This window comes from Oncorhynchus keta, chromosome 20 (assembly GCF_023373465.1).
Source record: "Oncorhynchus keta strain PuntledgeMale-10-30-2019 chromosome 20, Oket_V2, whole genome shotgun sequence".
NCBI lineage: Eukaryota > Metazoa > Chordata > Actinopteri > Salmoniformes > Salmonidae > Oncorhynchus > Oncorhynchus keta.
In genome coordinates this window covers 11,831,306-11,897,749 of record NC_068440.1, presented here as the reverse complement: position 1 = coordinate 11,897,749, position 66,444 = coordinate 11,831,306, and the positions used below count along the sequence as shown (strand labels likewise).

Genomic DNA, 66,444 nt, shown 5'->3' with positions numbered 1-66,444 from the left:
AAAAAAAATGTATTTGTAATAATGACAATTACAACAATACTGAATGAACACTTATTTTAACTTAATATAATACATCAAATGAATAATGAAACATGTTCAATTTGGTTTAAATAATGGAAAAACAAAGTGTTGGAGAAGAAAGTAAAAGTGCAATATGTGCCATGTAAGAAAGCTAACGTTTAAGTTCCATGCTCAGAACATGAGAACATATGAAAGCTGGTGGTTCCTTTTAACATGAGTCTTCAATATTCCCAGGTAAGAAGTTTTAGGTTGTAGTTATTATAGGAAGTATAGGACTATTTCCCTCTATACCATTTGTATTTCATTAACCTTTGACTATTGGATGTTCTTATAGGCACTTTAGTATTGCCAGTGTAACAGTATAGCTTCCCTCCCTCTCCTCGCTCCTCCCTGGGCTTGAACCAGGAACACAACGACAACAGCCACCCTTGAAGCAGCATTACCCATGCAGAGCAAGGGGAACAACCACTCCAAGTCTCAGAGCGAGTGACGTTTGAAACGCTATTAGCGCACGCTAACTAGCTAGCCATTTCACTTCGGTTACACCAGCCTCATCTCGGGGGTTGACATGCTTGAAGTCATAAACAGCACAATGCTTGACGCACAACAAAGAGCTGCTGGCAAAATGCACGGAAGTGCTGTTTCAATGAATGCTTACGAGCCTGCTGCTGCCGACCACCGCTCAGTCAGATACTTAGATACTTGTATGCTTGTATGCTCAGTCAGATTATGCAGGACACGCTAGATAAACTAGTAATATCATCAACCATGTGTAGTTAACTAGTGATTATGATTGATTGATTTATTGTTTTTTATAAGATCAGTTTAATGCTAGCTAGCAACTTACCTTGGCTTACTGCATTCGCATAACAGGCAGTCTCCTTGTGGAGTGCAACGAGAGGCAGGTGGTTATAGCATTGGACTAGTTAACTCTAAGGTTGCAAGATTGAATCAGCAGGTTCCTAAATTGAATCAGCAGGCCGCCTCGAGTGCCTCTCCTCCGCCGATCAAAGGATCTGCTCCAGGGAAGTCGTATTCCTAGTCGTAATGCTGGTACTTCTGGTAAGGTACTGTCGCTCTAATATCCAATAGTTCTTCCCGGCTATATGTAATGACAAAAAACACATTTCCTAAACAAATAATAGTACATTAAAAAACTAAATACTGCAAAGAACTTATCGCGATGCTGCCATCTCCATCGGAGCCATCTTGTTCAGATAGCATGTTTGAGATGCTCTGGATCGACGTGTACGACGACGTGTTCCAGTTGTACTCAGTCAGTTAAAAATGTGCTTAGAGTTTTGAAACATGAACCATTTTGATGATCTGTTTAAACGTTTGTGCTTGGAGTTGTGAAAATGTACCACATACGTGTGAAAATTGAACCAAAGTGAGTGAAGAAAATGCCAGGTAACCTAGTGGTTAGAGCGTTGGACTTGTAACCGAAAGGTTGCAAGATTGAATCCCCGAGCTGGCAAGGCAAAAATCTGTCGTTCTGCCCCTGAACAAGGCAGTTATCCCACTGTTCCTAGGCCGTCATTGAAAATAAGATTTATTTTCTTAACTGACTTGCCTACCTTAAATAAAGGTAAAAAAAATTAACAAAATAAAAAACATCACACAGACTGCCATTACACACTGTGGTCAGAGGAGGGCGACAGAGCTCCACAACTGTCCCCCATGAAAAGGTAAGAAGAATATGGAGGCAGCCTAATGTATATCAAATCTGAGAATACTAAAATCATAGACAAACCACACATTGTAACAACTATTTATTAAATGGGGCCTAGTTTGACACCCCACACAGTGTGTGATGTCCCTCAACAGTGGTTGTCAGTCCCAGGAGAAGGTAAATGAAGCTGAACAGTAGAATTGCTGCCTCTATTTCCTTCAAACCTTCTCATGAGGGACAGTAGTGGAGCTCTGTCGCACTCCTCTGACCACAGTGTGTAATGGCAGTCTGGTTGATGTGTATAGTGGGTGTTTTACTTAATTTTTTTTATTTTAATTTTACCTTTATTTAACCAGGCAAGTCAGTTAAGAACATATTCTTATTTTCAATGACGGCCTGGGAACAGTGGGTTAACTGCCTGTTCAGGGGCAGAATGACAGATTTGTACCTTGACAGCTCGGGGGTTTGAACTCACAACCTTGCGGTTACTAGTCCAACACTCTAACCACTAGGCTACGCTAAGTTTCACTTTGGTGCAATTTTCACAAGTGTGGTACATTTTCACAACTCCACGCACAAACATCTAAACAGATCATCAAAATGGCTCATGTTTCAAAACTCTATGCACATTATCATGCTGAAACATGAGGTGATGGTGGCAGATAAATGGCACGACAATGGGCCTCCAGATCTCCTCACAGTATCTCTGTGCATTCAAATTGCAATCGATAAAACGCCATTTCTACAACCAAATTATCTAAAACGACGATGGAGGCGGATTATAGTAGAGCAATTAACATTACATTATCTGGCAACAGCTCTGGTGGACATTCCTGCAGCCAGCATGCTAATTGTACGATCTGTCAAACTGTTATACATCTGTGGCACAAGACTGGCATAAAAGGGACCTTTTATTGTCCCCAGCACAAGGTGCACCTGTCAGGTGGATGGATTATCTTGGAAAATGCTAAATGCGCACTAAGAGGTATGTAAGCAGATTTGTGTTATACTAATGTCAATCTTATGTTTCAATTAGTGTTGTTTTCATTGCTAGTAAGCATTCAGTGTAATTCAATTACTAAAGATCCACTAACATACATAAAAAAGGACAACATGCAAAAACATTTGATTTAATATTTGGCTTTAACATACAGCTGCCAAGAACCCTATTCTTCCCGGCTTTCTCCCCTTTAACCATCTCATGCTAAACTTCCCTTTAGTTATATTAACAGGCCTCAATTTACCTCCATGCCAGCTGAGAATACAAACCAACAGTCCTAATTGCAACCACACTGTTCTGAAGGATGGTTGACGCAAACTCCAAAGCGAAGAGACCAAGAGGATTAAATGAGTTGAGTAAATAACAGGTACATTTTAGAACCGTTCCACCCACAGCAATGCATGTAGGAGACGAAAGAACTTCCAAAGCAATGTTCACTCAGTCGAGAAGGATTACGCAACTAGAGACACTCTGACCTCCTGTGGACCTAACATTACACCAGATCTTTACCATCATTATCTCTACAGTCTTTTTTTACACATCTCCACAATATGTCAGTTACTACTGGCAGTCATTTTTAACTTCATTACTGACTAAAACAGTAAGTGACTAAATTCCTTCCGGCACTCAATGAAACGCACCAATTTTCACCAAGACTCATTTTGTTTGTGTCAAATTTTAACCATATAATTATGCAATTTGGAATGCTGTATTCACTTCCAAATCCTACACGTAGTGGCTTCAAGAAAACATAGTCTTGCAAAATGTGTGTACTTTTATCATTTAAGGTTAACGTTCAACAATTTCTTCCAACTTTTGTAACAAATACATGTAGAATATTTTGCCAACAAAATAAGAGGCTCATTAAGAAAACAGCCTTAAAACAATGTTTCAGGATTTGAGCATGACTGTCATTTCAAGTTTTAAAATTCTAAGTGCAACAATTAAACTTCTTAAAACACATTTATAAAAATGCAATAAATTATACATTGGACCCTACAAAATATACTTGGCCTAAATAAAAACAAAGTTTACAAATCACCCAGAAAGATGTGTGCACGACTGCAGCAATATGCATTTTAACACCGTTTTAAAACTAATTCAATCAGAGGTAGTGAAGAATTACTGTAATGTTGCGTGTGCAATTTTGTTTGCCATGTTGATAAAATGCTTTTTAAAAAAAGATTGTAAATAAAAAAATACTACATTTTAAGGAGACTATAACCATTAATGATGTATTCTTCCTATTTAACATGTGTTTAACAACACTGCTCTGTGTCTGCTCCACCCACACACAAACAAACGTAGGAGACGTTTCAACCTATGAGACAACAATCTTAGTCTCATTCCTTTGAGCAAACTAAATTAAATAGTCCTTTTGAACATTTTTATGAGCTCAAATTTTAAACATTCAAAGTTAAACATTTTTTTAAAAATCTGCTTTGCAGATCTGCAAAATCTGCATATCAGTCTTCTTCAAGCTTCTGGAGTGAGCATGTTTTTTTTTTAGGAATTGTGACAACAACCTCTGCACGTCCAGATTTAGAACAATCTTCTGCAGGACTTCGAAAGTGTATTTGAGCTCTGGTGGGTAGCTTAGGTCCAAACAGTATATCAGTCCAAACAACAGAGCACAAGCCATCACAATGTTCCCCAAACCACCGATGTCCTCTGGGTCATCTCCAGGCTCCACACCCTCCTTCTGTATGACATACACTCCCATTACAGTTAGCTCCATGGAAGTGTTGGACTCAAGGTCTGTGTTCTGTGGAGTAAAATCTGACAATAAATACATTTTCCGAGTCTAGACAAAGTGTGGCAAGGCAAAATTAAATATGCTGATTGCTGAGCATAAAATTGTCAATTGTAAAACAAACGTCATTTTCTTCATAAAATTGTCAACAAATTAAGTCGTACAGTTGGAAATGTACAGAACTAATACAGATACATACATTATTATTTTTTAATTACAACATGAAATATAAGGTTGGACATCCCAGTGAGCACTGAAAGCATTCATTGGAGAACTAGGGAAGGAAGTAACATCTAGTGTATGTAGTAACTCACCAGATATTCCGTCACAAGTTTCTCATGGTCTTCATTCAGGAAGGTGCTCAAGGACTTGATGACACATGCTCGTCTTGTATGTAATTGTGTCATCCTGAGGGGGGAAAAAGGGAACCCATTCTGACAATATTCAGCATTTTAGGCAGCAGTTTGAAAAAAAAACTCTGCAGTCTTGATAGAAAAATGCAAGTTTTGAGCAAGGTTATTGGTGTGGTAGACAATACTTAGGTCTCTGGAGCCCAAAAGACTAGTACTCAACATCTACACAAGATCTCAACCAAATCAAAACACGAAATGAGGCAACCCCACACACGCAGGGTGGTTTTTCATTCTGACCAAATAGTTCACCATGTGAGTTTACCAATTACCTCATCTCTGGCCGAAGCAGATGTAATCAAATGGGTTCCCTTTGGTCCTTCTGTAGCTCAGTTGGTAGAGCATGGCGCTTGTAACGCCAGGGTAGTGGGTTCGATCCCCGGGACCACCCATACGTAGAATGTATGCACACATGACTAAGTTGCTTTGGATAAAAGCGTCTGCTAAATGGCATATATATATATATAAAATCAGTAGAATCACACGATTAAGTGTTTTGATTAAGTGAAAACCTGCATACCTCTTGGCACATTTGCCTACCATATGTATAGAGAATTATGCTCACGCAATTGTAATGACAGGGGCATAAAAAGCATTTTATAAGCATAACCATTTTAATACAAACCTTGGAGATGGCCAACCATGAGATGTCTTTCTTCTAGCTGCTCCACCTTTGCGTCTAAAGATCTCCTTCATGCGTAGAGAGTACCGATCGAGCTCAACAAAATAATGTAGATAGAGGTACAGTTGATATGCGCATGAACTCCTTAGTAAAACATAGCAATTTGAGTACAAATGGAAAGATAAAAACGACCGGCCTCACGCAATGCCACAGACTTTCTCAGTAAAAAAAAAAAAAGAATTGGTGGAAATGCCCATGAAAATTATTCTCTGCTTCGATTGTTGCCTCTGATTATTGGTCCACTTGTTCCAGAGGATAATCAGAGGCAACAATCATTCCCACATTCCCTGTGGGTCAGAAGTATACATACACTCAATTAGTATTTGGTAGCATTGCCTTCAAATTGTTTAACTTGGTTTGAACGTTTTGGGTAGCCTTCCACAACAAGTTGGGTGAATTTTGGCACATTCCTCCTGACAGAGCTGGTGTAACTGAGTCAGGTTTGTAGGCCTCCTTGCTCGCACACGCTCTTTCAGTTCTACCCACAAATATTTTATAGGATTGAGGTCAGGGCTTTGTGATGGCCACTCCAATACCTTGATTTTGTTGTCCTTAAGCCATTTTGCCACAACTATCGAAGTATGCTTGGCTTCATTGTCCGTTTGGAAGACCCAAGCTTTAACTTCCTAACTGATATCTTGAGATGTTGCTTCAATATATCCACATCATTTTCCTCCCTCATCTATTTAGTGACATCCACCAGTCCTTCCTGCAGCAAAGCAGCCCCACAACATGATGCTGCCACCCCCATGCTTCACGGTTGGTATGGTGTTCTTCAGCTTGCAAGCATCCCCTTTTTCCTCCTAACATAACGATGGTCATTATGGTCAAACAGTTCCATTTTTGTTTCTTCAGACAAGAGGACATTTCTCCAAAAAGTACGATCTTTGTCCCCATGTGCAGTTGCAAACCGCAGTCTGGCTTTTTTATGGCGGTTTTGGAGCAGTGTCTTCTTCCTTGCTGATCGGCCTTTTAGGTTATATCGATATAGGACTTGTTTTACTGTGGATATAGATACTTTTGTACCGGTTTCCTCCAGCATCTTCACAGGGTCCTTTGCTGTTGTTCTGGGATTGAGTTGCACTTTTTGCACCAGAGTACGTCCATCTCTAGGAGACAGAACGCGTCTCCTTCCTAAGCGGTATGACGGCTGCGTGGTCCCATGGTGTTTTTTACTTGCGTACTATTGTTTGTACAGATGAATGTGGTACCTTCAGGTGTTTTGCTCCCAAGGATGAACCAGACTTGTGGAGGTCTACCATTTTTTTCCTGAGGTCTTGGCTGATTTCTTTTGATTTTCCCATGATAACAAGCAAAGCGGCACTGAGTTTGAAGGTAGGCCTTGAAATACATCCACAGGTACACCTCCAATTGACCCAAATTATGTCAATTAGCCTATCAAAAGCTTCTAAAGACATTACATAATTTTCTGGAAGCTTTTCCAAGCTGTTTAAAAGGCACAGTCAACTTAGTGTGTGTAAACTTCTGACCCACTGGAATTGTGATACAGATTTCACTGTCTGTAAACAATTGTTGGAAAAATTACTTGTGTCATGCACAAAGTAGATGTCCTAACCGACTTGCCAAAACTATAGTTTGTTACAAGAAATGCGTGGAGTGGTTGAACAACTAGTTTTAATGACTCCAACCCAAGTGTATGTAAACTTCTGACTTCAACTGTATGCACAGATAATGTTGGCTTCTTCCATAATGATGTAGTTTATAATGTTAAGTATTTGTACCTACTACTCTCCCTGGCGACACGTTTGCAATGCCACATGTCACTGAAATGAAAAAAAGAATATGCATTAGCAAATGATAAAAATACAGTATTTCCTCAAATACAAAATAAAGTAGATAACAAAATATTTTACATGGCATTTCAGCTAAATCATTCAAACGCAAGTGTAAATATGATAACAGATAATAATAAAAGACAAAAATATTAACTTATCATGCATTGTCGAGGAGGTGCATACAAATCTCAGAGCACGAGGACACTGCTTTATTTTTGATGTATCTGGTAAAAAGAGATATTATTTAAAGTTTATACAACAGAAGTAATATTTCTATTGTGAATAAGTATTACAATATCTATAATTACATACACTGAAATGTGAAGATTGTTACTCAACAGTATATATATATATTAGGACCAGAGAGCAGAAAAACAACATGCAATATTTCACCTAATTAAATAGATTCAATATTGAAAAATGTTTTTTTTTTTATAGGCCAAATATGATTTCTATGACGGACCAATGAAGACCAAATACAAAGGAAAAGATCCTACTGATGAGCGAATGTGATGTTACAGAGGCAGAAAAAAAGGTCCTCTGGTTAAGCTATTTAGCCTGGCTCCTAGCTGAAAAACTTGAAGCGCCATCACAAGGCGCCGGTAGAGAGACGCAGTCATACATGAACATGTATTTCTTAGGCAGGAAACGCAACATATGAGCCCGCGGATACGTGTTGCGCAATAACTTCAGAATGACAGTAACTTAAACACCCCCTGAGTAATGTCTCAAAATGTCGAATAACTATTTATCACTCACCCTATTGAACTAAATAAATTAATGAAGATATGTCTGAATTTACTTACGCTTAATATCAAGGATGCCAAACGATTAGGTGAAAGTACTCTTGCAAGTCCTGGTTATTCGTCCATGAAACGTCCCACTCCTACGAACTTTTTGTGCATCCGGTGGGCTTGGAGCATGCTCAATAGCTAACCATATCAGAGTCATTGTATTGAGGGACCTCATTGTCATTGGATTGACATGAATTAATTTAATTCATCAGGATTTTCTTTGAGTCGTGTACAACAAACAATGAACATAAACACGATTCATTAATTTAATGCAAACATATTTCTAGTTTGCTAATCAAACACATGCCCTAGTTGATTTTTTAGAGTGGGAAATTGGGGCTCCTCTGAACCAAAGCAGAAGTACGTGTACTGCAAGAGAAACCAAAAATCTAGTCAATCATGAAAACATTACCAATTTATTTATGCATGAGAAAGTTCACGGAAGCTATATAATTTTGGATTTCACCAACAGTGGTCAAGCTTGAAGGGAGATAGGGTAGCCTAGATTAGTCCCTTTGGCGATCTATGGATACACAGAAAGTACAGGCTATACAGACCCAGATTCAGCAACCAAATAATGTGGGTTTTGTTGAGGACAAATAGCAGGGGTGAAAGGACTTGTTACGGTTAGGGGGGGTTGGTTATGGGTAGGGTTAGGGTTAGAGTTATGGGTTGGCATGCCAGTCACATCCCTTTTTGTCGCACCTGCAGAGGACGACTTCAGACATCAGATCTTTGTGGCCTGCTTCCCGCTTGGGCTACTTCCAGTTCCTCCGTGAGGCGAAGGCGTACAGGAAGGGGTCCAGGCAGCTGTTGACAAAGGTGAAGCTCCGGACGACACGTGCTGCCGCGCTCCTGTGGCGCAGCAGCACTGCCGACGCCTCTGGCCGGGAAGCCCGCAGCACCATGCCGGCAATGTCCACCATGTTGACAATGTGCACGGGGACCCAGAGGACAAAGAAGGCGACCAGCACACTGGTGACCAGCCGCGTCAACCTGGCGCTGTTGAACAGCGCCGTCTGGTTCACCCGCCGGTGGAGGCAGCAGTAGGACGTGACCAGCACAAAGAATGGGACCACAAACCCCAGAAAGGTCTCCAAGATGAGGACCGCTACTCTTTCAGCATCGGATTCACTGTGTCTCCGGCACTTGAGCTCGCCATCACCCACATAGCGAGTGGTCACGGCGGGTGCAGTCAGGGCGCAGGCGAGCCCCCACAGGGCCAGGACCAGCGCCGCCTTCCCCTTGCGCCCCAGCCGGTTCCACATTTGCGGGTATAACACCTGGAGATAGCGCTGGACACCGAGTAGAGTGACCGTTAGCACGTTCGCGTACAGGCTGAGGTAGAGCAGGAAGGTGGCTAGCTTGCAGGTGGCACTGCCCAGAGTCCAGCCGTGCAGGAGAGAATAAATCCACATGGGCACAGTGGCCAGGCATAAGATGTCGGAGGACGCCAGGTTCAGTATGAGGCACAGGGTAAAATTGGGGCGTCGGGACGAGCCGCGCAGGATGAACACCAGGACAGCTATGTTACCAGGGAGGCCCAACGCACAGCACAACCCCAGGACGATGCTCGAAATCAGGCGGCCCGAATCCGGGGAGGTAGGGTCCAAGCTGGAGGTGTTGGAGGAGTTGAGGTTGTCCATAGTCGGTGAAAGATAATTGATCTAATAGCTATCTGGAAGACAGACTTTAGACATCTAATTCTATGTCTCTCGTTTTTGAAATCCTCGCAAGTTTCTCTTCTCTTGATCTCTTGTCATGGTGATATGAAACGCGATAGGGGTTAACTGCTTCTGGCCAGCTTCCTCCGAATGAGCTGTGGGTGTGTGGTTAACAGATACTTTCCATTTTGTCATTCAGGCTGGAGCGAACCCGATTCTCACAAATAGACACGACAGAGAAGATTGTTTCAAGCTATAGGCAAAACATTGAACACCGCTTGTAGATGTAAGGGGGCGGCCACACAGATCTTTAAATATGTTTTGCCCCCATTAAATGATTCTTAATGTTAATGATTTTAACTTTTTTACAGAGATTAAATGCGTAATGGATTTAATCCACCTCGGTGTTGCTGGTGCTTAAAGGAACAGCTTTTTCTTACCTGTCCGTGAAGTTATGTCCATACTTCAATGCTGCCAGCTAGTGACATGAATAGAAACACTACATTTCAAACATAATTGCACTTTTAATTTCCTCACTGCCACAGATTCTAGCATACATTTACCATGATTGCCATCTTATGTTATCCCAATATGGGAAACTATTGACAACTGGACATTTGTATGATTAACATTTATGTGTACACACACTTACATTCTTGTGGTTTATTTTTTTTGAAAGTATATTATCACTGCATTGTTGGGAAAGAGATCAAAGTAAGAATTTCACTAATGTTTTACACCTGTTGTATCCTGTGCACATGGTGAATAAACTCTGAAACTCGAGGGGGAAGTGACTATCAGTTCTCATATGTAGCCTACCATATTCTCCCTTCATCGACCTTTCCTTATTCCATCACCCTATTTTCTCTCTTATTTCATAAGGACTTAGTTTCACTGTCCAACTATTATCTTTTGTCAATTAAAACATCAATATTCTATCGTAACAGTTCTCCGTCACCATCTCAAACAGTGAGTCCATTGTTTCCAACCAGAATCCCCAATCCTTATCGAGTCTAAGTGAGTCTGTATGATCTCGAGTTGATCCTCTGGTGACTATACAATGTGGACGGGTGGGTCTGTCAATTCCAGTCGCGGTCCATCGAGACCCATCTATTCGGATGGTATGGAGTGTGCAGAATCGTTCTGGGCTAACAATGCAGAAGACGGAAAAGAGAAAATGACTCTTGTGGATGTCAGTCAATCGATCGTCGCATCATGCCTCTGCTATCATCGCGGTAACAGCGAACCAGGAGGCCGAGTTGCTCCCGAGACTCCTGAAAGTCGGCCAGCTCAGTACCCCGGGAGAGGAAGCTGGGGGCGATGCGGCGGGGGTCCAGGGCGCTGGCACCACGCTGCAGCTCCAACAGCCACGGGCCCAGGGCCGGAGACAGGTGCAGGGAGGTGTGCACTGGGAGGAGGAGACTAGGGGACCTCGCTGTGGAAGAGAATAAAATAATGTTAGAGGGAAGGACCTGCCAATAATGAGAGACTGTTGGGTACAAGCATAGTGAGGCATAAAAATAGATTATTTAGTGATAGATATGATAGATATTGTGAGGCAGAGATCTGGGCACAATGAGAGAAATAGAACTGACTGAAGGGCAGAAAGACAAAGGGTTGAATATCCACATACAAATCACTTGTGTAGCCAGACAACATGGCCTTTACTATTATACTACTACCAAATTTAAAACACTTGCCCCCCAATCACCCTTCCCTGATACATGTGTAAATATTGTACTATACATTTTGCCTTCCCATATTATACAAAAAAATATACATATATATATATTTCATTCGACTGAGCCATTTACGTTATGTTCATATTGGTATATTTTATAATTGTTGTTGCATTGTCGAGAAGGAACCTGCAAGTAAGCATTTCATTGGAAAGTGTACACCATGTGTATCCTGTACATACCACTAATAAAACTTGATAGCAGAAACAGAGGCATGGACCGAGTCAGATAGAGACAGACTTTGTTAAGAGCAGACAGAGATCCGGAGAGTGAGAGATACGGGACAAACCACAGATAAATGGACCAGAAACATCAAGATTAGATTTAATCACAGTTGGATGGAGGGGCCTGACTCTGCAGAAAGCCCTGGGGACCCAGGGACTGGCTGAATATCTGTGGGAAGGGCGGGGTCAGTTTACTGGGGCTTGATTCCCTAACGCAATAGTAACATAACAGCCATGTTCTTTGACTCACCTAACCAGAGTCTGCAACTCTAAACCCTTGAGCAGCTTGTGTGCAGCTTCGGTCAATCATGGCCGTCGCCCTGCTCGGGGCAAGCCGATAGGGGTTTCCACAGCAACGTGTTTGCGCAGTCACCCAGGGTGTCAGGGAGAGAGCTGCCCTGCGCCATAGGAAAGGGGAGGGCTCCGTACGCAGCCACCACCTGAGAAACATACACACACGCGCACACACACACACACCTCGGTCATGTTCATTAGGCACCAAACGGAAGAGAACAGACTAAAACCTGAATGTCTCACACACACAGTAAACCTGATAAATTTATAGTAGGCTATGTGGGGAAGACATAATGATTATCTTGTGTCCTGGACGATCCCTTCAAATGGTTTCTTTGAGGGGGATAACTGAAGCCAACCAGTACTTGTACCTGATTAAACCTTTTTGTTTTTAACTAACCAGATTAGGCTCATTGGGATACAGCATTTTCTGACATACAGTAGAGATCTGGTCAGAGAAAGCACCCAGCACTCTCCTTTCTCCCGGACACGGCCAGTGCTTCGGCAAATTCCCACATGGAGGCGCTGTTGTACCTCAGCCGGTAGGGCACAGTGAGGGAGTCCAGGGCCAGAGCCAGCACAGAGCTGGAGTGGTACCAGAGTGACGGATGGAGGAGACAAAAAGACACATTTCTGGGGTTGTCGGACATCTTAGGGGTGGCATACAAAAAAAAATCCTCTCAAGCAACAAGGGGAGAGAGCGATGTCAATCATTTGCACTACAGCTCAATCGAGTCTATATACACTACATGACCAAAAGTATGTGCACACCTGCTCATCGAACATCTATTTCCAAAATTAATATGGAGTTGTTCCATCCTTTGCAGCTATAACAGCCTCCACTCTTCTGGGAAGGCTTTCCACTAGATGTTGGAACCTTGCAGCGCGGACTTGCTTCCCTTCAGCCACAAGAGCATTATTGACGTCAGGCACGAATGTTGGGCCATTGGGCCTGGCTCGCAGTCGGCGTTTCAATTCATCCCAAAGGTGTTCGATAGGGTCAGGGTTTTGTGCAGGCCAGTCAAGTTCATCCACACCGATCTCAAACCATTTCTGTATGGGCCTCGCTTTGGCCACAGGGACATTGTCATGTTGAAAATGGAAAGGGCCTTCCCCAAACTGTTGCCACAAAGTTGGAAGCACAGAATTCTCTAGAATGTCATTGTATGCTGTAGCATTAAGATTTCCTTTCACTAAGGGGCCTTGCCCGAACCATGAATAATAGCCCCAGGCCATTATTCCTAATCCACCAAACTTTACAGTTGGCGCTATGCATTGGGGCAGGTAGCATTTCCCCCGTCATCCGTCAAACTCAGATTAGTCCGTCGGACTTCGATGGTGAAATGTGATTCATTATTCCATAGAAGGTGTTTCCACTGTTCCAGAGTCCAGTGGTGGCGAGCTTTACACCACTCCAGCTGACGCTTGGCAATGCACATTGTGATCTTAGGCTTGTGTGCAGCCGCTCGGCCATGGAAACCTATTTCATACGGCTCCCGACGAACAGTTCTTGTGCTGACGTTGCTTCCAGAGGCAGTTTGGAACTCAGTAGTGTGTTGAGACGATTCGTACGCGCTTCAACATTCGGTGGTCCCATTCTGTGAGCTTGTGTGGCCTACCACTTCGCGGCTGAGCCGTTATTGCTCCTAGACGTTTCCACTTCACAATAACAGCACTTACAGGTGCAGCTCTAGCAGGGCAGAAATTCAACAAACTGACTTGTTGTAAAGGTGGTATCCTATGATGGTGCCACATTGAAAGTCACTGAGTTTTTCAGTAAGGCCATTCTACTGCCAATGTTTGTCTATGGAAATAGCATGGCTGTGTGCTCAATTTTATACACCTGTCAGCAACGGGTGTGGCTGAAATAGCCAAATCCACTCATTTGTTTGGGGTTTTAGGCTGGATTTCTGTACAGCACTTTGTGACATCAGCTGATGTAAGAAGGGTTTTATAAATACGTTTGATTGATGATAGATGAGAGAAAGAGAGTGGTGTCTGTCTGAATCATGCCGTAGTTGAGGTGGGAGAAGGAGGGGGGTTGGGCGGGCCGTCTGCCCAGCCCACCTTTCAGGGTCAAAAGGCAGAAGAATGAGCTGTTATTGGCCATGTGGACCATGCCTAAGGAGTAGTTCAACAGGTGGTAGAGCGTCTTCATCAGGGTACGAGGAAAGCTACACAATGTCATAGCACTATACGAGCGCTTTGGCAGCTGTACTTATTCACAACACCCGACAAGAGACGGACAACCTTATTACATTATAGCCATTAAATCTGTAGCAAATTGTGAAATAAAAACAAGACAACCGCAGATCTCAGCTGAGCTCTATGAATGACATTTCTATCTGCAAGCTTACGGAGAATAAGAGCAATGGCATTACATGCCAAACACCTGGGTCATGTTCATTAGGCACCAAACGGAAGAAAGCTGATTGAAACAGGAAGGGATGACCTGGACTTGGCCAATAAGAAATGCTCATTTTCCGTTGCAAAGCGTTTTTCATTGTGTGCCCTGATGAACATGACCCTGTCGAAAAAAACAGCGCTAACCGAGGAACTGCCTGAAAATACACTGCAAACAACCTGCCTCGTCACTCACTGTGTCTGGGTGACTAACAGGTGCAAGTTCCCAGCTCAGGATGCCCCGTCCCCCATAGGAGTCCTGCAGCATCTCAGTGACCTTTGAACCCAGGCCGGAGAAGCCATCGGCCAGGTCACACAGCACCTGGAACCCCTGGGAGGGAGAGGGATGGCAGAAGGAAGGGAGAAAGAAGAGATGACAAACTGATTAAAATCAGTCATTCAAGGAGTGATTGTACCAAATGGGGCCTTTGTAAAGAACAAAGTATATTTGGGTGGATATGGTTCTTTTTTAGATATTCCAGTCTTGTACTTTTGCAGAATGAGGGTTGGTGATAACCCGTAATGGAGAATCATGGTAGAGGATCACCAGTCAGTTACCTGTAGGTAGCCCTCTATGAAGAAGTGGAGTCTGTCCTATAGATCCTCCAGCACTGAGCCCTGGAGCAGAGCCTCCCCCTGGCCAAACACTTCCAGATTGTGGGCCTCCCTAGCGACACAATGCCAAAATGAAGTTATTTTCCTAAGAATTCCAAGTTAGTTCTGCTGTGGTATATGGGAAACGCACTCTGTGTGGACATCATTGGACAGGAAAAGGCGCACAGCTCGTTTACCAATACATCGTTTTATTAGACAAGATTAAAAGACCTTCAGAATAATCACAAAGGGAATGGACAAGTTCATATAGGGCATGGGGAAGACAATTAGGTAGAAAACTCTCTTCAGCTGGTGGTGCTAATGGAAGACAGCCTGGTAGATCATACAGGTTGGTACTCAGGCTGTGGTCAATGTTGCCACCTAGTGCGTAACTCCAACGTAAAATAAGCCGCACAGGCAGCGAATCACATAGATCACATTGCGAGAATTACAATGGATGGTACTGTAGATTTGTATGTCTCGACCCGGTCATACGTTTGGTGTACTGGCATTGAGTACAATTGCCACACCTGTTGTTGCGGGGGAATATGCAGGAGGCTGGGCTTGTTTGCGCCTTGGCTGATGTCTGATTGGACAACACTGTCTTTAATGTTTTTACCTCTACGGTAGGCGGATAACGTACTCTGTAAAATAATTGTCGACCCAGCCACACAATATGACTATGTACCCTAAGAAAGGCACTGAGAATAATGTAGCGTATGTGACTTTCTTAATAATATTTCAAGTCCATTATCTGTTCTCCACCTCGTCAACTCTTTGGGTGTGCATCTTTGGCTGTTACTATTTTTGTCTGTTACTATTTGCTCTCACCCATCGTGGTTGTACTCGTGGATGACAGAGTGTGTGAGGGTGCAGGTGGCTCCTCAAGAAGTCTGACCATACCCTCACATTGCTCTCCAGCCGGTAGGCTCCATGCCGCTGTTCACCGTCTCCATGGCAACCGCCCCTACACAGGAAACTCGGTTCGGTGAAAAGGAAGTGTGTCAGTGACAGAGAACCGCTCGTTTCTTGGTCTGATCCTCTGACCACATTTCTGGTCATACAGGTTTACACCCATAATAGTATGCGAACTTATAAATCACCTTTTTTTTGTTCCCACAGAGCACCTGCACTGTGGCAAAATGCTTTGTTTTCGACCCTTACCGGAACAGTGAGGCACTGGAGTTGGGTCCAAATCAACCTCAGCCAATATCTCCCCCTTCTGGACATAAAATTAACTGTCAGAATGAGACACTTGAATGAGAAATGTTATGCCTGGTCCAACAACAACTCCAATTTTCTTGCACTGAGCCCCAAATCCTTTGGTGTTTGAAGAACAGAAATTATTGGACCGGTGTAAGTAATATGGAGGCGGCTCCACCTAGCCTTCCAACGGGATACAGGGAGTTTCGGGCAATATTGTTTACACCTATCTGGTTCCTTCAGACATGCAATCGGCTAAGGGGTTAAAGGCTAGGGGATGTTTTTGGGCTATCTTCTTTTTTTTAAACGTTAGGAAAGAGACGTAGTGTGCATGGTGTTTGTGTGTCATACGTCTAGCTTGTCCAGGTCTGGGAGGAAGGAGTCATTTGTTGGCAGGCTCTCTTTGGGCACCATTACATTGCCCTCCCTGCAAAGAAAAGTTATTTACTTCATACACATAGACAAGGTTTGAGGGAAACACACACACACACACACACACAGGCAGGAAGGCACACACACAAACAGACAGACGCACCACGTGAGAGCAGTGGGATCCTTCCCAGGCTCATAGACTAGTAGATTGGACAGAGAGGATGTTTATGCAGTATTTAAATGTAACCAACCGTGTTTTTCAATCTATATCTACCCCTGTAGTTATCCTCTTACTTCAATGATAAGCACCTCTAGCACCTCTCATTTATGTCCCTGTCATACCTAAAGATGTACACTGTAATTGTGGCAAACTTTGTAAAAACCTTCAACATGACATGTTTACTCAATCTGTGACCTTTAAGAGACATTCAGCGAGCCATCTGTGTGACATTTCAAGAAGCTGATTAAACAGCATGATCATTACACAGGTGCACCTTGTGCTGGGGGTCAAAAGGCCACTCTAAAATGTGTAGTTTTTTCACGGTAGAGAAATTAACATTACATCCTCTGGCAACAGGTCTGGTGGACATTCCTGCAGTCAACATGCCAATTGCACCCTCCTTGAAAACTTGAGACATCTGTGGCATTATCATTTTAGATAATTTGACAGGACATCCAACTGGCCTCACAACCGCAGACCACGTGTATGGTGTTGTGTCGACAAGCGGTTTGCTGATGTCAACGTTGTGAACAGAGTACCCCATGTTGGCAATTTGGTTATGGTATGGGCAGGCATAAACTATAGACAACAAACACAATTGCACTTTATCGATGACAATTTGAATGCACAAAAATACCGTAACGAGAGCCTGAGGCCCAATGTTTTGTAAAGTTATCTATGACCAACAGATGCATATCTGTATTCCCAGCTATGTGGCATCAATAGAATAGTGAATTTATAATTATGTCTTGCTCTTGCTGTCTATAACATTAGCTGGCTGTCAATGGTTGTTGCAGTCAACTGTGGGCCACACCCTCTCCTCGCTCACTTTCGCTGCACCCTCTGCTTTGTGCACCAAAACACCACTCTTCTCCGTATTGTTAGCCTGGCTATTTCAGCTTGAATGTACGATAGCTAGCCACAACTATTGACATTGCTAGCTAGCTAGCTAACCACGTACTGCACTTGTGATTAGCTAAAATAGTAGCTAGCTAGCTTGAAAAAAACATCATCAGTTTCCAGAATTGCCATAGAGCACATGCAGATGGGTATCAACCTGTAAATTCCACCAATGTGTGCAGACGAAGTTAGAATAGTGCCAGAGTTGACTTCTCTAAACAGGCTACCCATCCTAAGGTCTATGAGGTAAATAAGCAATAAGGCCCGAGGAGGTGTGGTATATGACCAATATACCACTGCTAAGGGCTGTTCTTATGCACAACTCTTAGGTGTGGTATATTGGCCATATATCACAAACCCCCGAGGAGCCTTATTGTTATTATAAACTGGTTACCAACGTAATTAGAGCAGTAAAACTAAATGTTTTGTCATACCTGTGGTATACAGTCTGATATACCACGGCTGTAGGCCAATCAGCATTCAGGGCTCGAACCACCCAGTTTCTAATCAAAAATATATCACAAATGCATAAATCTGTTAATTTTACAAGATTTCTAATAATATGGAATATGATGCTCCATCGTGGCAAGCAAACATGACAACAGATTTATAGATCACTGTAACAGATGCAAGTTTCAGAAGGAGACCACCTTTGATGAAGGCATGGCGTCTACTATTGGCTAATAAGAAGTACATGAACGAATATGATTCGCTCTTTGAAACGTTTTTCAAAATAGTGTTTATTTTGTCATTGTGTGCTGAATTATATTGTTTTATACACACATGTGTGTGTTGTATTATTCTGTTTTTATTGTAATGTATACAGGGCTCTCTTGTAAAATAGATGTTTAATCTCAATATGACTCCCTGTTTAAATAAAAATACAATTGTTCCGTTTCGCCGTGGAGGCAAACGTGCAGCACGTCAGTATTTTTTTTATTTGACCTTTATTTGACTTGGTAAGTCACGAACACATTTTCAATGACGGCCTATGAACAGTGGGTTAACTGATTTCAGTTAATAGTCCAACGCTCTTTAACCACCAGGCTCCCTGCCGTCCCAGTATGTATTACAGGAGCGCAGTGGGACAGTCTCCTCCTTGTACAGTAGACTGTCGATAGACTAGTGACGAGCGGTATAGTAATAAACCTTCCTGCGATTTATGAAAATCTATGTTTGAATAGTGTAATTATTATAAATGCGAGGAAAACCTATTTTGAGAGCATGTATTTAATATGTATTTAGACAATGAAATAGGCAGTGCTATAATACAATTATGGGTAGCCAATACAGCCTAATTATGAGAGGCATCGCCATTGTTTAAAAAAATAATAATAATAATAAATAAAAAAAATGTGCACTGTGGCCTACTACAAAACGAAACGTCATCGTGGGTGGAGTTATCACATGATATGATTAACCACAAAAACTTTCCTGCAACGATTTACCTTGCCGCACCTGTCAAACAACTCAACCATACTCGAGTTTCACATTACGACACAAATCTGAAAAACACTTCCTGGGCCAATTCCATGTTTTTACTGTTTTAATCTTATGGAGCAGCATGCAGCCTAGACGTCGGGTAAGTCAGTCTTAACTACGACTAAGTACATCAGTTCAAAGTTCCTTATGTCATGGATTTAATGGCACTGGATAGGTAGGATAAGGTCCAGTATCTGGAGACCAGAGACCCACAAAAACGTTTTTGCGATATGGACATAGTGCGGAAACGGAGAACGCAATGTTGTCGCAAAATCAGATACTCTAAACCAGACCCACAAAACAAGTTATTGCGACATAGCTTATTTTTAAAGTAATCCGTTTCCGTACTACGCCTATATTAAAGTAGGAATGGGTTTTTCATTATTAAAGAACTGCATCTCATTGGTAGGCTACTAGTAGTAGAATATAAATCAATATGTCTCTCGTGCGTGCAGTGGGCTTTAGAATGTTGATAAATCGCATTCCGTAGAGGAAGGTACACTTCATCCATTTTAAAGATTCAAAGTTCAATGCTCACTGATGACTCTCAGCTCATTAGCTTATCAAATGGATTGTTTTACTGTGTGCCTGCAAACCATTGTTTTATCACTCTTCCCTTTCAGGTGAATGAATAGAACTTGACCTTATGATAATGAGGTTTGGCACCAACTTGTTTTATGGAATATAATTGTAAATCTTGAAACTGAAAAGTAAATAGTCACTTTGCAGGAAGACACACTGGCCAATAATTGCACAGCCCAGACAGGAATATCATACAGATAGAGAGAGACAGGTGAGAAACAGTGATGTCCATGCACCTGACATTAAATCCAGATGAAGACAGAGCCGGAGGGCCTTCTAAAACTAGTGGGTCTACTGCTGCAGGACCTCAAACACCTGGAACGGAACAACAGGGCCTAGAGCACAGGGGGATGGAAAAAGAGAAGGGGGAAGAGGAGCAAGAGAAGAAGCAAGAGGCGAAAAAGGAAACCAGCTCCGCTGCCTTGGAGCCTAGCACTTTGCTGTGGCTGGGAGACGGAGAGGGGGAGAAAGGAGGTGTGGTGTCCGAGAGCGAGGGAGCTGAAGATGAGGAGGAGAGGGAGGCAGAGAGAATAGGAGGGAGCACAGAGCTTCTGGAGGGACAGGAGAGCCAGCCAGAGAGTGAGCAAAAGGCAAAATGGAGAGAGAGCATGCCAGAGGGAGAGAGATGGAGAGATGAGTTGGAGGGAGGCCAAGGTGAGGAAATGGATGGTTCGCTTGCAGATGATGAAGAAGAGGCGGAGGAAGGCCCAGTGAATTGGATGCCAGAGAAGGTTGCGCAGGTCTTCACTCCGACAGTGATAGTTCGTCCATCTAGCAACCGGGAGGAATTCCCACTCGAAAATAGCAAATATGGAGAGATGGATACTGAGAAGAGACCTTTCTTAGAGCCCCAGACACCAACGGCCCCACCAGTACTCTACTACCCACAGTGGACAGAGGAGCCGGACAACTACACACGTATGTACCAGTGCTGGACCAATACCATTAATACTAATTGGGGTCAGTTCCATTTAAGTTCTAATCAGTGTAGGGATTCAAGTACATTCCTATGAAGAAAAAAAAACATTTGTCATCATGTAAAATGTTCAATAAATGGTATATCAACACAACTGGATTCTAAAAAAATGTAGGTTACATAATCGTTTTCTGATCTTTTCCCCTCTGATTAGACATGTTTTTAGCTCTAATGACACCTCAATGGTGGAACCAGCTTCCCCCTGAAGCTAGGACAACAGAGTTCCTGCCCATCTCCCGAAAACATCTGAAAAACTAACTCTTCAAAAGAGTATCTGAAATAATCCCACAGCACCCTCTCCTCACCCCTGATAGCTACTTTATTGTGGGAAAAAGTACTTACTGTGATATGTGGTTGTCCCACCTTGCTATATGAAGATGAAAGTCGCTCTGGATATGAGTGTCAGCTAAGTGAATAAAATGTAAAAATGAATCTCTTTCCTGTTGTGAGAAATTGGTATGAAAATTGTCATGTAAAATTTGAGGCAGCATAATAAGAAATCTACATATACTTCCTATCGTCATCGACCAAAAAGATGGCTGTTTCATTTTTTTAAATTAATACTTTGAGTTATTGTATTTTACAAACACAATTTTCCCCAGGTTTGGCTGTAGTTTTATTGAACCCAGATTTCTCTGTTATTTAGATATGTGTGGTGGTAGTTGTGGGGATGTTCTGAAACTTGGCCTGGGCATTGGTGCTGCAGCTGTTCTCTTCCCTCTACTTGTGTGGGGCGGCTATGCCCTTTTGCCCTTTGATGCCCCACTCCTGGACAGCGCCCCTCTCAGGCTGGTGTACACACTGCGCTGCTCCTTCTTTGCTGTCATACCCATTATGCTAGGTAAGACTGTGGACTATTAGGGTTGGGCTGTGATATGTTATCACCTATTAGAGATTATTGAATAGACTAAATGTGTGTTACTACTTTACTCTGGGCAATGCTAATGTTTGTATCACTTTTTTGGTACTCTCCCAATCTTCCTCTTTCTTGGTCCCCCCCCCCCTTGCACTGTCTTCCTCTTCCCTCCACCCATCTCTTCTCCTCCCTCCCCTCCCACCCCCTCTTCCAGGTGTGCTGGTGCAGGGGTTGGCGCGGCTGCGCTACGGCGCCCTAACACCCCTCTATGAGGCCAAGGTGGGGGAGGAGAGCCGGGAGGTGGCAGTCCACCGGCACTACGTGGGCGACTCGCTCTCCCTCTTCCTACTCTACTTCCTGCAGCTGGCCGTCATGGCCACCTACATCAGCCAGGACCTGCTCAAGATGGTGCCCCTGCTCACCATCGTCTTTGCCTTCGGCAGGTGAGTGCCTGTGACTGCCTGTGTGTGTGTTCACTACTTAGTCTCAGTGGTAGCAGTGCGTTCTGCGTTGTATGTTTATTACAATGAAATCTCTTGCAAAGTTTTTTGTTTCAGTATGTTGCATTGAAAGTGGCTAATATTCCGTTGATTAGATCACAACTACCACAGTAAAGGGAAACGTTTATAGTTTTAACAGGGAAAACTCTAGAACAGTGGTCACCAAACTTTTCTGAGTCAAGATCACTTTCTGAGTCAAAATGCCACTCAGATAATTTTTTACACATGACTTAAATGTACGCCTGTGTAACATTAACCAATTAAAGAGTACTGAAGCAATGAGTTGCCCTGCCAATGCATTGTTGTTCAGGCCATTTAAAAAAAAAAATTAAAGTATATTTTAAAATTTGAGGTAGGCTATATGATAACACATGTAATATATCAGTTGTATTACTTGTAAAGGCACAACTAAATAATTAGCTTTTTTATTTGTATTTTACTGGGCTGATTGTGCCTACGTCTGATGGTCAGCAGAGGGAGAGAGCAGCAGACTGAGGGTCCGCCTGTCAACATCCCTCTGCTCTCCCTTTCCTCCACTGACTGACCAAAAAGGGACACATTCTTCTAGCTGATGGCAAAGCTCGAGTCGCACCGCATCATTTCTGCTTCATGCATAAATTCATGTTACTCCTATGAACAGAGAAAGTGAAATATTTCTCGATACTAAAAATGCCCCAATCTGCGAATAATAATAACAACAACGCAAGCCTATAGGTACACTTTCCTACTCATTCATTGCTGCTGCGGTGCTTGTTGGAGCACTGAGTGGAAATGGGAAGAATGTGCATTTTATGGCTTACAAGTGTTTGACAGTGCTGAGTAAGAATTTAAACATGAACTCACTCATAAAAAAAACAGCAGCTCTATGTGTTGAGTCTCTCTCTAGTCATGGTTTTGCATATTTTTTTTTAAATCCCACAGTATAAACTTTGCGGTAGCTTTCTTTTTTTGCCTGCTACGTTACTGCAGAAACTGTAATCTGAGCCATCCGATTGGCCAGCGGTAGGCCTATAGTGCAATTGATTTGAACCTTTAGACACCATGAAATGGTGCGTTTTTTTTTTTTTTTTTCCTGAAATGTTTGACTAGGAATGCCTTGGATTGACCAGTAGGTGACCACTACTCTAGAGTGAAGTTCATCTCATGCTTCTCTCTGTGGGCTAATATTTATTCTGGGTGCCAGTCCCAGAGGGAACGTTGCTTATCACCGATCCATACTTTCACCCGACATTGTTATCCTTGTCTTTTCTAACCTAATGATGTTTGTAAACACTTATAGGAGCAGTCAAAGTTTGGACACACTTACTTATTCCAGGGTTTTCCTTTATTTCTACTGTTTTATACATTGTAGAATAATAGTGAAGACATCCAAACGATCTAATAACACATGGAATCATGTAGTAACCAAAGAAGCGTTAAACAAATCAAAATATGAGATTCTTCAAAGTAGCCACCCTTTGCCTTGACAGCTTTGCACACTCTTGGCATTATCTCAACCTGCTTCATGAGGTAGTCACCTGGAATGCATTTCAATTAACAGGTGTGCCTTAAGTTAATTTGTGGAATTTCTTTCCCTAATGAGTTTGAGCCAATCAGTTGTGTTGTGACAAGACAGTCATATTTGTGAAAAGACAAAGTCCATATTGGGGCAAGAACAGCTCAAATAAGCAAAGAGAAACAACAGTCCATCATTATTTGAAGACCTGAAGGTCAGTCAATCCTGAACAATCCTCACAAGTGCAGTCGCAAAAACCATCAAGCGCTATGATGAAACTGGCTCTCAAGAGGACAGCCACAGGAAAGGAAGACCCCAGAGTTACCTCTGCTGCAGAGGATGAGATTAACTGCACCTCAGATTGCAGCCCAAATAAATGCTTCACAGAGTTCAAGTAACAGACACATCTCAACATCAACAGTTCAGAGGAGATGGCATGACTCAGGCCATTATTATTGAATTTCTGCAAAGAAACCACTACTAAAGGACACCAATAAGAAGAGACTTGCTTTAGGCTAAGAAACATGAGTAATGGACATTAGACAGGTGGAAATTTGTCCTTTGGTCTGATGAGTCCAAATTTGAGACACAGAGCAGGTGAACGGATGATCTCTGCAAATGTGGTTCCCACCGTGAAGCATGGAGGTGTGATGGTGTTTTGCTGGTGACACCCTGATTTATTTAGAATTCAAGGCACACTTATACCAGCATGGCTACCACAGCATTCTGTAGTGATGCGCCTTCCCGTTTGTGTTTAGTGGGACTATCATTCATTTTTAACAGGACAATGATGTGAAACTCACCTCCAGGCTGTGTAAGGGCTATTTGACCAAGAAGGAGAGTGATGGAGTGCTGCATCCGATGACCCTGCCTCCACAATCACCCGACATCAACCCAATTTGAGATGGTTTGGACTGCAGAGTGAAGGAAAAGCAGCCAACAAGTGCTCCACATATGTGGGAACTCCTTCAAGACTGTTGGAAAAGCATTCCTCATGAAGTTGTTTGAGAGAATGCCAAGAGTGTGCAAAGCTGTCAAGGCAACGGGTGGCTACTTACACTATTTTTTTTAACACTTTTTTTTTGTTGTTGGTTACTACATGATTCCATATGTGTTATTTCATAGTTTTGATGTCTTCACTATTCTACAATGTAGAAAATAGTCAAAATAAAGAAATCCTTGAATGAGTAGGTGTGTCCAAACCTTTAACTGGTACTGTACGTGTTCACATACCTTCTCCGTATATTATCTCCATGGACCATGCAAAACAAACTCACCCAATGTCACTTCTTCTATAGGCTGATCTACTGGGTTTGTGTGACCCAATTCGCTGATCTTGTTGTGATCTCTCACCCTACAGGCTGATCTACTGGGTGTGTGTGACCCTAGGCAGCACCGTGAGGGGTTTGGGCTTCGGCCTCTCCTTCCTGCCCATACTGGTCATGTTGGGGGCCAACCTCTACTTTGTGTGCTCGTCAGTCAGTGAAGGGGCTGTCTTTGATGTGGCCCCGCCCACCACCACCCCACCTCCCAGGCAGAGTTGGTGGGGCTAGGAGGAAGAGGAGTAGATGCGCCCAATCCTGAAGATTAAATGCACCCCCAGTCCCTAGACGCGTAGACCTGAAAGGATTAGATATTACCATGTAACTTATACAGTATCATATGTACACTTTGCCTTCTGAAAGATCAGAGGCACGTTCCTTAGGCAAACGTTGTGCAACCTTGCAGATAGAAATGTATTCCTTACTTTACATGCTGAGATGCAAGTCTGTTCTCAACAATATAACACACGAGTTCCTCAGTGTTTTGCCCTACTGAATCATTTGAGTGAATAGTTAAATTGTTGGCACCCACTCATTGTCATGATATTTGTTTGGAAGGAGCGAGGGAGAAGAATTTAGTTCCTCAGCTTGGATTTCATGTCCTTCACCTGGAACATATTGGATCACATTGAACAATGGTTTATGGAGAGCTGGACAACGCATTAAGATGACGTGGGGCTAGTAACAGTTAGCCACCCCAATGAAGTTACCTGTAGTAGAATGATTGTGATATAAAGTGTCTTATGCCGTACATAAGCCAAAGAGGAATGGACCATCCATAAAATAAGACATGTAAGGCCTGGGTTGTGTTCATTAGGCACAAAACGTTAAAAAAAAAATGTTTTAATGTATCAAAGGAAAATTACCGTTAAAAAATATATATTATTGGACAAGCCCAGGTTGTTCTTCCCCGTCTGTTTTCCTCTGTTTGTTGCCTAAAACACAACTTTGTGCAGTATATCCTTACTAACTAGAATTGTGTTTTATTCTAATCTCATGGCTTTGGTGAAGGATGGTCCAGAGCTTCACTGGAAGGTTTCATAATGAGCTATGACGACATGACTAGTCAGCACTATACAGTACATCCTGAAGGGGGTGGTCTTCCCCAAGTTATTAAAATGTATGAAGACTTAAGTGCCAACATTGAAGTATAAACCTAGGGCGGAGTTGACTTTTTTGAATGCATATAACATAAAATCAATGTGGATATTTTATTATTTCTTCAACTGTGCCATGTTTACATGCATTTCATTTCTACAATAGTACAACATTTACTACTCCCACAATGAATGGGAATGAAGAATACGTTGATAATTGACAGCTATTTAAGAATTCGTTATGTTAATGTCTGTACAGTACCATAACCAATGCACATACATTGTCCTGCTTGTATATGGCAGACAGCTCATAATCGTTGTATTTCTTTTGGGCATTATTTTTCAATGTTTACACTATCTTAATGGAATGATGTGATTCACATAATAAAGTAGCTACTAATCTTGCATTTTGTCATGACATCATGAAGCCAAAGGATTGCCAGTAACTAGTTCAAAAGCAGTGGTGTGTGTTCATGGATGCCAAGGGAAGCCAGGCTTCCCCAAGGAATTAACCAAGAAAAACATACAAAATAACATGTCTTTAGTGTCAGTGTTTCATACATTTCCTTCGATTTGCAAGAGGCTGAATGTATGTCACTGGAGAAAGCGTACGAAACAGCACCCCTCTCAGTATGTGTAGCATATGATGCTGTCTGGTCAAACAGAGCATGGCATTGTTGCAGCCCACAGCACTGAATGCAAGGGAAGTCAACAAGCATTTGCCCCCCTTGATAAAAGTATAAAATAATAGCCAATCAGTGTTGAACTAAACTGAGTGAGCTCAGCTGTGAATGCTCCTTGCGCCAAAACAAAAGTGTTAAGGGAAGCCAGTTTGGATTTGGCTTCAGACCAATCGCATCAGAAAACAAATGTCATTGACAGAAGTCAAACTTGAATTGTTGCATCTCGTTGTCCTCCGATGGCTATCTAGATAAAATTGGCCCTTTCCTTAATTATCCATGGATGGGGATTTGGACTTGTGGTTTTACTTCATTCTCAATACTGGCCAATGATAAGTGATTCTGATCCAACCATAAATCAATACATTGTGCCCCTGGCCTGAGAGGATGGAAGTTCAACATTTTTATTTATTTAACCTTTTAAGATGGTTAAGAACAAATTCCTATTTACAATGACGTCCTACCAAAAGGCAAAAGTCCTTTTACAGGGACGGGAGCTGGGAATAAACATTTTAAAAACTACCGTTCAAAAGTTTGGGGTCACTTAGAAATGTCCTTGTTTTTTAAAGAAATGCAACTTTTTTGTCCATCAAATTGATCAGAAACACAGTGTAGACAATGTTGTAAATGACTATTGTAGCTGGAAACAGCTGAATGTTTTTTTCTACATCGGGATAGAGGCCCATTATCGGCAACCATCACTCCTGTGTTCCAATGGCACGTTGTGTTAGCTAATCCAAGTTTATCATTTTAAAAGGCTAATTGATCATTAGAAAAGCCTTTTGCAATTATGTTAGCGCAGCTGAAACTGTTATGAATTAAAGAAGCAATAAAACTGTCCTCCTTTAGACTAGTTAAGTATCTGGAGCATCAGCATTTGTGGGTTCGATTACAGGCTCAAAATGGCCAGAAACAGACCTTTCTTCTGAAACTTATCAGTCTATTCTTGTTCTGAGAAATTAAGGCTATTCCATGCGAGAAATTTCCAAGAAACTGAAGATCTCGTACAACGCTGTGTACTACTCCCTTCACAGAACAGCGCAAACTGTCTCTAACCAGAATAGAAAGAGTGCACAACTGAGCAAGAGGACAAGTGCATTAGTGACACCTCATAAGTCCTCAACTGGCAGCTTCATTAAATAGTACCCGCAAAACACAAGTCTCAACATCAACAGTGAAAAGGCGACTCCGGGATGCTGGCCTTCTAGGCAGAGTTGCAAAGAAAAAAAAAATATCACAGACTGGCCAATAAAATCAAATATTAAGAAGGGCAAAAGAACACAGACACTGGACAGAGGAACTCTGCCTAGAAGGCCAGCATCCCGGAGTCGCTTCTTCACTGTTGACGTTGAGACTGGTGTTTTGCGGTTATTTTTGCCAAAAAATTACATACCCAAATCTAACTGCCTGTAGCTCGGTTCCTGAAGCAAAGAAATGCATATTCTTGGTACCATTTGAAAGGAAACACTTGAAGTTTGTGGAAATGTGAAAGAAATGTAGGTGAATAACACAGATCTGGTAAAAGATAATACAAAGACAAAAACAACCGTTCTTTTGTATTTGTTGTACCATCATCTTTAAAATGCAAGAGAAAGGCCATAATGTATCATTCCATCCCAGGTGCAATTTAGATTTTGACCACTAGATGGCAGCAGTGTATTTTCAAAGTTTTAGACTGATCCAATAAACCATTTAATTTCTGTTCAAAATGTTGTATTATCAAGACTGCCCAAATGTGCCTAAATGGTTTATTAATGACTTTACATGTTCAAAATTGTGCACTGGTATTCTTTCACTAATACATACTGGAAATTGAACACTACAGTTAGATGAAGAATTTAAGCTTTCTGCCAATATCAGATGGGTCTATGTCCTGGGAAATTTTCTTGTGACTTACAACCTTATGCTAATAGCATTAGCCAACATTAGCTCAACCATCCCGTGGAAAGGACACGGATCGAGAAGAAGTTAATGAAGCTGCCAGTTGAGGACTTGTGAGGCGTCTGTTTCTCAAACTAGACACTAATGTACTTGTCCTCTTGCGCAGTTGTGCACCGGGGCCTCCCACTCCTTTCTATTCTGGTTAGAGTCCGTTTACACTGTTCTGTGAAGGGAGTAGTACACAGCATAGTACGAGATCCTCAGTTTCTTGGCAATTTCTCGCATGGGATAGCCTTCATTTCTCAGAACAAGAATAAACTGACGAGTTTCAGATGAAAGTTCTTTGTTTCTGGTCATTTTGAGCATGTAATCGAACACAAATGCTGATGCTCCAGATACTCAACTAGTCAGTTTTATTGCTTCTTTCATCAGGACAACAGTTTTCAGCTGTGCTAACAATTGCAAAGGGTTTTCTATTGAGCCTTTTAAAATTATAAACTAACACAACGTGCCCTTGGAACACAGCAATGATGGTTGCTGATAATGGGCCCCTGTACGTCTATGTAGATATTCCATTAAAAAATCTGCCGTTTCCAGCTACAATAGTCATTTACAACATTAAATGTCTACACTGTATTTCTGATAAATTTGTTATTTTAATTGGACAAAAAGTTGCTTTTCTTTCAAAAACAAAGACATTTCTAAGTGACCCCAAACTTTTGAATGGTAGTGTGTATATATACAGTTAAAGTCAGAAGTTTACATATACCTTAGCCAAAAACATTTAGACTCAGTTTTTCACAATTCCTGACATTTAATCCTAGTAAAAATTCCCCATCTTAGGTCAGTTAGGATCACCACTTTGTTTTAAGAATATGAAATGTCAGAATAGAGTGATTTATTTCATCACTTTCCCAGTGGGTCAGAAGTTTACATACACTCAATTAGTATTTGGTAGCATTAACTTTACAACTTGTGTCAAACATTTTGGCTAGCCTTCCACAAACTTCCCACAATAAGTTGGGTGAATTTTGGCCTAATTCCTCCTGGCAGAGCTGGTGTAACTGCGTCAGGTTTGCAGGCCTCCTTGCTTGCACATGCTTTTTCAGTTCTGCCCACAAATCTTTTATGGGATTTAGGTCAGGGATTTGTGATGGCTACTACAATACCTTGATTTTGATGTCCTTAAGCCATTTTGCAACAACTTTGGCAAAATGGTTGGGGTCATTGTCCATTTGGAAGACCCATTTGCGACCAAGCTTTAACTTCCCGACTGATGTCTTGAGATGTTGCTTCAATATATCCACATCATTTTCCTCCCTCATGATGCCATCTATTTTGTGAAGTGCACCAGTCCCTCCTGCAGCAAAGCACCCCCACAACATGATGCTGCCACCCCCGTGCTTCACGGTTGGGATGGTGTTCTTCGGCTTGCAAGCCTCCCCCTTGTTCCTCCAAACATAACAATGTCATTATGGCCAAACAGATCTATTTTTGTTTCATCAGACCAGAGGAAATTTCTCCAAAAAGTATGATCTTTGTCCCCGTGTGCAGTTGCAAACCGTAATCTGGCTTTTTTTATGGCAAGTTTGGAGCAGTGGCTTCTTCCTTGCTGAGCGGCCTTTCAGGTTATGTCGATATAGGACTTGTTTTACTGTGGATATAGATACTTTTGTACCGGTTTCCTCCAGCATCTTCACTTTGTTGTTCTGGAATTGACTTGCACTTTTTGCACCAAAGTACATTCATCTCTAGGAGACAGAACGAGTCTCCTCCCTGAACGGTATGACAGCTACGTGGTCCCATGGTGTTTATACTTGCGTACTATTGATTGTACAGATGAACGTGTTACCTTCAGGCGTTTGGAAATTGCTCCCAAGGATGAACCAGACTTGTGGTCTACAAAAAAAAATTCTGAGGTTTTGATTTTCCCATGATGTCAAGCAAAGAGGCACTAAGTTTGAAGGTAGGCCTTGAAATACATCCACAGATCACATCCAATTAATGTCAATTAGCCTATCAAAGCTTCTGAAGCCATGACAATTTTCTGGAAATTTCCAAGCCGTTTAAAGGCACAGTCAACTCAGTACATGTAATCATCTGACCCACTGGAATTGTGATACAGTAAAATAATCTGAACAACTGTTGGAACAATTACTTGTCATGCACGAAGTAGATGTCCTAACCAACTTGCCAAAACTATAGTTTGTTAACAAGAAATGTGTGGAGTGGTTGAAAAATGAGTTAATGGACTACAACCTAAGTGTATGTAAACTTCCGACTTCAACTGTATATGACAACAAAACACACCGACATGTAGCATGCTAATGTTAACTAGCTGGCCTGGCACATCATTGCCCATGAAAGAAAGTTAGGCTCGAGCTCAAGCATTTTAGCCAGGTAGCCTAGGACAAACTAGAAGCATGTACCGACAGTCAGTCAGAGACCGTTTAGGAGGATGGCATTGGCGTTCCTCTTCAAGTAGGGTGAGTCAACATGTTTTTTCTCCTTGCAGACAGACACAGAAATCCATACCATTCCACAGCCACATACAGTGCCTTGCGAAAGTATTCGGCCCCCTTGAACTTTGCGACCTTTTGCCACATTTCAGGCTTCAAACAAAGATATAAAACTGTATTTTTTTTGTGAAGAATCAACAACAAGAATCATTTTGCACGCCCAATTTCAGTTTTTGATTTGTTAAAAAAAAGTTTGAAATATCCAATAAATGTCGTTCCACTTCATGATTGTGTCCCACTTGTTGTTGATTCTTCACAAAAAAAAATACAGTGTTATATCTTTATGTTTGAAGCCTGAAATGTGGCAAAAGGTCGCAAAGTTCAAGGGGGCCGAATACTTTCGCAAGGCACTGTATGTACCTTAAGTTAAACTAAATAGTTTTTGGTATATTTTTCGTTGTCACTGTATTTATCACCTAAGCTTAGTATATGTTGAAATGTTGCTTCAATAGTGGAGGCGGCTCCTGTTTTCGTTGCGACTTGCAGTAACTCAGTGGTTCCAAAATCAGTTGTCCAATAATGTCAGAAACTTAACAGTAAAAAGTCAAGCAACTGTTTGTTACAGGCAACATGTTGTGGACTTCACCAGACAGAGGTTGCTCTCCGGTTTTGTAATGAAACAAATTTGTGGTTGAATTTATTATGCCACCGTGTCTTGTCTCTGCCTTAGATAGCGATATATCGCTATCTCAGCGTCAAGCCATATGAACTAACAGGTTATAGTACAAGCAATTATCAAAGCATGTGTGATATCAGGTTGCAATGTGGCTTTTTCCTCCTGGGTTGGCTTCCCCTTTGATTTTACCCACGCACCGTTGCTGTTCAAAACAGATACGCTTTTTCACTCAATTTGTCTATTTAATATATAAAATACGGTAAAACATACACAAAAAGGATAAGGTTAAGGGACTTGGGATACTTTGGTACAACAAAACACTTGTAAAAGCGGTATAGAATGTTCATAACATATCAGTGCATACATTGCATATGAAAATATACACAAAATGTATATAATTCTCAAGTCTTTACAACAAAAAACCCAAAGCAGACTAACTGAACACAATATATTATCAATCATTTTCATATATTTGACTTATGCTACATTTTTACGAGGTTGTCTTACTCATTTGTGATGCATTTTGTTAATGTTGTATGTAACATGAGCGTTTCGTATAATCCCATGCATTTACATTTTGTAATTCGTTTTAATTGCTCATCAGGTTCCCCCACATAAATATTTTCATATCTTAAAATCAATATTGCAGCATTTAACTGGTCTTCTCCTTCATTGCATTTTCTATATCACAATAACTGAGCGTGCAATTTTAGCAAGTTGTTTCAAGAAAGGAAACCAGTTTCATATCATGTATATAAGGGCGATTAAATAAAAAAAGGTTGAATATCCTACACAAAATACCAGAAAAATAAAAGCTCCATAATACAACAATAATAAGTAACTGTCACCAGCACAAATTAACACTTGAAAAATAAGATCTAGAAAACATTTTACACAAGAAAAAAAAAGAAAAGAAAAAAGGATGCAGGTTTTTCATTTAACATAGATTGTCGAGACTACATTGCTAGAACATTTTGTACATGAGTGACCTGCAATAGACAGGGTGTTAAAACCAATCAAGTGTGGTGTCAAATGTCTCATAAACCAAAGAGGGACCTCTCCCTCAGACTGAGGTGGGCGTGACGACAAGTTCAGACAAAAAATGTAGTGTGTAGAAAAGAAAGCCCCTTTGTCAACGAATTGGGCCTGTTGTTCTTCATTCTAGACATTCCATTTCTATGTGAAATGTTGCACCCCACTAGATAAGTCACTGGTGCCAGCCATACGCACTGAACCCTGGGATTCACCTGAGCAGGCAATGAAACTAAATCTGTGTTGCATAATGGACAGCAGTTACATTTGTAGAAATCAACACCACCTACTTACATTGTTAAATAGGACAAGTCCATTTGACCAAGCTCACTGCAGAGTGTGAAGCATATGAAAACATGATTTCATATTGGAGAAAAAGTTTTCAAAATCGGCAAATTACTTTAAATAAAGTCGCTTTTGTTTTCGCTCAACCTTAGTTTATACTGTAGTTCAAAGTTAGATCGTTTTAAGACTGAATGCCATGATTCAATGCAAATGTCACGTTATGCTCCTTTCAATAGTAGAATCCATTTCATTTCTATAACTTGTGTTATAGTGGTCTATCATTTGACTTTGATAATAGGGGATTGGGTTCAGAGCGTGAGGCCAAAGGACATGTTGACACTGTAGCCAAGCAGGCCTCTAAAGAGCGAGTGAGAAAACGTGCACACCATCAACACTAGCATTGTATTAGGTTACTGAAACAAGCTCCCCGGGCTACTGCTGCAGGACTCCTGCATCGTAGCTCAAAATTACAATCACACTCATATGCAAACAGATCCACTGAGAGAATGACCACATTGTTTGTTTTAGGGATACCTAGCAAAGTCTATGCAAATATATTCATATTTACACACATCGTCCGTATTGAAAAGCCAACTGAAGCTATAGAAATATAGAAGTGTTTTTGAATTCTGCTGTAACAGCTCTTTTGAAACATTGCAAAGAGTTGCAGAAAGCTAAGGGAACATCTAACACTTTTGTATAATGGGTGATTTTATACAAAGTTTAACTCTTCATCCCCCAAAACGATCTACAGTTAAAACAGTTGTAACCTTTAACAGCAGGTCTAAAATGCCAACATACCAAATACTTCCCTAAAGAGAGCAACCAGAAGTCCAAAATAAAACATAAAATGTGCATTGCATTGGGGTCTTCTACTAGTAGAATGAGCCTTTAGAAGTCCTCTGATGCATATCCCTGCATCTAACATTTCTGGAGCAACAAAGATTTCAACAATTCCTTCAATATCAGAATGGAAACAGGTGATGATGACTCCAAATGCATCTGAGCAGAGAGAGGGCAGACAAAGGCTATGAGTGTTTACTGTTGTTTCATAGAGGCTGTCAGTCATAACTGAACAATATTATTCAGTGTCCCTCTACCCGCGTCCGAGGCATTTGGCATTTTAGGAGAAGAGGTTGATATCGGCACTCTGGCAAGGGGCTCATTTTGGCCTTGGCTGACAGTGCCAGTTGACCGCAGAGTGCCACCACCTGAGGCTTGGGCGTTGGAAATTGGTGGCAGCGGTAGGATCCATTCCTGTGTATCCCTGACCGACCGGACATCCTGTTTTTGCCCGTCTGGGTCTCTTCGCTCAGTGCCACCGATGAAGCAGAGCCAGCAATCGTCGCAAACAGCGCTCGTCAAAACAGAGTCATTCCCAAAGTGCATTTTGAAGGGGGGGGTGCTTCCTGGAAAACAGACTGCTAACTGCTAATTATATCTAACAGAACTGAACAGTCAATATGGCAGGAAGTCCCACGGTGAAAACAACCAACACTTGTTGAGCAAACACAGCATAAAGCCATCCATCATACTGTTACCGATACAGTCGTGCCCAAACTAAATACGTGACGTGTCGACTGTCGTCCAACGACTCTAGTCCCTTTTACAAGTGGCATAAAACCGCAACGAGCAGTCGAAACATTTGAGAATGTTCCATTTGAAATCCATCCACTATCCTCAAATCCCGATTGTTTTTTTCGTGGGAATTGACACTTGCGCAAAACTCAGTTTGAGCAAGACTGCGTGGAGATTCTTTGAGCCCCCATATTCATTGCGCCGCCCCATACAGAATCCAACACACTACACCATCCTCCCTTCAGGTGGAACGCAAGCCCATACGGTTCTCTCTGCTGAGTCCTGGGCAGCTGGGTAAGTGGTTGGATAGGAGGCAGGGAAGGTGTGGTGGTGGGTGGCAAATGTCAGTGGAGGGGGGGGGGGGGGTCAGTGTGTGTTGGGGGAGGGGGGGGTCTGTGTTCGGGGTGCTTCAGGGGTCGATGACATTGGCGGCGTGGCCTCTATGTGACCCACGCGTCGAGTCTCATGCGTTTGATGTTGGCTCCCTCCTGCTCCACCTCATTCTGGGCCCGCAGGAGCTCCACCGAAGGGCTGAAGTCAGGAGGCAGGGAACGGCCACGGTTGCCCGCTGCACTTCCGCCAATGCCGCCGCCTGCCCCAGGGTCATCCCGGTCATTGCCCTCGTAGGAGCTGCCGTTGCTGCTGAGGCTGTGGGCGGGGGAACGGCCGGTTGGTGGCTCCAGGCACAGTAGGGAACCAGGGTACTGTGGCGGGGGCACGGTCGTCTGGATGCCCCCTCCAGAGGAGGACGGCGGGGGGCACGGTGAGCGGCGGTCTCGGCCGGGCGAGATGGGTTCAGACTTGATGCTCACATTGGAGTTGGTGTTGACAGTCAGCATGGCGCCCTGAGGTATGTGGCCCACCGGCCTGAGCATCAGAGAGAGAAGTGCAGGAGATGGGAGGGGAAACATGGACAATGAGCCACAGCACAGAGATGGAAATTAAGAAAGAGAAGGAAGACAAGATGGATGAGAGTCAGTTTCACCTGACAATCAACTGCAAAACAAGCATAGTGACAGGCTTCTGATGTGAAGTTTCAGACACAAAGAGCACCAACAAGGCATAGTGGCAGCAACACCATTTCAGTCAATGATCAAATCCATTCCAAGCAATTGACAAGCAAAATTCAACTTCAAGCTCCCAAAATCCATACAAAAACAAGCAACAGCATTTTAAAAAAGCATGAAATTGCCTGTGTATGAAGGCAGGTGATTTGGCAAAGGGATCATGGCGGCTATCGAAAATTATCATCCAGAAACTGGGTTTTTCAGAAATTCCGGTTGGAGGATTCCCGATTCCAGAATTTCTGAAAAACCTGGGAACTGTGGTAAAGGTTCCAGAATTTTGTAATCTTACACCAGTTTAAGAAAAAGGTGGAAACCACCATCACAGAAATGACATGCCGGGGCAGCCAAAAGCGCACAGACATTACACAGTACGGACAAATACAGTACCGGCCCAACCACTCATCTCTACCCAAGAGGAGGTTGGACTGCGAGGCGCTGTGGGGAGAAAGAAACATTGGAGACACTTGCAAAAGGAAATGACAGTATGTAGCTATGCATGTGAAAGGTGTGCAAGGGGTGTATGGCTATTCACCAATCTACCTATCCAACTATACAGCAATTTAAACAAGCATAGATGGATAATACATTTATGGAGAGATCATAAATAGATTGAAGTTGAGCCCAATCCCATTTCTTCAAATATAGGAGCATGAAAAACATTTGCAGGTGCAGAAAATTACATTTCATGATTTTCATAAGTGGTCTCTGGACAGTGTTGCCAGATTCAATGTTGGACAGTCCTATGGTTAATGCCAATATGTCACCCTGTGGAAAAAGGCAACTCCCTCCCTTTATAATACCAGAATTTGCACACAGTATAATTCACATTGTCCTGAATAACATTGTTCTGAAAAAGGATTGTGTGAAAACATAGAATAGAGAATAGTCTCCAACCACCCGAAGGTACACATTCACCTCAGATTGGCTGCCAGACTGGAGATCTGGCTAGACAATTCCCCACTCTGTTTGTCCATGCCCCACATGCTGTGGACAAGAGAGAACACTCAGTCACACAGGCTACTGAGGCTGAGTGTGTGTGTGCGCGGCTGGGCTGGGGTATTGGTTCTAGCAGCGGGATCCATTTTGACCTCTGACGTTTGGGACAAACTGTGAATTCTCTCCTTAAGGCCTGGAAGACGCGCCCGTTAACAGCTTTGCAGGTTCTAAGGAAATATGCTTTCCTGTATGCTGCCATCGTAAAGCGGTGTGTGGAGTAAGAACGCAGCACAATAGGACAGTCCATATCGGTGCCCCATCAGAGGAAAGGAATACAGTGCATTTGGAAAGTATTCAGACCTGGACTTTTTCCACATTTTGTTACGTTAAAGCCTTGTTCTAAAACGGATTCAATAGTTTTTTCCCCTCATCAATCTACACACAATAACCCATAATGACGAAGAAAAAAACAGTTTATGTACGTTTGCAATTTTATTAAAAGACTAACAGAAATACCTCATTTACATAAGTATTCAGACCCTTTGCTATGAGACTCTAAATTGAGCTCAGGTGCATCCGGTTTCCATTAATCATCCTTGAGATGTTTCTACAACTTGGAGTCCACCGGTGGTAAATTCAATTGTTTGGACATGATTTGGAAATGCACACCTGTCTATATAAAACAGTTGACAGTGCATGTCAGAGCAAAACCAAAGCCATAAGGTCGAAGGAATTGTCCGTAGAGCACCGAGACAGGATTGTGTCGAGGCACCGATCTGGGGAAGGATTCCTAAACATTTCTGTAGCATTGAAGACAAGACAGCCAAGACAGCGCAGGAATGGCTTTGGGACAAGTCTCTGAATGTCCTTGAGTGGCCCAGCCAGAGCCTATACTTTAACCCGATCGAACATTCCTGGAGAAGAAATGGGAGAAACTCCCCAAATAAAGGTGTGCCCATCGTCATATCCAAGAAGACTCCAGGCTATAACCGCTGCTAAAGGGGCTTCAACAAAGTACTAAATGGTCTGAATACTTGTAAAATGTGATATCCCATAATGACCAAAAAAAACTGACATTGTAAATTGTTGAGGGGGAAAAAACAATCCATTTTAGAATAAGGCTGTAACGTAACAAGATGTGGAAAAAGTCAAGACCAATTCACAGACCCCTTCCAAAGAATGTGAATTGCTTGCAGCTACAAATGACATGGGACACTTGCTACATGACAGGAATGGTCAGTCATAGTGTTTTTGATGTACAGGTCGACAGTCGTCAATTGGTTTGGAGAGAACGGAGGAGGGCTTCATGGTTGCTTTGTGACGTGGCAATGCAAGGATGGACTTACACCAAGTTGCTAAGCGACGCCAGACTAAGTTGTTGCTGTTGTTGATGTTGCTGCTGGGATAAAGACTGTTGCCATGGCGCGTTGCCTTGCAGCAGGCCGCCTGGTGACGCCAGGGCGTGGAGAGCGGTGATGTCAGCGCTTGTCAGCTGGTATTCTGAGGGAAGCGAAAAACAGAGGGAAAACGGTTGCACATTTCCATACATGTGCTGTCAGTTTTTTATTCAATCAAACTTAATCTACTGTATATAGGAACTCAAACTTTCTGTGCAGCTGTGGTGCATTTTGCAGCTTGTTGTTACTCGCTCTTTGCTACTCTGAAACTACTGATCTTCGATAACATCAAGTGTCAGGGAGAAATGAAAACCAGAAGGACTGTGTACAGAGTTGTGCAATCCTGACCTACAGTGTGTGTGCCAGTATATATCAGTGGAGGCTGCTGAGGGGAGGACGGCTCATAATGTCTGGAATAGAGTCAATGGAATGATATCAACCACATGGGTTTGATGCCATTCCATTGACTGCATTCCAGACATTATGAGCCGTCCTCCGCTGGTATATACACAATACAAGCATGTATAAGCATTTGTAGCTATCTGCTCATGCTTCAGGTAACCTGTGTTGTAAGCTGTCGGCATGGCGGAGAAGGGCATCCCCTGCGCCAGGAGGCTGGGCGTTGTCACGGAGACCACCGGTGTGGTGAGCATCTGGGTCACTTGTGCACCGGCCAAACGCTGGGCATTCTGGGATGAAAGGAGATGAGAGGGAGACTGTTAGACCAACTAAACAAAGAATTTCAACCTTGGTGTTGGACAGAACTGAGCGACATGTTTAAAACTCCTGTGTATTCAATGAATGGAACTATTGACATGCTTGAATGTCAACACGGTGGGATTCATGACAAGCTACGACTTTCAAAATGTCTCTCGTATTAGGTAGAGGTGGTGTTGGGAGACATCTTGTGACATCATGCATCAACACACATAATAGTAGTGGTGGCATTGCCAGGTGAACGCGAGCCTTAAAGTTATAGTTCACTTAACATTTGACGCTCGAAATAAGTAAACTTCAAAAAGTGAACTATCCCTTTCAATGTGTGCCATTCATCGTTTGGGTAACCCCATGCAGTTTCCAGATGGACAGGGAACGTGCTGCAAGGTGGTGGCAAACTGCCAAGGGAAATGACACCCGTCATGCTACCCAATGGTGTCAGGGTTTGACGAAAGAAAATGGGCCTACAAACAATGTCGATGAGCCGAATGAGGTGTGCGGCGAAAAATCGTCCAAAGTTGCTGCTAACGTTCCCACTGATAGATGCTAGCGTTGCTTGAAAGCTACCTTTATTTCCCCCCTTAAAATACACAAACTGATCATAGTTGAATGACGATATGCAGTCCTGCTGGAATCCCATAACCTCGACCCTAAAGCCACATGCAGTCAGATGGCAACCATAAACACATGACCATACCGCCACATGCCATTGGACTAAAGACAGAGACCATCTATACTTTGGGCTTAAATGACGAGTTGCGTTGCACACTTGTGACCATGTGAATGGAGGGGGGGGGGGGTAAACAGTCATCGACACATGCGAGTGACGGGAGAGAAAGATTCACCTCGCTCACCATCTCCAGCTCATCATCTGTCTGCAAAGGGACGGGAGCGGAGATAATTACACCACTGACCTTTCTCTGAACTCAAAACACAGTCATCTCTAGTTTAGACCGACCGTTGACTAAAAAGTCATGCTGGAGAGAAGACATTATTCATAGAGAAGAAAAGGTTCTGTTTGTCAATGATAATATATATATATTACAGATATACTATAGTGTATAATACAATCTTTTTTTTACATAACCTTTGCTTGATCTAGATTGCACAGGTTGTGTTTTGGCAATCTGGAACTTCCATGCTAGATTTCACTTGTTACGAAACTGAGATAAACCTGTGCATAATAAGTGTCAAAGTTTGTAGAAGGGGAATATTCACAACCTCTGTAAATTATTATTTTGATGCAATTTAAAAAAAGGTGTCCAAACACAGACGGGTCCCATTTAGTCTGGTAAAGCCTGGTTGGCCCTGGTTAGACCTGGTTCGGCATGGTTGAGCTCACCATCTGCATCAGGCTCTTCCCACCCTGAGTGGTGATTACCCGGATGTCTGGCTTGCGGCTGTTGACCATCTGTGGGCTCTGAGGCGGAGGTGGGGACTTGGCCGGAACTACTTTCCCCAGGCTGTTGCCGTTGGACACAGAGAGGAGCCCCGGAGAGGCCCTGGCACTGATGTATCCGTTAGCTGAAGGGGAAAAAGGAAGAGCGAACATCCAAAGATAAATGACAAAACAGCTTGTAGGTAAATCAACACCTAGGCACAGCAATAATTGTTTTGTGTACTTAGAAGATGGAACCTCTGACAGATGTTAAGTATTTTCTTTCATGATCACCGGTCTCAAAAGGACCTTATATATGACATACAGCAAAGAGCCTATATGGTCTCTGAGGAAATTAGATGGAGGATCAGACCTCGTGGTTTGTGCAATGCGATCATCTAAATGAGCAATAAATCACTTAAAAGCGGGCCAGATGCGACATAACAGCCGCAGACAGAAAATCCTACAAGTGGTTTCTAAAATGGCAGTCCTCAAAACAGTTTGTTTTGGACTTGGGGCTCGGGTAAGCTACGACGCAATTAATAAACTTGCCCTACTGTCCAAGTGTGTCTTGCAAGATCACATAGGCCTAATGATTAGTTTGTATTTTACATAATAGAACCAAATATAATAGCATAGTAAGCCTACAGAGTATTACTTGACACCAAAAACACTTTCTAAGGAGCTTTTAGGATAGTTAGCTCACTGATCATGCCGGACAAAACTCAACAGTGTGCGCCACCAGGCAGGATAGAGTCTATGCTTGGATTGGAAATAAAATACAAGACTAATAGTTTGACCACCGTGTGCTCTGATTCGCTCACCAAACATTCACTCAAGATCCTAAATGCACATTCCCATGAAACTGATCGAGATTAAATGATTGGCTTGCAGATGCAGTGATGACAGCCCATCTCCGTTCGAAATACAACATTTTCTTAAAACAATGTGGTGGGTAAAGGCCGACGTTGCAATTGGAGGATGTATTTTATGCATATTCTATAATGATATTCAATTGACTACATACAGTATGTCAGTACAAACTGAGAAATTATGACCAGAAAAAAAAAATATATATTTTTTTTAAATAGCTCCTGCACCTAAAAATAAAATAAATAGCACTACATCACTGGATGTACTCCCAAACACACGACTCGATGACAAACAATGCTTTGATCCACGGCAAAAAGTACATTGATTACACAGAACAAACAACATGTTGTGTGACACGCACGTCAACATGACAAAATGTCTTCACATCATATCCTCAGCTATCCCTGGACTGCATGCTTCAGCCATAACGCTAGGCAACCCCCCTCTGTCCAAAAGCCTGGGGCTAGATTTGATTTCTCCCCGAGGGAGGGTTGACAGTGACACCTGAACCTTCTGGGTCTCCCTCTCTATCTGCCACCCTCCTGCATTGCTCAGGTGTCGATCCAGGAAAGTGCTGGGGATTCCAGGCACGCCAGCTGACGTCAACATTCTCAGATGATTCGGGGCAGTCTCGGTAATTAAAGTGACGGTAATGACAGAGAAGGGAGGGAGAGGAACTGCTAAGGACCTGGGTGGAGTATATGATTACTCTTGGCAATGTGTCAAGCATCAAATGTTTTTCACTTTCCTTTCCATTTTTTTTGTCTTTTAGCAGGCCCTTTGCTTTAATTTTTTTCTTTTTTTAAAGCAACATCCGCATTTCCAAAATCCTGATATTTATTGAGACTTTTGTAAATGTTTTTCTGTCATTTGAGCATCTCAATCAATAATTGTGGGAGCAAAATCAGAGTACGGGCATTTTTGTGTCTAGCGCCTAAGATATTGGATTTGTTGTTTTTCACTGGGTACGCAGATTTCTTAGAGAGTAGTATTGTCAGTAGCAGTGGTATTGTAGAGTAGTCTGTCAAGGTTACTCACGGACTGGACTTGGGCATCCGCCATTTGAGTTGTTCAAGTCACCGCCGAGCATAGCACCTGTTGAAATGATGAACACTGGCTGAGCAAGGAAAATATGAACATTCCTACTAGTAGGACACAGAATGTAAATGTTTATTACTTTCACCTGCATAACAAGTATTCAGATATTTTCGATTTGAAAATACAAGTAGTTGAATATTGGAATGTATTGGCAAGTCCTAGGAGTATTTGAAATAAATGTATTTAGAAGAAAAGTATCCAAATATTTTCAAATGCTAAGCTATTTATAAAAGTTTTTTTTTTTTTTTATGTAAACTTTCAAATACTTCCAATGAGCGATATTCACTTAAAAGCGGGCCAGATGCGACAGAACAGCCACAGACAGAAAATCCTACAAGTGGTTACTAAAATGGCAGTCCTCAAAACAGTTTTATGGACTTGGGGCTCGGATAAGCTACGACGCAATTAATAAACTTGCCCTACAGTCCAAGTGTGTCTTGCAAGATCACATAGGCCTAATTATTAGGTGTATTTTACATAATAGAAGCTAATATAATAGCATAGTAAGCAGTACATTACTTTACACCAACGTTTTCCGTTGCATGTCATGATGAACATGACCCTGGTTATGGCAGAGCACAGAGTCTGTGTGGAGAGAAAAGATGACAACCTAATTTCCTCCACATGCCACAGTAGAAAGCCCTCCTGCTCACCTGCGCTGGCCGGTCGCTGTGGCAACCCGGGAGATCCTGTGCTTCTCTGGAGCGCCGGTGGCTGGGGTGACAGGTGGTGGTTGTCAGAGAGCGATGACGACGTCACGTAGGAGGTGGTCACCATGGCGTTCCCGGGGTTACTGAACTGCAATGCGTTCTGATTAGAGGCCTGGACGGTGACGGGCACAGAGAATGTGGGGGGCGGGACCGAAGACTGAAAGAGATGAGAGAATTGACAGTTAGCACTTTTCCACCATGTTTCAGGCCTCTTGATATTTGATAGACAGACAATGGAAGAATAGCAGTTTGATACTGCTCTAGGTGAAAGGGAGCTACCACCGGTGTTCCTCAAACCTCTATTTGAGTACCACCAGCCAGTGCACTTATTTGACCTATCCCAGTACTAGCAGCCGTACTAGGGGATAGTGGCAAGCTAAGGGCAAGGGGTTTTAGATTGGGTGAGATAGTGAGAGAGGGAGATACTTACACTGACACCGTAGCGCTTGAAGAGGATGTCTAGGTCTTCGGTGGTCTTGCGGTATTTGTCGTCGTTCAGGGGGCTCTGGTCGATGGAGTCCTCTCCGTCTGCCTCGGGACTTTCGCAACCGCTGAAGCCTTTCTTTCGCAACGTCTGTGATGACAGGGTGAAAAAGAGCAGAGGGAGACAAGAGGAAAAGATGACACGGAAGGTGGAGGTTAGTCTGGCTGAATATGAACTAGTGCACACGAGAGTTTCAGACTTCCGGATCTGGCAAGAAGACACACAGCTCAGTTCTGAGACAAAATTCCCATTCCCTCTCTGGCTGCCATTTGCGTTCCACAACACTGGAGGCTACAGAAAGGCGACACCACACTGTGGCTGCAAATACGGTTCGTTGTTCTGCCAAGAACTGGGTTCAAAGCGGTTAACTGTGCGTGATTGAGCTTGCCTGGCGCAGTGGGACCAAAGGAATAGTCACAAAAGCGCAAATCCTGCCCACATGGCATTCCAGGCAGGCTCAAACAAAAGTGGTACGGTTAGAGATGGCTCTTTGTGATTGCTTTACCTCGATGATGTCAGCGTTGGTCCGGCTCTCGTGGGGCTCGTTGTACTCTGTGTATTTGAGCAGGACCTTGTCCATGTCGGTGCTGGCGTACTGGAACAGCTTGTTGGAGTGGTTGAAGATTATGAGGGCGATCTCACAGTCGCACAGCACGCTCAGCTCGTACGCCTTCTTCATCAGGCCAAACTTCCTCTTGGTGAACGTCACCTGGATGGGAGATTAATTTATTCTCTATTACATTAATTAATATAAGCACTTTTGCCATCAGCATTGTCACAAAGTCCTTTACGCAATAACATAATGGAGGGTGATGGGAAGAGCTTGCAGAGGTTGCAGAAAGGAAGGCGTGAAAATGAGTTGTGGTGTGTCTGTAGAGGGTAAATTCATGTCATTAACACGTCCGGCGGCGTGACAAATCTGAGTGAACCGGCAGCGCGGGTTTCCTTTACCTGCTATTCAGTTCAAATTGGTGCCACCGTCAGGTTCTTCAGTGACGTTTTCATTAGGGCACACTGTAGCAAAATGCTTCAAAACATTGTGCAACAAAAAACATCTCCCTCCATTTCAGACTGTTTTCTTCAGTTTTGTGCCGAATGAACATGTCCCAACTTTGCCAACTAATTACAGTCCCCCCCCCCCACTTCTCAGATACATGAACATACAAATGAGATTTGATGATAAAACTGATAAGGGCCTTTAATATCCTATCTTCTCACACATACGACAAAACGCACACGCAAGCAAGTGCGCACAAGCACACGGAAGAGCAATAGAGGACAAGGAAGGGTGTAACATCTACTGGGGTTATGCTTTTGTAATATGCTATTATGCAACGCCACTGTAGTGATACGTGACCTTTGGTCAGCAATTCTGGATTTGATTTGAACGTTTCGTGTATCCATGTTGTGTGTGTACATTTCTGACTTACTGGAGGCAATCACCGTTGTTATTGGGGAGGAATGTAGGAATGTGAATGAGGAACATCTGTTACTGAATAACTGACATAAACCGACCATAGCCCTTGTACCGGTTTTATGTATTTTGCTTATGTACAACCAGGAAGATTCATGACTAACAAATTCATCTAAAAATCAGAACATCAGTCCAATAGCAGGGTGGTGGTTGTTAAGTCTATACCTATTTGTGAACAAGAACCGTAACAGATGACTCCTTAAAATGAGAAACTCACTTGCACATACTGTACAATTGCACATTTTTCCCAAAACAGTAGCACACAGAGACACCCCTGCACTCGGCCACAATCTCACTCACACACTTTAACCATTTCAAAACACACACACAGAGATCAGTAACTTCTATCCCTGATATGACTGTGTCCACTGGCCTGCAGCTGCTGTGGGTGGATTGATTTATCAGGAGCAGCTGTCCGCAGAGCTGTGTGTGTGTGATCTGGTTGACTCCATGCTGGTTTAAACTCTGTGCCTGCTCGGCCTGAAACACTATGCACTCTCAGAAAGGGCCATGGGTGCACCAGCGCTCCATTCACGTCAAACACAAAAACACCCTCAAACAATCCACGATACACTCTGCACAAACCCAGAAAACAGAAACATTACACTAGAATACTGATACGATGTTCGTTAAATGGGCACAGTGACACTAACATAGAGAAAGATATACATTTGCACTTGGGTTGGGCAGTAGCCACATTTTCATGTCATATAATCCTTCATACAACCCAGGATTTAAGGTATTAGCGACTTTGTACACTAGGGCTTTTTTTGTGTTTTGGCACCCCATTGGGCATCAACTACCACAATGCTATCAAAATTAGCCCAAATAATAGCTAATTTCCATGGAGGCTGCTAGCTAAACAGGATAACGAGAGCAAACAAAAAAAATGTCATTGCAAAAGACAGGCAGTCCAACTCATAAAGTGATACATACATAAGTAGGAGCTACCAAATGTCATTTTTGGTGAGTTTGGACATTTACAAGCGACATTGTGCAAATGAACAGTACTGGCTCTAGAGCAGCACACCTGTGTGTGTGAAGTCTGGAGTCGCAAGGGCAACAGGCCTGCCTGCTCTGCTCTGCTCAGAGAAGATGGGGGAGGAGCAGAAATCAAAAGATATCATGATGTTTTAAGCAGACCACCATAGTCCCTGTGCCGGAAAAACTAAGTAACCTGCCTAAAACTTACGACCTGTAGCACTCACGTCTGTGGCCATGAAGTGTGTATCTCACGGGTCACCCTCAAAGCAAATTCCTCCTTTGGCCGCCTTTCCTTCCAGTTCTCTGCTGCCAATGACGAACGAACTGCAAAAATCACTGAAGCTGGAGAACCATATCTCCCTTACTAGCTTTAAACACCAGCTGTTGGAGCAGCTCACAGATTACTGCACCTGTACATAGCCCACCTGTAATTAGCCCATCAAACTACCTCATCCCCATACTGTATTTATTTATTTATCTTGCTCCTTTGCACCCCAGTATCTCTATTTGCACATTCATCTTCTGACGATCTACCATTCCAGTGTTTAATTGCTATATCGTAATTACTTCACCACCATGGCCTATTTATTGCCTTACCTCATTGGCACTCACTGTATATAGATATTTCTAATGTATTATTGACTGTATGTTTTTTATTCCATGTGTAACCCTGTGTTGTTGTATGTGTCAAACTGCTTTGCTTTATCTTGGCACGGTCGCAGTTGTAAATGAGAACTTGTTCTCAACTAGCCTACCTGGTTAAATAAAGGTGAAATAAAAATCTTAAAAATTTAAAAGTGCTTTGAAAGGCTGGTCATGGCTCACATCAACACCATTATCCCAGAAACCCTAGACCCACTCCAATTTGCATACCACCCTAACAGATCCACAGATGATGCAATCTCTATTGCACTCCACACTGCCCTTTCCCACCTGGACAAAAGGAACACCCATGGGAGAATGCTATTCATTGACGACAGCTCAGCATTCAACACCATAGTTCCCTCAAAGCTCATCACTAAGCTAAGGACCCTGGAACACCTCCCTCTGCAACTGAATACTGGACTTCCTGACAAGCCGCCTCCAGTTGGTGAGGGTAGGTAACACATCCGCCACTCTGATCCTCAACACAGGGGCCCCTCAGGGGTGTGTGCTCTGTCCCCTCCTGTACTCCCTGTTCACTCATGACTGCATGGCCAGATACGACTCCAACAGCATCATTAAGTTTGCTGATGACAACAGTGGTAGGCCTGATCACCGACGAGACAGGCTATAGGGAGTAGGTCAGAGACCTGGCAGTGCGGTGCCAGGACAGCAAACTCTCCCTCAATGTGATCAAGACAAAGGAGGCAACTACAGGAAAAAGAGGACCGAGCACACCCCATTCTTCTCATCGACAGGGCTGTAGTGGAGCAGGTTGAGCGCTTCAAGTTCCTTGGTGTCCACATCACCAACAAACTAACATTTTCCAAGCACACCAAGACAGTTGTGAAGAGGGCACGACAAAACCTATTACCCTCAGGAGACTGAAAAGACGTGGAATGAGTCCTCAGATCCTCAAAAGGTTCTACAGCTGCACCATCGAGAGCATCCTGACCAGTTGCATCACTGCCTGGTATGGCAACTGCTCGGCCTCCGACCGCAAGTCACTACAGAGGGTAGTGCATACGGCCCAGTACATCACTGGGGCAAAGCTTCCTGCCATCCAGGACCTCTATACCAGGCGGTGTCAGAGGAAGGCCCTAAAAATTGTCTGACTCCAGCCACCCTTGTCATAGACTGTTCTCTCTGCTAGCGCACGACAAGCAATACCGGAGTGCCAAGTCGAGGTCCAAGAGGCTTCTAAACAGCTTCTAACCCCAGGCCATAAGACTCCTGAACATCTAATAAAATGGCTACCCGGACTATTTGCCCCCCGTTACACCGCTGCTACTCTGTTGTTGTTAATGTTCCTTTTTTCCAAAAATACTATTTTGTAGGCGAAATAGCTCCGTTTGGCTGAGAAATCGACCGGAAAATACAGTCACTAAAACAGCTAACTTTTTTCCAAATTAGCTCCATAGTATCGACAGAAACATGGCAAACGTTGTTTAGAATAAATCCTCAAGGTGTTTTTCACATATCTATTCGATAATATATCCACCGGGACAATTGGTTACTCATTAGAAGCGATTGGAATAATGGCTACCTCTGTACTTTACGCAAGATTTTCTGCGGGAGCCATCATGTGACCACTTGCTCAATGTAGTCCCTTATGGCTATTCTTCAACATAAATGCGTAGAAATACGTCACAATACTGTAGACACCTTGGGGAATACGTAGAAAGCGTAAGCTCAGTCATCGCCCATTCACAGCCATATAAGGAGTCATTGGCATGCAGCGCTTTCAAAATATGGGGCACTTCCTGATTGGATTTGTATCTGAGTTTCGCCTGTAACATCAGTTCTGTTGCACTCACAGACAATATCTTTGCAGTTTTGGAAACATTAGAGTGTTTTCTATCCAAACCTGTCAGTTATATGCATAGTCGAGCATCTTGTCGTGACAAAATATCCCGTTTAAAATGGGAACGTTTTTATCCAAAAATGAAATACCGCCCCCAGAGTTAAGAGGCCGTAAGTTCTTTTTCCTTCTCAGTTATATTTGACCGTTTTTGGTCAATTTATTTCAACAGGTTTTTTTTTTGCACCGGTACAAACAATGAATCTAGCCCATGGTGACAAATGGGCCTTGGTGGCCTAACACATACCTGGGTCAACCTGGGTATAACTGGATCGGAAGGAAGGATTACTTTTTTTGTTGTTCAGTATAAAAAAAAAAAAAGAAACAAGGCCCCATCTTTCTCGACTATAATAACAACAACAATAGCGTTGGTACAGACTGGAGACACGGCCACATCTGTCTCACCTGTCTGTTCCTCTCATCTGTGATCCGTTGGATCTGAATCTTCTTCCTCCCCATGCTTCCTGGTGGTGGTGGTGACTGTTGGCTGGGGTCAGTCAAACAGGGTCAAAGGTCAGAAGGGCCTCCTCTCAGGCGAGGGGGAAGGTTAGCCTATTAGCTCTTTCTGGAGCACGGGCAGCCTCAGAAAACACACGCAGTCGCGCGCACACACACTCCTCTGCCCAGGTCTGGGGTGACGGGCCAGAGGGTTGTCTGTTGCTAGAGCTGGTGGAGAGGGGGGTGGGGGGAGGGGTAGGGGTGGGGGGGGGGGTTGCCCTCAGTTCATTGTTCACTCAGGTCACCAGTTTCTCAACCGTTGTGGTGAGGACGATGTCACTCCTGGAAAGGGAGGGGAGAGAGAGTTACTTCTACATTCCTTAGGTACACACAGGAAACAACCCTTATGGTGCGTTTTCATAGAACAGATGCCGTGTTTCAGCTGTATGTGACCAAAATGCCTCAGAAACTGTGGTCTACGCTACACTGTGGGGGGTGGATAAAACTAACTGAAAGACAACTAAAGTATCTGCAGGATAGAAAATATCAAATGTATTCATTGGACTGATTCAACAAAGCAGATTTGCTCCTAATACTACAACTTACTGTTGAGATGTCTGTAAGTACTGTGGACCCAGTTACATGAGAGAAACATGTCATTTTTCAAAACCTATGGCTCAAGGACAATAGCCCAGGTAATGTCGTCTGACCTGTCTGAGTGCGCACACACACACACACACACACACACACACACACACACACACACACACACACATATTATGCTTCTCCAGTCAGTCAGTTTAGGCACGCACAGAGAAAGACAAGTAAAATACTCCCCGCAGCTCAATGGCAGAAAGGCTCTGATGTCACCCTGCCATTGTCACTCCTCCCCACCAGAGCGTGATCCCGCAGCCTCACACTGAGGAAAGGCATGCTAACCGCCGCTAGCGCTTCCATCCTATTAGCGACAGCCTTCAATTCATCAAGGCTGGTCTAACAACAGGGTGGCGCACTAAGCACTAGCTGCCCAGTAGAGGAATTCCCAAGCACAAGGACGTCAGAGGGAAAGACGGACGGATTACGGCAAGCGTCTAAAAAAATAACTGTGTTCAGACTACACACATGGGGGGGGGGGTGTATTTGGGTTGCTTATACTTCCAGGTGAGCCTGATAGATTAGAAGTCTGTAGCATATTAGCGTGTAGCGTGATGGTTTCATAGACTAAAGTGAAATGACAAGATGAGAAGAAGCAACAAGGCCAATTTCCTACTCTGGAGTCAAACCTTGTTCCTTGGGGCCTGAGACTGGTGGGTGAAGCAATGTGGTTCGAAAGCATTCTGCAGTGATTTCAAGCGTTGAATACTGAAGAGGGACCTAAAATGACTAAACAAATATCAGAATCACCTTCATTCGCCAAGAACATTTATGCATGCCCGGTATTAGCCATCCCCCTTAACATTAGGCACTTCCTGCCAAAGCCCAAAGCCATTGAACCTGGAACAAAGCGGATTCTTCTTCACCATAGTCCACACAATGTGTTTACTCTTTTAGCAGGAGTTCCTTTCCATTCAGCATACATTTTCATTACATCCTCATATTCCTCTCATAAGACTCTGTTGTAAGTTAGGCCCACATCTCGAGAGGGTCTTACGGGGCTCTTTGTAAAACTGTGTTCAATTAGCTGTTCTCGGAGTTCGATGAACAACCTCTGTTATTTGGCACTGGTTTGTACCGTCCATATATTGTTGGTGTTTAGGCTTCTATGAATACATGAGTGGTTTTAATACAAACCCAGGCTATAGCCTAGTGTCCTCCCTAAGCTGGGATCAGAAGCATAAGGGAAAGCGTCTCTATCCCAATCGTATTCCATGCGTCGTACAGTATTGCAGCTTCCCTAGATGATAAGTGCATTGAGTCCAATTAATGCTCAGCCAGAGGGAAATCCTGCATACACAGTGGGTCCCCAGGATCGATGTTGAGGTAATCTGCACTAAAAACAATCACCGAAAGGGAACCAGGTACATTTGCACAGACCATGGTAACCCTCACCTCAGTCAGAACCCACCTGTGTCCTTTAGTACACAGGTCTGTGCCGTCCACCTTCATACTCACAAGTCGCATGTTTCACTGCTTCTAAAGACTGTTTCAATTTGAGGGGGAACGTGTTCAGAATTCACACTCTTCTGTCAGGTCTCTTGACAGCCATGCAAGGTTGTCATGGCCCCTCACTGTGTGCTCACAGTGCTATAGCCACACTTGTTTGATGGTTTGGACTGATATGACAAACTTGGCATGATGTAGCCAAGCTAAAGCTTAGTTTAGCAACCAACCAAGTACTCCAGGATAATACGGAATCATGTAACACAAACACATGGGTTTAACATGCTAAGCGACCACATATCGTTGAATATGAAACTATTCGGTTACACTGAATGATCGGCCTGTCTGTCATTCAATGTGATGGTGTCTGTTACGCCAAATGACAGGCGACTGTCATTGTACTGTCCAATAATGCCACCGCAACTTATCTACACATGAACACAGCCTTGTGGCTGTTATGTAAATGCCAAAAGCGTTTCCCCTTCAAGCGCTGACCCTTCAAGCCCCTAGCTTCTCAGTGGGATCATTGTGAGGCCAGATGGAAAATATGCAAAGCCATCTCTGTAGCTGGTGGAGAGCACTTAGGTCCTCCACAAAACCAGCTTTATTTCATCATTAAAGGCCTTGGGAAAGTGAGGACTGGGCGGGAAATGTGCAGCCAATGTACAGTACCAGTCAAGTTTGGACACACCTACTCATTCCAGGGTTTTTTGTTATTTTCTACACTATAGAATGATAGTGAAGACATCAAAACTATTAAATAACACAACCAAAATAGTGTTAAACAAATCAAAATATATGTATATTTGAGACTCTTCAAAGTAGCCACCCTTTGCCTTGATGACAACTTTGCAAAATACATTAATGTGAACACATTTACAGTAAATTAAACATTACCTAATTTGCCCAAACAGCCCATCAGAAATGACACCAAAGCTCTCCATTCCAATACCACGACTAAAAAAAACTAACTTAAATTGTGTGTTTATATGATGGCAAGTGCCATTAAAAGACCGTGTTAGAGCAGGGCTTTGCCTATGTAGGTCTCAGACACTTAACAGTCTGAAGACACTGGCCATGACAGGACAATTAACTCCAAAAGCACCCAAGTGTTCCTCCCTGTGATCATTTCCATTATCAAACATGACATTCGCTCCAGTGTGTTTCATCTAAATAAAAGCACAATGTGACACTCCATCGAGGGAAACTGCATGTAGGTGACTATATCCATATTGGGCAAGAAAATTGCTTTTTCAATGTAGCATCACCATATTGATGGGAATCCTAGACAGTAGAAGTCACGTTCTACCCTCTCCTGAAAATGAGATCAGTCCTTGATTCCAATGTCTGTTCACTCACTTTTCCAGGTTTTTAACATTTTTTGGGATAAATATATTACAATTTAGCCTCTGCACTTGCCCCCTTTCTCGACAGAACAATAGTAAACAGCGGCTGGTGAGGTCAGGGAATAAGTTGTGGATGTGCCAAACCCCAACAGTATACCACAGAACAAAATCCAAATTTAAAAAAACATAACCACGAGTCAGCTACAAAAGCTTTACAACCCAAAACCTCCACACAAAAATATTCTCAAACCAATTGTCCAAAATTGAGACTGGGACAAATTGTAGCTGGCTGAGAGGCTGACCCTGCATGAATACCTCAACATGAGGCCCAAGCAGCCTGGGGGTGGGGGGGATGAATGACACACGAGGAGTAAAAACTCTGCAACCTCACAAGTTCTTGACTTTGCTGACATATTCAGCTATAGTTGGTCTATTGGATTGGCCGTAGAATGAACCAGAACAAGGATTCTGCTCTGCAAGGCATGTCCTCCCTGTGCTGCACTTGGCATGGCTACTCCCACTCGTTACTCTAATTGACACATCCATCCTCCCCCTTAAGCCGCTGATGGCTCAATTAAGAGCTGGCTGGCGGACTGATTAGACGCAAAGATAATGAGGCCGCGGCTCGACACACGCTGAGCCAGAGCAGAACCGAGCTCACTCTTGACAGTGACATTACAGGAACCTCCGAGCTAAAGGAGAGACGTGGCTTTCAACTTGAGCCCAGACTCAGGATGGGCTCGGGCAGAAAAATATGTTAGTCTGAAATGGACCTTACAGAGAACGCCTCATCTGTCAAGGGCAGGCCTTCAGTCACCTTGGTTCTATCGACCTGCCTGGACACCCCCTTGAAACTGCTTTCGCAACCCGTGAAAATGTCCTCTGATTAAAAGAGAGAGCACAATCAAGCCAGGCGAGGCATCTGTCGGTTTGAATGGTGTACAGTAATTAGTGGCACAGACCTTTCAGCAGATTACGCATTGGTCAATGAAATGTGGGCAAAGCCCTAGAATGAAGACCAAGCCTTGAAGTGGGCAGCTTATAGTACTCATCGTACTCCATCTCTATCTGACTCCAGCTAATGGAGGGATCTGTCGTTATTACTTCACAGTGGAGGAAAGGTTGAGAAAATGACAGTTCAGTCTTTTTTCGTGAGTCTAGGTTTAGTGGTTTGCAAAGACTTTGCTGGGTTACATGCAGAGAGGTAGGTTTTTTTAAGATACAGCTTCACCTGCCTGATCGCTCACCCTTTATCCCACCAGGACACTCACCTAGGCCTACTGGATTCCCTCTATAACCGCTCATGTTAATTTCATTATGGCTCTCTTGAATTTCAGACTTTTCCTTGGTCGCCTCACATCCCTCTTCTCTGACCTTTTCTATTGATGGCGATGACCTCCGATACCTTCAATCTCCTCACACTCCAGAAGTCTCACACACCAGGGCTACATGGAGTCTATTTGCAATGAATCCTGTCACATTGGCTTCCCATAGCAAACTCTTGAGGGAAGAGTGTTCACAGACCATGTCAAGGGTAGGGCAGTCAGGTCTTAACACAATAGCGGAACATGACAGGTGCGAACTAAATTGTGTCAATAAGTGAGTTCCTGGTGTGTCAGCGTGCGACCATAAGAGCACATGGTGAGCAGTATTACAAAAGGGATTTGTCTGCCATTGAATCCTTGGGCGGGTCACCTAAAACCCAAACAGTAAAATATATACATTTTATGTTAAAAATTGGGATGGAAAAACCTTTCAGTGTAAACCTATAATGACTACAACCAGAAAGTATGTAGAAAAGATAAATGACCTACTCTATTTTTAAATAATATTTGGAGAACTAACAAAATCACCTAAATAAAAGCTAGACAGTCAGGGAAAAAAAGCAGAATTTAGCAGAATAGATTCTGTTCTTATGTTTGAGCAAAATAATACATCATTAGCCATGGCAACGCGTAGAATTGTAGGAAATAAGCTTTAAAACGGCAACAATTCCTCACAACTCCATGGAGATATGTAGAATTGCAGGAAATATGGAGGGGGGGCATCTAAAAAATAAAAAAAAACACCACACCCACCACCTAAGCCCATTTTTGGACAACTGACAGGAGAAGAGGAACACGTTTTACTACTGTGGCCAACTGTAAATATAAACAAGCCATGCCAGCCTTCATCTCGTTCCCTATAGTGTAAATCAGTGGGAGCTACTGTTCCTGTTGATGATTTGGTGAAGAGAAACCATGTTTACAATTAACATTGTAAAGTCAACTTTTTGACCAACATGGTTAATGTTGTTTTTTGTACAGATTATTTTCTTGGTTAACTTGAGTTCATTGATATAGATTGGTGGGGAGGTGTGTCACATGTACAATTACTTGACTAGTGAACTGGCTAGTGGCCGTCTGTGACAGCATCTTCCCTAAGATCTCACAAAGTGACAGATTAGTCTCTTGGTCTGTCAATTAGCACAGCTGGCGTAGAGTGGATTGTGATACTGTGTTCCGAAGGTTGTAAGTTCACATTGTTTTCTGATATTAGGCTATTTCTGATAACAGCTTTCATGTGTGCTCTATTGTTTTCTTTGTAATATTTAACCAGTTTGTTTATTTTTAGTTTTTTACATCCCATGAATTCAACAAAATAAAAAGTTGGTTTAACTCTGGCTGATCTCCATAAGTATTGGGACAGTGACAGTTGTTTTTACCTCTGTTCCCCATTTGAGGGCATTTTCATCCATATTGGGTGAACCATGTAGAAATCGCAGCACGTTTTGTCCCATATTCATAGCACGCAATGACTACATCAAACTTGTGATTCTACAAATGAGTTGGATGAGTTGGATGCATTTCCGGTTTGTTGTTCAGATCATTATTGCAAATAAGAATAGCCCTGACTAAACTAATTATTGTGGATGCTACCATTATTACGGATAATCCTGAATGAAACGTGAATAATGATAAGTGAGAAAGTTAGACGCACAAATACCCCCCCCCCCCCAACGTTAACCTCCTGTGTTATTGTAATGGTGAGCATGTCTTGGGGGTATGGTATGTGTGCATCTAACTTTCTCACTCATTATTCACTATTTATTCAGGATTATGCAACAGGTGGGTCTAATCCTGAATGCTGGTTAAAACCACATTCCAGCCGGTGTCTATTCCACAAATTACCACCAGCTAAATCTATGACGTTCAAATGCCTATTTACTCTGTTCCATTTGACTGCGGAATCCACCGTCTCATCCGCCCAAGCAGACAAGTCATTAACTTGATCGCCGCTATAAAAATAAATCTAGACATTCTCACATTTCTTTTAGACTAACATTTAGTTTTCAACTGCAGAGATTTGTATAAACCTTGCTGTCTGTCTCTCTGACATTTGCAACTTTGTTTCATTAATCAAATTCAATCTGCAGCTGTCCAGTAGTAATGAGCATATTCGGGGGAAGAGACAGACAGGAAGCGTTTCTCAGCCAGTAGAAATCATGAATCAGTTGGCACCATTTTTATGGACATATACAAAGAAATGTCAATTGAAAAAAGGTCAAATGGAACAAGATGCGGCTAGTTTGCAGTCTTTCCAGCTTCAGTTTGAAGTGAGTGTATTTGCTGTATTGTTGGCTAGCTCCTCTGAACAACAGTGTCCTGACGAGTGAGCACATTTTCTATGCCAGGCTATATCACACCTCATTGTTATGGGGGCATCCAAATAAATGTCACTAGAAAACAGTTTAAACAAATGCAAATGAAGCTACTTTGCGGTTATTCTGGCAGCACGTTTTGACGTGACTAAGTTAGCCGTAGTTGGCTAGCTAGCAAGCAAGCAAGGGATAAGACGATTGCCAGCTAGTATGGCAGTGGAACATTTAGAACGAACGACTTGGTCTTGTCCATAGATGCAGAACAAAAAAACTGAATGACTGGGTCGTTTTCTAGCAACCGAACCAATAGAAGGAACCGATAGAAGAAACAACCAGCTGGTTTGGGTAGCAACCCTAGATTTGTGTCGAGACTATATCTTGTGGAAGGATGAAATAGTATGAATAAATTCATCAAAATAACTTGTGGAATGGAAATATGTCAATCATTATTTGAATATGTTGGTAACCAATTGTATAAAATTGATAATGCCTTCAAAGCTGGTTTTTGGAGGATTTACTGGCACGGTTTGCCAACCCTCGACGAACACCCATGTCAAAATATCCTCCAAATGCCATCTTCTTGGGCATCATCAATTAAATTATATGTAATAATTGTGGCATCCAAATTAATGTAGAGGTGTTTCGAAACATTCTATTCTTATTTACAATAACAGTGACTACAACATGGCACAACACATGATGTACCATTCATTTCTATTGGGCACAAAATAATCTGAAAACAAAAACAGCAAATGCATCAAACAAGTTTGTAAAGTCAAATGCCTGATGCATTCATTGAGAACTAGGAATAAGGGACCAAATACTAAACCTTTCGCAACTTTAATGCACGTGAATTTGTCCAAATAGATTTAGTCTCCTAAAATGGGGGGGACTATGTACACAAACTGATGTCATTTCTAAACGGTTCACTCGATATGAGATGAAAAAAAAACTCAGATTAAAGCTGACAGTCTGCCAGTCTGCATTATATACATTTGAAATCCAAAGTGCTATATTACAGAGCCAAAACAAATAGTCACTGTCCCAATACAGTATGAAATACAGTGATCTCCAAAAGTAAGTATGGCTCGCAATAACCATGATGAGATTACATTGTCGCACATTACCTATGTTGGGTTAGACGAGTATATTTTCAAGAATGTATTTAATGACCCAGAGAGATGGGAAATCTACATGATCAAGTATTCTTCAGACTGGCCCCAAAGCACAAGGCTGTGTTTGGCATACTCCTACCCCAGAAGCAGCATTGGGATCAGACGAAGATCCCTTGGGACCTGGTTCTTAGCCTGGAGGGAATATCAGCCATTTTATGGGCACCTGACCAATTGGGCCATTTTGTTTGTTCCTTTGCAATGATGGTAACTTTTGTACATAATGTTGCCGCAATTGTTTCACGTGACCAAAGAGAGCTTCTGAACATCAGAGCAGCGATCTCTAACCTCTACTTCAACGAGTTGGCGGTGAAGGACATTCTGCTCGTCGCTGACACTCGAAAAAGGAAAATACGGCGTTAAAAGAGGCCGGTGTACGGGACAAACCGCCTCTACCCTCCGTTCTATTGGCCAACGTGCAATCACTGGACCTACTCCAGTCAAGACTATCCTATCGATGTGGTCTGAAGAACTGTATCCTGTTTCTTCAGTATGTGGCTGAACAAGGACGTCTCCAGATTCTGCTCACTTGAGTTGGAATACCTCATAATAAGCTGTAGACCATACTATTTAAAAAAATATTTCGATTTTTCGTAGCTGTCCATTTAACATCACAAACCTATGCTGGCACAAAGACCGCACTCAACAAGCTGTGTAGGGCCATAAGCAAACAAGAAAATGCACATCGAGGCTGCGCTTCTCATGGCCGGAGAACTGAAATCCGTATTACCTATATTTCTACCAGCAGGTCACCTGTGCAACTACAGACAACAACAAAAAAATGCAGTCTCATAAAGCTCCCCCTCCATTTGGCAAATTTGACCATTGTGCCATCTTCCCGATTCCTGCTTACAAGCAAAATCTCAAAAGTACGAGTTACGTCATCAATACAGAAGTGGCCAAATGAAGCGGATGCTAAGCTACAGGACTGTTCAGCTAACAGAAAGGAATATGTTCCGGGATTCATCAGATGGCATTGATTTGTTTACCACATCAGTCACCGGCTTCATTAATAGGCGCATCGACGACATCGTCCCCACAGTGACCATACATACATACCCCAACCAGAAGCTATGGATTACAGGCAACATCCACACTGAGCTAAAGGATAGAGCTGCCGCGTTCAAGGAGCGGGACAATAATCCAGATGCTTATAGGGCATCCCCCTACGATCTCTGACGGACCATCAAACAATACAGTTCAATCGAGTACAGGCTTAACTGAATGACAGAAACTATTCATTGAAATTCCTTATTATATTCTGAGGTAGACCTCGTCTCCGAGGAATGCTCCTCAGAGACAGGGCAGCTGGTTTGGAAACCCCCCCACTGGGGGAAAAGAGTACCAATGACGGGCCATAAGGTTATTAAGCTCGTGGGGAGGTGGATGGTCCTTGGAAGACTATCGAAATTAATAAAGTCTCACACTCCGAGTATAATCTCCCAGCAATTTAATGGGTATTGACCAACATTTCGGGTATATACCCATTAAATTGCTGGGAGATTATACTCGGAGTGTGCGACATTATTTATTTTGATAGTTTATAGACAAGGTTGAGTTGACAAATACTCCCCTAGAGTCATGCCCACTGATTGAAAGGATGGTGATTATTGCACGAGTGAGCCAATAGGTTAAATCAGCAATCGTGGTGGAATTTCCTTAGAGTGACATGCTCATAGGCTGAAGTTTAATAGGTGAATGACATTCCGCACACTTGGTAATAGGAGAGGAAGTGATGCTAAGCTGAAGAGGTAACATTTTGACACCACCCTATAAATACCTGCCATACTGATCAGTGAGAGGAAGAGATGTGAATGAGTTTATTAGAAACTAATGAAAAGTGACAATGCATTCAGAAGAGCCTTACTGGTTGAACTGTGGTAACTACATGACTAAAATTAAATCCTAATCCATCTCTCGTAAACTATCACGGATTAAAGGGAAACCCATCTGTGAGCTGCCCAGTGATGCAAGCCTACCAGACAAGCTGAATGCCGTCTACACATACATACAGTTGAAGTCAGAAGTTTACATACACCTTAGCCAAATAAATGGAAACTCAGTTTCACAATTCCTGACATTTAATCCTAGTAAAAATGCCATGTTTTAGGTCAGTTAGGATCACCACTTCATTTTAAGAATGTGAAATGTCAGAATAATAGTAAAGAAAATGATTTTTCAGCTTTAATTTCTTTCGTCACATTCCCAGTGGGTCAGAAATTTACATACACCCAATTAGTATTTGGTAGCATTGCCTCTAAATTGTTTAACTTGGGTCGAAAGTGTCAGGTAGCGTTCCACAAACTTCCCACAATAAGTTGGCCAAAATTCACCCCAGTCCTCCTGACAGAAGTGGTGTAATTGAGTCAGGTTTCTAGGCCTCCTTGCTCGCACACGTTTTCTCAGTTCTGCTCACAAATGTTCTGTAGTTTTGAGGTCAGGGCTATGTGATGGCCACTCCATTAACTTGACTTTGTTGTCCTTTAGCCATTTTGCCACAACTTTGGAAGTATGCTTGGGGTCATTGTCCATTTGGAAGACCCATTTGCAACCAAGTCTTCAGATGTTGCTTCAATATATCCACATAATTTTCCTCCCTCATGATGCCATCTATTTTGAAGTGCACCAGTCTCTCCTGCAACAAAGCACCCCTACAATATGATGCTGCCACCCCTGTGCTTCACGGTTGGAATGGTGTTCTTTGGCTTACAAGCCTCCCCCTTTTTCCTCCAAACATAATGATGGTCATTATGGCCAAACAGTTCCATTTTTGTTTCATCAAACCAGAGGGCATTTCTCCAAAAAGTGAAACCAACAGAGTTCCGAAATCGGAATTCTCTGACTTCTGAGCGTTGAAAACAATTGGGAACTCGGGAAAAAACGAGCTCCGACTGGGAAAATACATTTCAACGGTCATCCAAATCTGCCCTCTTTCTAGAACTCAGTCTTAACGACCTGGATATCACTAATGTCATGATTTGACCTCGTATTTTTCAGAGTTGATGTTAACGCAGCAACTGATAGGCAGAAAATGTATCCGCTGGTGACAGCTCGCTCTAGCTCTTATTTTGGTTGTGGCCCTGTTGTCAACGTGCACGCACCTCTTCCGTTCTAAACCGAGAGCTTTCACTGTTCACGCCATCATGGAGGAACGGTTCATCTGTCGTCTAGCGAAGGTGCTCTTTAGGCCATTTCACGATCTCTGACTAACTCCGACCGACAGCCATTAGCCTACCTTGCTTGAAAACCTAAACTCTTCCGACAAATACAACCCAACCATCTAGTCAGCTATGAATTCGACTACTGGGCCGACAAATTATAATCAAAATACAATTTAGGTGAATCATGTGGTCAATACAAATTAGCCTATTATAAACTATCCGTCTGACAACAATTGTTTGATTAAAACAAGCATTCGTTTTCTTACAAGGAAAAATAAGCAGAAAGCAAATGTATCATTCCACTTACCCTGAAATATCACATCAACAATGGTGTGAAAAGATATAGGAATTGCTTAAAATAGAGATGTAATGAAAAGACAAAGCGCTATAATCATGATCGATGTCTCTTTAGAGAAATCCACTCTAACCTTTTCCGTTTAACGTAAAATGTAACTATTCAGTTCAGCCAAACGATACAGTGTACCTAGTGCACAATTTACGTCATCGACACCAGTGCATGAGTGACTTGTAAAGAAGCCAATAGGGAAGCTAATACTATAGCTTCAACGCCATTAGTGACTTGTAAAAAGCCAATAAGAAGCTAATACTATAACGTCAAGGCCAATCACAATAGAAGTTACTGTACATGGGCAGGGCATGAAAGAGATGAGATGACGGCCATGTTCTACAAGGGTGTTTGTAATCCCTCCGCTTTGGTATTTACCTTTTCCAAATGTCACTGTGTGGCCTACGGTCGAATGGCCTTTACCACCCTGTTTTCCTGGAGAAGACCCATTAGCTGTTTTACAATTATGTGCTCTGCAGATAGGACGTTAGTATATCTTCAGATTATTGGGAGAATCTCAATTGCATACTCTTCGGCTCCTTCTCAAAGCCCATTGGATAAAAAAGCCAGAGGTCCCGCCTATTTGACTTTCTCCTCCAATGGGTGTTGAGAAGGAGGCGAGGAGAGAAGACGCAAAAAGTATCAGAAGGAGATTCTCCCCTAGTTTTAGTTTACGCCAAATAAAGTGGATATGTGACCTGTAAAATAAATACAAATCTGTGCAGTCTCCTCCATGATCAGGAGAGGGAGCAATTTCAACAGTATAGGCCTATTCTTTAGGCAGCAGGATTTGTGTTCTAATTGTCTTAATTAACAAATTGCTTTTCAATTGCATTCACGCAGATCCCTTTTTTCCAAGATGGTCACCGCCTTTCAAAGTGTGTTGCAATCTGGGGATAAATATATTTCAATTTGTGCCTACTTGTCGACTGCATGAAATGTACACAAATCGTGGGATGGAAGGTCATGAAGTTTTGACTGCAGTCAACTGCAAATTTCGGCAGTTGCTCTTCGCCATCTTAATCCTGCAACCATCACCTGTATCGTGGGAGGCTCTACTGTAACTAATTATTAGGGTGTTATTGTTTCGCCCACGTGAACGTGACCAAAGACATGCCTGAAACAGGAAAAAACAATTAAAATGCCTGAAACAGGAACCAACTTTGCCGCAATTCATGTATACAGTGGATATATACAAATTAATGTGATATTTGAGTCTCTCCCACCAATTGATTGTGCAATGTACATACAAAATATATTTAAAGTTTATTAGTGTAGGTATGGGGGTTGAGTACATCTTTATTTCGGCATTACAAATAACAACTTATATAAACAATGGCAACACTGCCATGTTGCACTGAGCCTTTCTGTTGGAAAACCACATCAGTCTCTTGACTTTCGGCTGTTACAGATGCTCCTCTCCCGGCATCACACCTTGGATTTTGTCTACAGTCGGTTGCTTTATAGGTAAACTCACACACTACAGAGACTGAAGGTACGGAGCAGAGTTACGATGTAGTTTTTAGTCACACAGGGGCGGCTCCTTGTAAGAGTAGCCTATTTTGCATTAATAACCAACCAAATATAATCCCAGTGACTGTTCAAACAGTAAACCAAACAACAAGAATCTGCCCAAAAAGGTGTTTTGTTTAGAAGCAATAAGGAGTGATACCGGGCTATAGTGAAATGGTAGAACCTGCTGTTGCCAGCGAGCTAGCCATGGGCTTTTTTTCCCCTCTGTGACCAAACATGATGACATTCTACTTTTAGCTGATATCAGAATGATTATTTCACATGGAGATGTGGGGAGCTAAAAAGACTAGCTAGCTTGCTATGATTTTCGCCAGACTAAAGCCAGCAGCCAGGCTCTTTCCATGACATATACTGGCCAGGTGAATCCAAGTGAAAGCTATGATCCCTTATTGATGTCAGTTGTTAAATCCACTTCAATCAGTGTAGATGATGGGGAGGAGACAGGTTAAAGAAGGATTCTCTATCCTTGAGACAATTTGACATTGATTGTGTATGTGTGCTATTCAGAGAGTGACAAAAGGCAAGACAAAAGTTTTAAGTGGCTTTGAACTGGGTATGGTAGTAGGTGCCAGGCGCACCAGTTTTGTGTAAAGAACTGCAACGCTGCTGGGTTCTTCACGCTCAACAGTTTCCCATGTGTATCAAGAATGGCTCACCACCCAAAGAACATTCAGCTAATTTGACACAATTGAAGGAAGAATTGGAGTCAACATGGGCCAGTATCCATGTGGAATGCTTCTGACACCTTGTAGTGTAACATACATTTTTGTAGCGCCCCTTGTGTGTACACCCCCGTATGGTAAAGAAATGGTATGATGTTATGAAAATCTGGATACCACCCAACTCTAGTGACCACCCTCCTGAAGTGTCTCTACCTGTCCGAAGAAGTCTGTGCAAGGGGCGACATTTCAGACTCAAGAGTGAGTTTCACAGATCCCCATCTGCGACACTTCCATTGATGCCAAGGGCAGAAGCACCTTGATTGTTTGATTCTAAAGATGCCACAGGAATTTATATTCTTCTAAATCAGACTACAGTTGAGGAAGGTCGTAGATAATACAGTAGAAAGAAAAGACAATTGTATGACGGAAAAGTATTGAATTCAGAGTGAATCAGGGTACGCAGGGTCTGTAACTTATAGACCACAAGGTTTTTAAGAACACATGACAGTGCATGTATTTTGATGAGGTTTTATGAAGCATTTGCAAATCAACTTCTGTCAGGATGAATGATCTTGGAGAGACAAATTGCCATCTTTAAACCATTTGCAGGCATAGATCCACTCACAGTTTATTGTGCTTAAACTCTTGGTTTATGACCATGACCTTTTGTGGATTGTCCTGTGACAATAACCTAGTAAAAACCTGTCATGAAAATACATAGTGTACAAAACATTAGGAACACCTTCCTATTATTGAGTTGCACCCCCTTTTGCCCTCAGAACAGCCTCTATTCATCGGGGCATGGACTCTACAACTTGTCGAAAGTGTTCCACAGGGATGCTGGCCCATGCTGACTCCAATGCTTCCCACAGTTGTGTCAAGTTGACTGGATGTCCTTTGGGTGGTGGACCATTCTTGATACCCACAGGATACCCAACTGTTGAGCGTGGGAAACTGTTGAATGTGAAAAACCCAGAAGCATTTGCAGTTATTGACATACACCATTCACCATTCAAAGGCACTTAAATATGTTGTCTTGCCCAGTCACCCTCTGAATGACACACATAAACAATCCATGTCTCAATTGTCTCAAGACTTACACATCCTTCTTTAAGCTGTCTTCATATACACTGATTGGATTTAACAAGTGGTATCAATAAGAGATCATAGCTTTCACCTGGATTCACCTGGACAGTCTATTAATGCAAACATTAGGTGTTCCTAATGTTGTGTACACTCAGTGTATAATGGAACCTAACTAATTGAATATGGAGGGAGCAGTGTAGAGGAGAGTGAGAGATAAAGTTGAGATAGAGTGGTGTCTGTTCGTGTTTGTGTGTGTGTGTGTGTGTGTGTGTGTGTGTGTGTGTGTGTGTGTGTGTGTGTGTGTGTGTGTGTGTGTGTGTGTGTGTGTGTGTGTGTGTGTGTGTGTGTGTGTGTGTGTGTGTGTGTGTGTGCGTGCGTGCGTGCGTGCGTGCGTGCGTGCGTGCGTGTGTGTGTGTGTGAGAGAGAGCGGGAGAGAGAGAGAGTGAGTCCGGGGGTGGGGGAGAAGATGAATGTGTGTTGTAAGTAAGAAGCTTATGTAGGCTACAGGGGAAATACACTGCAAACAGATGGGTCCCCTTCTGCCAACATGTAACCCCTCTGTCAGATTGGACAGAGGTCTTTACACATTCAGAATAAACATGGAAACAAATATTAGTATTTGGTACACTTATTACAGGAAACCTATATCATGGCTGTATTGCGGGACCAGAAGATTCACCTTCATAACTGAATTGATGAGTCAATGGATTTAATAGTGATGATATTCCAATCTTATCTTGTTTTAGCATCATGGGGTTTCAAGGAATATTAACTAAATTCCCAGATAAACCAGCGTGTGTTGGTGGATTGCCCTCCTTAAATGCTTTTATAAACCTTATGTAACATGTTGAACGGATTACTTGTTTCACATTTCCTGTAATATTTATTGGGTTTATGACTGGGAACATCATTTCATAATGTAAACAGACATAATCTGTGATTTAATTTGATCTGTGAAAAAGCGGGGAGGAAATATCTACATTTGTTCTAAAGCTTCGACTGCCTCTTTGCCTTTAAATGTCACATCAAGTCACCATCTGTCACGACTTCCTGGTTCAGGCGACGTTCGGCGGTCGACGTCACCGTCTTTCCAGCCACCGCCGATCCACTTTTTATTTTCCATTTGTTCTGTCTGTCTTTTCACACCTGGTTTCACTCAACTAATTACTTGTTTATTATTTAACCCTCTGTTCCCTATGTGGTATTTTGTGAGTGACTGTTTATTGTATTTTCGGTCTGTCATAGTGTGCGTGTATTTGTTACTTTGTATATTTGACATTTTGAGTAAAAGTACGTTGCTTACTCATATCTGCTGTCCTGCGCCTGACTCTCTACACCAGCTACACCTAGGACCCATTACACCATCAGTATGTATCAAGCATACAGTGGCAGACAAATGTTGCACCTTAGACATTTTCTTATTTCTTATAAAATAAGTTTAAATTGAAAAAAACTTTGGTCTCCACACGTTGCTTGTATATTGTCAACATTGCAGAACCAATTTTGTTTTGGAAAACTTAAGATTACAATGACAAAATGATTGGCACCCAGGCGCTAATACTTGGTTAAACAGCCTTTGGTGAAGGTAACTGCAAAAAATGCCTATTGTAGCTATCAATGAGCTTGCTGCACCTTTCTACGGGTAATATATCCCACTCTTCAGCTCAAACTGCTCCAATTCTTCAATGTTTGAGTGGTGCCTTCCATCAACTGCGGAATTCAGATATGGACTTATCGCTAGACACTCCAAAACAGTCCAGTGTTTATTCTTGAACCATTCCTGGGTGCTTTCCTGAGTGCCTCACTTCCTCTATCCATTTTTCCTCTGAAGTGTGTGTGTGTGTGTGTATGTATGTGTGGGCGGAGAACCCTTAGTGTGCGGTGACCCGCTGCTCCCAAGGGCCAATGCATCCCGCCTGCTGCCTGGCAACACACTGTCACCATGGCAACAAAACCAACAAAAGCACCCACCCAGAGCCCACTTCCACATTACCCGCACATAGGGATGGGAATGCGTGCTGTGTGTGTGTGTGTGACAGGCAGGCAAATGAGGCAGACAGACAGAGGAAATGAGAGCAACAATAATGGGGATGTAAAAAAGTACAGGGTTCAACATCATTTTTCTATAGTACTACTAACTACATAGAAGGCATGACAGAAGATTGAAATACAGTACTTATTTAATGATATTGTAGGATGTAGACTGGGGGTATTGTGATAATACTGTAAGTAACTCACTGGCAACACCGCTATTGAAGCTCTGCTGCTCTTTCTTATCTATTTTTATACTATGACATACAGTTGAAGTCGGAAGTTTACATACACCTTAGCCAAATACATCTAAACTCAGTTTTTCACAATTCCTGACATTTAATCCTAGTAAACATTCTCTGTCTTACGTCAGTTAGGATCACAACTTTATTTTAAGAATGTGAAATGTCAGAATAGTAATAGAGAGAATCATTTATTTCAGTTTTTATTTCTTTCATCACATGGGTCAGAAGTTTACATAAACTCGATTAGTATTTGCTGGTATTGCCTTAAAATTGTTTAACTTGGGTCGAAAGTTTTGGGTAGCCTTCCACAAGCTTCCCCCAATAATTTGGGTGAATTTTGGCCCATTCCTCCTGACAGAGCTGGTGGAACTGAGTCAGGTTTGTAGGCCTCCTTGCTCGCACACGTTTTTCTCAGTTCTGC

General features: G+C 42.6%; 3 protein-coding genes across 13 annotated transcripts; 1 reads left to right on the top strand and 2 right to left on the bottom strand.

Moving 5' to 3' along the window:
• Nucleotides 1–8,249: 8,249 nt before the first annotated feature.
• LOC118399405 (leukotriene B4 receptor 1-like) lies at nucleotides 8,250–16,627 on the bottom strand. 3 transcript variants are annotated; one of them, XM_035795470.2, is made up of 5 exons: nucleotides 15,878–16,627; nucleotides 15,011–15,119; nucleotides 14,649–14,783; nucleotides 12,006–12,195; nucleotides 8,250–11,227 (listed from the first exon to the last, which is right to left on the bottom strand). In XM_035795470.2, exon 5 carries the CDS (start codon nucleotides 9,772–9,774, stop codon nucleotides 8,887–8,889), a length of 888 nt encoding a protein of 295 aa, XP_035651363.1. In that variant the 5' UTR covers nucleotides 9,775–11,227; nucleotides 12,006–12,195; nucleotides 14,649–14,783; nucleotides 15,011–15,119; nucleotides 15,878–16,627; the 3' UTR covers nucleotides 8,250–8,886. The 3 variants fall into 3 exon arrangements, with proteins under 3 accessions (XP_035651363.1, XP_052328039.1, XP_052328040.1); XM_052472079.1 differs by lacking the exon at nucleotides 15,878–16,627 and adding an exon at nucleotides 15,198–15,273; XM_052472080.1 differs by lacking the exons at nucleotides 12,006–12,195; nucleotides 14,649–14,783; nucleotides 15,011–15,119; nucleotides 15,878–16,627 and adding an exon at nucleotides 11,864–11,962.
• Nucleotides 16,628–19,143: 2,516 nt separating this feature from the next.
• On the top strand, nucleotides 19,144–26,456 carry LOC118399404 (transmembrane protein 79-like). Its single transcript, XM_035795469.2, has 5 exons — nucleotides 19,144–19,323; nucleotides 19,847–20,723; nucleotides 21,428–21,622; nucleotides 21,852–22,080; nucleotides 24,993–26,456. Exons 2-5 carry the CDS (start codon nucleotides 20,030–20,032, stop codon nucleotides 25,183–25,185), a joined length of 1,311 nt encoding a protein of 436 aa, XP_035651362.1. The 5' UTR covers nucleotides 19,144–19,323; nucleotides 19,847–20,029; the 3' UTR covers nucleotides 25,186–26,456.
• Nucleotides 26,457–31,968: 5,512 nt separating this feature from the next.
• LOC118399402 (myocyte-specific enhancer factor 2D homolog) lies at nucleotides 31,969–60,616 on the bottom strand. 9 transcript variants are annotated; one of them, XM_035795460.2, is made up of 13 exons: nucleotides 60,428–60,616; nucleotides 48,669–49,043; nucleotides 43,808–44,011; nucleotides 43,249–43,392; nucleotides 42,762–42,975; nucleotides 42,049–42,105; nucleotides 40,102–40,283; nucleotides 39,605–39,634; nucleotides 38,605–38,731; nucleotides 37,992–38,145; nucleotides 36,625–36,693; nucleotides 36,097–36,144; nucleotides 31,969–35,509 (listed from the first exon to the last, which is right to left on the bottom strand). In XM_035795460.2, the coding sequence occupies exons 2-13, from the start codon at nucleotides 48,720–48,722 to the stop codon at nucleotides 35,083–35,085; spliced, it is 1,710 nt and encodes a 569-aa protein (XP_035651353.1). In that variant the 5' UTR covers nucleotides 48,723–49,043; nucleotides 60,428–60,616; the 3' UTR covers nucleotides 31,969–35,082. The 9 variants fall into 9 exon arrangements, with proteins under 9 accessions (XP_035651353.1, XP_035651354.1, XP_035651356.1 ...); XM_035795461.2 differs by having other exon boundaries at nucleotides 39,614–39,634; XM_035795463.2 differs by lacking the exon at nucleotides 36,097–36,144.
• Between the last annotated feature and the right edge of the window lie 5,828 nt (nucleotides 60,617–66,444).

Coding starts and splice junctions, on each gene's coding strand:
- LOC118399405 (XM_035795470.2), bottom strand. CDS start 9,774: ATGGACAACCTCAACTCCTCCAACACCTCCAGCTTGGACCCTACCTCC.
- LOC118399404 (XM_035795469.2), top strand. CDS start 20,030: ATGTCCATGCACCTGACATTAAATCCAGATGAAGACAGAGCCGGAGGG. Junction 21,623..21,851: donor TGTCATACCCATTATGCTAG/GTAAGACTGTGG, acceptor CCCCTCTTCCAG/GTGTGCTGGTGCAGGGGTTG. Junction 22,081..24,992: donor ATCGTCTTTGCCTTCGGCAG/GTGAGTGCCTGT, acceptor CTCACCCTACAG/GCTGATCTACTGGGTGTGTG.
- LOC118399402 (XM_035795460.2), bottom strand. CDS start 48,722: ATGGGGAGGAAGAAGATTCAGATCCAACGGATCACAGATGAGAGGAAC. Junction 43,393..43,807: donor CCAACGCTGACATCATCGAG/GTAAAGCAATCA, acceptor CTGTCATCACAG/ACGTTGCGAAAGAAAGGCTT. Junction 36,145..36,624: donor AGTCTGGCAGCCAATCTGAG/GTGAATGTGTAC, acceptor TTCTCCCCACAG/CGCCTCGCAGTCCAACCTCC.